General features: G+C 43.7%; 1 protein-coding gene across 1 annotated transcript; it reads left to right on the top strand.

Moving 5' to 3' along the window:
* Positions 1-22,171: 22,171 nt before the first annotated feature.
* LOC135530844 (inner ear-specific collagen-like) lies at positions 22,172-57,696 on the top strand (the record flags this gene model as incomplete). Its single annotated transcript, XM_064959018.1, has 6 exons — positions 22,172-22,267; positions 24,011-24,064; positions 26,286-26,330; positions 33,680-33,733; positions 46,590-46,634; positions 57,667-57,696. Coding segments are annotated over exons 1-6 (324 nt in total), but the record flags the coding sequence as incomplete, so codon positions are not given.
* Positions 57,697-69,532: the final 11,836 nt, after the last annotated feature.

Genomic DNA, 69,532 nt, shown 5'->3' with positions numbered 1-69,532 from the left:
ATATTACCTAATTGAGCTAATCATATAAATGTAATTAACTAGAAAGTCGGGGCACCACGAAATAATATTTATAGAGCTGTTATCTTCCGAATAAACTCTTAAAGACCTAGTAATATTTTACATCAATAGCAGTCAATATTAATCGTCACCTTATTTCAGTCTCATCTGAAAGTTGTAATTTCTTGGTTATCTTCACAAAATATTTATTTACTAAATACCTAATTAATCACACAGAATTACATATACACATTGATTACAAATGATGTCATAAAGGAAAACGTCCCTAGCGGACGGAACAGATATGACAGCTGGTTACACAAAGGACGGGGGTTGGGTTTAAGTGAAAGAGCGGGAAGATTTGAGGTACAAAGGGAGAAGCTATGTCTCTATCGGGCTGTAGGCAGCTACTCTGTCGTAAATACAGAATCTTATGCATTCTAAATTACCGCCCATTTGGAAAAGAAAAATGCAATAAATATTTACTCTGAGCTGCGCTTCAATAGGTTGGTGGTAGATGGAAGGCCGTGTTGCCCAACAGAGTCCTTTGTCCTTTGAAGAGTGTCCGTGGTGGTGATACGGTTACGTTGTAGTGTCGTCATAGTGTGGTAGATGGGATACTCTGTCCGTCCTTTCCTAGCCCACGTTTACAGCTGCTGTTGCTAACCCAACGGCTAGGATGTCTCACTTCTTTAGTGAGTAAGAGTTCAAAGTTTATACCATTCACAACCAAAGCTCACGCTGAGGTTGGCTTAGTTCTGTAGTTGACATGTTAGTCCTTTTTAACGTATGGACCGTCGTCCTATCATCCTCGGAACAGGAGGTTACATTTTCGTCAAGGCTTTATATCGTGGAGGGAGAGAAGGGTGTGTTTCATAGTTTACAACCCATGTCTCTTCACAGGGGCGGGCCACTGATTGAGCAGAGCTCTAACCTTATGAAAACCCAAATCTCTCATCTTTTCACAAATAATTTTATATTTAAACATTTGAATTGCACAACAATTCCATATGAATCTGAAAACTATAATGTGTAGACTTTCCCAGATATAGTTTAGGTCGTCCTGTCATCAGTCATAATGTCTCAGATGACAACTGAACTGACATCATATTCATGAAGTACCAACGCATATTTTCAACTGGTTCTATTACCCGAAATATGGATCCTTTTCCTCCACTTGTTTGATGTTCCCAGACTCTCTATGAGTCAAGAGAGGGAAGGGAGGAAGGTATTTATGGGGGGTCATAAACCTTACCCACAGGTAACGTTCTCCTAACATTCACTAAAAGGTTATCCAAAGGCCAACATCATGACAGGGTACAAAACAAAATATATGTTCCCAAAACACCAAAACTGTCCAGTTATGTGGATGATTCTATAATGTTTCTTTTAGCGTACAAAACACATTCACCTGATGTTACAAGGATGATCCCAGGTGGTAAGGGTAGGCAACAACACATCTGCCATGCTGATCCTCAACAAGGGGGACCCTCAGGGGTGCATGCTTGGTCCCCTCCTGTACTCCCTGTTCACCCAAGACTGCATGGCCATGCACGATTCCAAAACCATCATCATGGGAATGGCGCCGGAGGGGATGGCTGCCATTTTACAGGCTTCTAACCAACTGTGTTATTTTGTGTGTTTTTTCGCATTGTTTGTAACTTATTTCGCACATAATGTTGCTGCTAGCGTCTATTATGACTCAAGAGAGCTTCTGGATATCAGAACAGTGATTTCTTAACTAGAACTGGACAAAGATTTTTTTTAATAGGTCTGACACAAAGGATATACTGCTTCTCCTATACCAGGCCCAAATCCTTGTCATTCGCGTGAAGAAAAGATGGAAATACAGGGGGCGGAAATAGGGGTGCCTTGTGAGAATTTGTCGGTGAGTGAGTAACCCGCCTCTACCATCCGTTCTATTGGCCAAAGTGCAGTGACTGGAAAATAAACTGGATAATCTCCGCTCGAAACTATCCTACCAACGGGACATTAAAACCTGAAATATCTTATGTTTCACTGAGTCGTGGCTGGACCACGACACAGATTTTATACATTTGGATGGGTTTTCCATGCATCGGCATGACAGAACAGATACGATAAGATGAATAACAGCTGGTGTCTAATATTAAAGAGATCTCAAGGTATTGCTCGCCTGAGGGAGAGTACCTCATGATAAGCTGTAGACCACACTATCTACCAAGAGAGTTTTCATCTATATTTTCCGTAGCTGTAGCTATCTATTTACCACAACAAACCGATGCTGGCACTAAGACAGCACTCAATGAACTGTATAAGGCAATAAGCAAACAAGAAAATGCTCATCTAGAAGCGGCGCTCCTAGTGGCTGGGGACTTTAATGCAAGCAATCCTTTTTACCTCATTTCTACCATTATGTCACATATGCAACCAGAGGGAAAAAAACTCTAGATCACCTCTGCTCCACACACAGAGATGTATTCAAAGCTCTGCCTCACCATCCATTTGGCAAATCTGACCATAATTCTATCCTCCTGATTCCTGCTTACAAGCAAAAACTAAAGCAGGAAGTACCAGTGACTCGCTCAATACGTGGTCAGTGGTCAGATGACACGGATGCTACGGTACAGGACTGTTTTGCTAGCACAGACTGGAATATTTTCCGGGATTCATCCAATGGCATTAAGGAGAATACCACCTCAGTCACCGGATTCATCAATAAGTGCATCGACGACGTCGTCCCCACAGTGTCAGTACGTACATTTCCCAACCAGAAGTCATGGATTTACAGGCAACATCCTCATGAGCTAAAGGCTAGAGCTGCTGCTTTCAAGGAGCGGGACACTAATCCAGACGCTTATGAGAAATCCCGCTTTGCCCTCAGACGAACCATTAAACGGGCAAAGCGTGAATACAGGACTAAGATTGAATCCTACTACACCTGCTCTGACGCTCGTTGGATGTGGCAGGGTGTATAAACCATTACAGAATATGAAGGGAAACTGGACAGCTGTGTGATCACGTTGTCCATAGCTGATGTGAGCAAGACCCTTAAACAGATTACCATGACGTGTACTCAGAGCATGCACGGACCAACTGGCAAGTGTCTTCACTGACATGTTCAACCTTTCCCTGACCGAGTCTGTAATACCTACATGTTTGAAGCAGACCACCATATTCCCTGTGTCCAAGGAAGTGAAGGTAACCTGCCTAAATGACTACCGCCCCGTAGCACTCACGTCGATAGCCATGAAGTGCTTAGAAAGGCTGGTCATGGCTCACATCAACACCATCATCCCAGCAACCCTAGCCTCATTCCAATTCACGTACAGCCCCAACAGATCCACAGATGATGCAATCTCTATTGCACTCCACACTGCTCTTTCCCACCTGGAATAAAGGAACACCTATGTGAGAATGCTATTCATTAACTACAGCTCAGCTTTCAACACCATAGTGCCCATAAAGCTCATCACTAAGCGAAGGACCCTGGTCTTCCTGACCCCAGGTGGTAAGGGTAGGCAACAACACATCTCCCATTCACATCGACGGGGCTGTAGTGGAGCGGGTCAAGAATTTGAAGTTCCCTGGTGTCCACATCACCAACACATAATCATGGTCCAAACACACCACGACAGTCGTGAAGAGGGCACGACAACACGTTTCCCCCTCAGGAGATGGAAAAGATTTGGCATGGGTCCCCAGATCCTCAAAAAAATTATACAGCTGCACCCTCAAGAGCATCCTCACCGGTTGCATCACCGCCTGGTATGGCAACTGCTCGGCATCCGACCATTGTCAAAGACTCCAGTCAGCCAAGTCATAGACTGTTCTCTCTGCTACCACACGGCAAGCGGTACCGGAGCGCCAAGTCTAGGCCGAATAGACTCCTTAACAACTTCTACCCCGAAGCCATAACACTCCTGAACAATTAATAAAATGCCCCCCCCTTGTTTTAACGCTGCTGCTGCTACTCGCTGTTTATTATCTATGCATAGTCATTTACCCCAACCTACATGTACAAATGACCTTGACTAACCTGTACCCCCACACATTGACTCAATACCGGTACCCCCTGTATATAGCCTTGGTATTGTATTTTATTGTGTTACTTTTTTTTTCTTTAGTTTAGTTAGTAAATATTTTCTTAGCTCTATTTCTTGAACTGAATTGTTGGTTAAGGGCTTGAAATTAAGCATTTCACGGAAAGGTCTACACCTGTTGTATTCGGAGCATGTGACAAATAACATTTTATTTGATAACTGAATGTTTGCATAACTGGACAGTTTTTGTGTTTTGGGAACATATCTCTTGACCAGTCAGTGTTACCACAACCTAATGAAATATTCTTGGAACCTTTAAAGAACAGAGGAAATGTGTTCTGGGAACGTACTTGTAATATCTCATGTTTTTTGCACCCTTAAAGAACCATTCTAGAAGCGGAGGCCCAACTGGACAGCTTTTGTGTTTGGGGAACATATCTTTTGTGATGTACCCAAAAGTTTCCACCAGACTGTTCCCACAACCTAATGAAACATTCTGGCAACCTGTTAAAGAACAGTTCTTGAATGTTCTTGAAACATCAGGCAAATGTTTTATACAAGCATTCTGAAAGAACATTTGCCGCGAACAAACAAATGTTCTGGGAACTTTCACAGAACCAATTTTGGTGTGCTGGGGTTGCTTAGTTTCGGTCAAAGAAACATGTTTCCTATTTCAAAATATACATTGTTAGCTTTTTAAAAAGTATTTTTTTCTCTATATCTGAATCATCATAATGTCCCTAACAGATGTCTTTCTCTCCAGATCGAACTGCAACAAATCCTGATCTACTGTGACCCATACCTGGCTGAGATGGAGAACTGCTGTGAGCAGGCAGGATCTACGGTAAGATCTTTTACACTCCTTTCATGTACAGTGCACATTTTAGGACATACATGAGACCTTCCACGTGGCTTGATATACAGTAGAGCTGGGTCATTCAATTCTTTCCCTATGAATTCCAGAGTATTTCTAGTTTTCTGTTCTACCTGAGAATTAATTGCACCCACCTGGTTTCCCAGGTCTAAATCAGTCCCTGATAAAAATATATATATATATATTTTTAAATGTATCCGTTATTTTACCAGGTAAGTTGACTGAGTACATGTTCTCATTTACAGCAACTACCTTAGGGAATAGTTACAGGGGAGAGGAGGGGGATGAATGAGCCAATTGTAAGAGGGGAATATATATTTTTAAAGCAGTGAAACTGGCTTCTTGGTCGATATTTGAATTTAAGGACAATATGTAATATAATCTGGTTGTGTTTGTCCTTCTTGAAAGCTGAATGATGTTTCTTTCATAGGGGACATCTTATCCAGGTTACTGTGCAATATCTTTGTGACAGCTGCTGATGTAAAACGGGATTTATAAATACATTTGATTGATAGATTGATAGATAGATATTCTTCTGTTAGCTCATATTGCAGAACAGGTCAATGACCTTACGACCTGTGGATGAATCCCAAATAGCACCCTTTTCCCAGTATAGTGCACTACGTTTGACCAGAGCCCATAGGAAAAAGCGTGCAATTTGGACTGCTAACTGTGTTTAAAAGGAGAAGTGACCTTTGACATTTTGACAGTTAGGCCTATATGTATTCATGTCCATGTTGTCATCTCAGTGAGTGTTGGGTTATGTTGATTCAATGTGCTAGGTCACATGTGGTCTATATGGTTGGAAATAGTGTGTATCAGTGACCTCTCACCTTTGGCCTATGCCAGTTATAATATATATCCATAACCAGGATGTTATCTCAGTGTGCATTGAGTTTCAGTACTGGGGCTCAGTCAATATGGTAGGAAATAATGTATTGGCATTCAAAACCTTAAGTATTGTCCTTTCCTCATTCCCCTGGGACAGTCATCTAGTTCCACTGTAATTCAGGTATCTCATTGGGTCAATGAATCATTGGACATTAACTGATTATAAATACGGTAGTGGTACTGGACTGTTATTACATTTCAGACTATTTGAGAACTGCATTTCAACATGTGTTGTATTATAATTGTCTGGTTTCCTATACCCAAATTAAGCCTAATCCTAAACTAAATAGCACTTTGAATGGAGATTTTACATTGCTTTCTAGACCAAAATTCTTTCAAGCACTGGACTCAAGTTCAAGTGAACTAGAAAACATAATTGAATAACAACATGAAATGATTAGGCTTAAGGTGGTTCCAGGAAACTGGCCCTTAAATAACAGAGTAATGTGTCTAAACAGTTTGTATGCAGTGGACATATATAAAATAGTCCAAATTGGTGAAGTGAAAAAAAAAAACTTGTTTCAAACCATTTAAAAAAAATAAACAACTGAAAAGTGGTGCGTGTATATGTATTCAGCCCCTAAATAAGATCTGGTGCAACCAGTTACCTTCAGAACTAATTAACAAATGAAATTAAGTCCACCTGTGTGCAAGTGCCACATGATCTGTCACATGATCTCAGTATATGTACACCTGTTCTGAAAGGCCCCAGAGTCTGCAACATGACTAAGCAAGAGGCACCACCAAGCAAGCGGCATCATGAATACCAAGGAGCTCCAAACAGGTCAGGGAGTGGAGAAGTACAGATCAGGGTTCGGTTATAAAAATCCATTATTATAAAATTGAAAGAATATGGCACTACAACAAACCTGCCAAGAGAGGGCCGCCCACCGAACTCACAAACCATGCAAGGAGGGCATTAATCAGAGATAACCCTGAAGGAGCTGCAAAGCTCCACAACGGAGATTGGAGTATCTGTCCATAGGACCGCTTTAAGCCATACATTCCACAGAGCTGGGCTTTATGGAAGAGTGGCCAGAAAAAAGACATTGCTTAAAGAAAAAAATAAGGAAGCACGTTTGGTGTTTGCCAAAGGCACGTAGGAGACTCCCCAAATATGGAAGAAGGTACTCTGGTCAAACAAGACTAAAATTGAAATTTTTGGCCATCAAGGAAAGCGCTATGTCTGGCGCAAACCCAACACCTTTCATCACCTCAAGAATACAATCTCCACAGTTAAAGCATGGTAGTAGCAGCATCATGCTGTGGGGATGTTTTCAACGGCAGGATCTGGGAAACTGGTCAGATATGAAGGAATGATGGATGGCGCTAAATACAGGGACATTTTTTAGGGAAACCTGTTTCAGTCTTCCAGAGATTTGAGACTGGTACAGAGGTTGACCTTCCAGCAGGACAATGACCTTAAGCGTACTGCTAAAGCAACACTTGAGTGATTTCAGGGGAAACATTTACATGTCTTGGAATGGCCTTGTCAAAGACCAGACCTCAATCCATTTGTGAATTTGTGGTATGACTTTGTACACCAGCGGAACCCATCCAACTTGAAGGAGCTGCAGCAGTTTTGCCTTAAAGAATAGGCAAAAATCTCAGTGGCTAGATAGAGACATTCCCCAAGAGACTTGCAGCTGTAATTGCTGCAAAAGGTGGCTCTACAAAGTATTGACTTTGGGGGGGGGGTGAATAGTTATGCATGCTCAAGTTCTGTTTTATTGTCTTATTTCGTGTTTTTCACAATAAAAATATTTTGCATCTTCAAAGGGGTAGGCATGTCGTGTGAATCAAATGATACAAACCCCCCAAAAATCTATTTTAATTCCAGGTTGTAAGGCAACAAAATAGTAAAAATCCCAACTGTAAATCTTTGTATTGATCCTACAGTGTGAGCCTAGCAGGGAGGGCCCTGGTGCTGGAGGGGTGACTCCCAATCCCTTGGATACAGATGGAGCAGGCCAGCTCCCCCGGATGCTCTCCCAGCCCGTCCAGCCAGCTCGGGTCCAGCGGGTCCAGCATTCCAGCAGTGACAGATGTCAATGTTCAGCAGAAAAGGTACAGTCCATAGAAATATCCTGCGTCCCAAACAGCACTATTCTCTCTTTTGTGCACTACTTTTGACCAAGGCCAATAGGGAATAGGGTGCCATTGTATTCGATAAACATTTTTAGTAAAAGTATGAATTTCAGCACCCTTCGGAAGGACTTCTTGTTGTACAGGACAAAAATAGGTACAGGTAAGCGTTTTCAGAATTTCAAGTATCGACTGGTGGCAACTCAATGTTGTTGCCAGCAAATCGTGCGACCCCTTATCAATACTCAACTCAACCTCGATATAGGAGATCGGAGTTGAGCAATCCTCAACTACAATCTGTCCAAACAGCAAATATAATCCTAATGGGTTGGAGGGTTCTGTTCTAATGGAACCATGCATTCAGATATCCCACTGCTGACACCAAACGTATTAAACAAGAAAATAAATACCAAATTAAAGCACATTTATGCCAATGGGTTTTCTTGGATGCCAACCAAAGGCAGGAAATAAAAGCTTATTAGCAGTAATTTGGCACAAATATGTAGTTGCTTTGTTTGAGGCATGGCCGCCATCTCCAGAGGTGGTTCCACTAATGTCCATGGAAGTGTGCTGAAAGCAGACTTCAGACAGAGGGATACCTTGGGGAATTTCTCATGTCTTTGGGGAGTTTTTAATGTGTGGATGGACAGTCATTAGCAAGCTAGTTCAGGTAAATTACATCAATTAAATGTTCTTGTTCTTTGTAGGGTGATCAAGGTCTACCAGGCTTGGCAGGACTTCCAGGAGAGAAAGGCGATCAAGGAGACAAGGTAAAGGAGATGTTGAATATCTATCTGGCTCAATAAATACCATCATGACTGTGCAAGTGTACACACGTATTGTACCTGTAGAATTCAGTTACAATTCTAACAGACATAAAGCTGTTGTGCTTCCTTAGTTACATATTTCAGGGAGAGAGACAAAGACGGAGACGGAGAAAAGACAGACGGAGAAAAGACAGACAGAGACAGAGAAAAGACAGACAGAGAAAAGACGGAGACGGAGAAAAGACAGACAGAGAAAAGATAGACAGAGACAGAGAAAAGACAGAGACAGAGACAGAGAAAAGACAGAGACAGAGACAGAGAAAAGACAGAGACAGAGAAAAGACAGACAGAGACAGAGAAAAGACAGACAGAGAAAAGACAGACAGAGACAGAGAAAAGACAGACAGAGACAGAGAAAAGACAGACAGAGACAGAGAAAAGACAAACAGAGAAAAGACAGACAGAGATGGAGACAGACAAAGACGGAGATGGAGAAAAGACAGACAGACGGAGAAAAGACAGAGACAGAGAAAAGACAGACACAGATGGAGACAGAGAAAAGACAGACACAGATGGAGACAGAGAAAAGACAGACATAGAAAAGACAGACAGAGAAAAGACAGACACAGACGGAGGCAGACAGAGACGGAGACAGACATAGAAAAGACAGACAGAGAAAAGACAGACACAGACGGAGACAGAAATAAGGAAATATGTCCTGGATTGTGTGTTATCCTCCATGATTTAACAATGGAAATATGTCCCAGACTGTATTGTGTGTTATCCTCCATGATTTAACAATGGAAATAAGTCCCAGACTGTATTGTGTATTCCTCCATGATTTAACAATGGAAATAAGTCCCAGACTGTATTGTGTGTTATCCTCCATGATTTAACAATGGAAATAAGTCCCAGACTGTATTGTGTTATCCTCCATGATTTAACAATGGAAATATGTCCCAGACTGTATTGTGTGTTATCCTCCATGATTTAACAATGGAAATAAGTCCCAGACTGTATTGTGTGTTATCCTCCATGATTTAACAATGGAAATAAGTCCCAGACTGTATTGTGTTATCCTCCATGATTTAACAATGGAAATAAGTCCCAGACTGTATTGTGTTATCCTCCATGATTTAACAATGGAAATAAGTCCCAGACTGTATTGTGTTATCCTCCATGATTTAACAATGGAAATAAGTCCCAGACTGTATTGTGTTATCCTCCATGATTTAACAATGGAAATAAGTCCCAGACTGTATTGTGTGTTATCCTCCATGATTTAACAATGGAAATATGTCCCAGACTGTATTGTTTGAAATTCAGATTCCCCCTGTCCTTTTACAATATATAACCGTCAGTATCAGTTCAACATTTAATTTGCAACGTGTTTCAAGCCTTGAAATCAGACATAAACAAGTACAGGTGGCTCTCCATTATGCCTCTCCATTACGCCTCTCCATTACGCCTCTCCATTACGCCTCTCCATTACGCCTCTCCATTACGCCTCTCCATTACGGCTCTCCATTACGCCTCTCCATTACGCCTCTCCGTTGTTTTGTGTGAAATTGTGCTCTGAAGCCTTTGAAGTGGCTATCGGAGGGTCTAATACATCCTCCATAATTTTCACTCCCTCAGCATAGGGACACTTGTGTATATTGCAGATGAGCGTGTGAATGCACAAATAGAGGGCTGAGGCCGAAGGGAATGAAAGAGAGAGAAGAAGAGCCAGTGTGTTTGACAGAAAGAAAGAGAGAAGAAGAGCCAGTGTGTTTGACAGAGAGCGAGAGAGAGAGAAGTGCCAGTGTGTTTGACAGAAAGAGAGAGAAGGGCCAGTGTGTTTGACAGAAAGAAAGAGAGAAGAGCCAGTGTGTTTGACAGAAAGAAAGAGAGAAGAAGAGCCAGTGTGTTTGACAGAGAGCGAGAGAGAGAGAAGTGCCAGTGTGTTTGACAGAGAGCGAGAGAGAGAGAAGTGCCAGTGTGTTTGACAGCGAGAGAGAAAGAGCCAGTGTGTTTGACAGCGAGAGAGAAGAGAGCCAGTGTGTTTGACAGAAAGAGAGAAAGAGAAGAAAAGCCAGTGTGTTTGACAGAAAGAGAGAGAGAGGGCCAGTGTGTTTGACAGAAAGAAAGAGAGAAGAAGAGCCAGTGTGTTTGACAGAGAGCGAGAGAGAGAGAAGTGCCAGTGTGTTTGACAGAGAGCGAGAGAGAAGTGCCAGTGTGTTTGACAGCGAGAGAGAGGAGCCAGTGTGTTTGACAGCGAGAGAGAAAGAGCCAGTGTGTTTGACAGAAAGAGAGAAAGAGAAGAAAAGCCAGTGTGTTTGACAGAAAGAGAGAGACCCAGTGTGTTTGACAGAAAGAGAGAAGAAGAGGCCAGTGTCTTTGACAGAAAGAGAGAGAGAAGAGCCAGTGTCTTTGACAGAAAGAGAGAGTGCCAGTGTGTTTGACAGAAAGAGAGACAGAGAAGAGCCAGTGTGTTTGACAGAAAGAGAGAAGAGCCAGTGTGTTTGACAGAGAGAGAGAGAAGTACCAGTGTGTTTGACAGAAAGAGAGAGAAGAGCCAGTGTGTTTGACAGAAAGAGAGAGAAGAGCCAGTGTGTTTGACAGAGAGAGAGAGAAGTGCCAGTGTGTTTGACAGAAAGGGAGAGAAGAGTCAGTGTGTTTGACACAGAGAGAGAGAAGCGCCAGTGTGTTTGACAGAAAGGGAGAGAAGAGTCAGTGTGTTTGACACAGAGAGAGAGAAGCGCCAGTGTGTTTGACAGAAAGAGAGAGAAGTGCCAGTGTGTTTGACAGAAAGAGAGAGAAGCGCCAGTGTGTTTGACAGAAAGAGAGAGAAGTGCCAGTGTGTTTGACAGAAAGAGAGAGAAGTGCCAGTGTGTTTGACAGAAAGGGAGAGAAGTGCCAGTGTGTTTGATAGAAAGGGAGAGAGAAGAGCCAGTGTGTTTGACAGAAAGAGAGAGAAGTGCCAGTGTGTTTGACAGAAAGGGAGAGAGAAGAGCCGGTGTGTTTAACAGAAAGAGAGAGAGAGAAGAAGAGCCAGTGTGTTTGACAGAAAGAGAGAGAGTAAAGAAGATCCAGTGTGTTTGACAGAGAGAGAAGAAGAGCCAGTGTGTTTGACAGAGAGAGAGAGAGAGAGAAGAAGAGCCAGTGTGTTTGACAGAAAGAGAGAGAGTAAAGAAGATCCAGTGTGTTTGACAGAGAGAGAAGAAGAGCCAGTGTGTTTGACAGAGAGAGAGAGAGAGAGAAGAGCCAGTGTGTTTGACAGAGAGAGAGAGTAAAGAAGATCCAGTGTGTTTGACAGAGAGAGAGAGAGAGAGAAGAAGAGCCAGTGTGTTTGACAGAGAGAGAGTAAAGAAGATCCAGTGTGTTTGGGAATGAAGAATGATAGGAAGTAATTTCTCTGAACAGGTGGTGATTCGCCTATTAGGACCAGATGGTCTTTGTGGTCATTGACCCAATTACCATAGAGTGGTGTAGTTTGGGTAACGACATTTTGCAGAGCTAGTAGGACCTTGAGTTGTGTCCTAAATGGAACCCTATTCCCAATATAGTGCACTACTTTGGAGCAGAGCCCTATGAGATATCTTATAGGCCTGGTCATAAACATGCACTATATAGAGACTAGGGTGCCATTTGTTATGCAGACCTTCTGTTTTCCCCTTAAAACCACTCAGGAATTCAGAGGAAGTACAACAGCTACTACACAAGCTTTAAATCATTCTACCTGTAGGACCGACCGAGAGGAGGGGGAATTGGGTTATTTGTGAAACTCTCCATTATAATTAGTGTGTTCCTGCTGTAGAAGTGGCGTTAGGTTTGTTATAGTGGTCTACGAGGACCAAAGAAAACACCTCAGTCCATATATCCTTATTGAACTAGTCTTGGCACTTTAGATACCATTAAATCATTAAAAGTAGCACAAAATAAATCTCTTTAAAGTCATAATGAGTTTTTTTTCAGGTTGAAAGTAACTTGTGGGGAAACCTCCAAGCGTATCATACTCAGGTGAATAGACTCCTGTGAGCACACCATTTACTTGTTCTATTAAACTGGGAACCCAATACAACGTCATGTCATTTCTGAAAGGGTCATTTAATTACTGTACCTCTGTTGAAGTTATACGTTTTGACAGACAGGCTGGGTTCAGCGACACTGGGACAACCAATCAACTGCCCCGAATAGGATTCCTGGCATTATTATCACTTTTCAGAAGAAGTGCATTGTGGGACTAAATGAAATGAGTGACAGCTGGTTGAGAAGGCAAGCAAGCAGGCAGGGCGGAATGGAGTACATCTGTAGTGTGGTGCTGAACATGTTCTGGGGATTGTAAAGGAAGAAGAAAAAGCAATCATTTCATGACGACGTCAATGTTTAGATTTGATTCCACCTGGGAGCTGTGAATGTGTTAGTACTAGGGATGTACATCCTATAACATAGTACTAGGACTGTACATCCTATAACATAGTACTAGGGCTGTACATCCTATAACATAGTACTAGGGCTGTACATCCTATAACATAGTACTAGGGCTGTACATCCTATAACATAGTACTAGGGCTGTACATCCTATAACATAGTACTAGGGCTGTACATCCTATAACATAGTACTAGGGCTGTACATCCTATAACATAGTACTAGGGCTGTACATCCTATAACATAGTACTAGGACTGTACATCCTATAACATAGTACTAGGACTGTACGTCCTATAACATAGTACTAGGACTGTACGTCCTATAACATAGTACTAGGACTGTACATCCTATAACATAGTACTAGGGCTGTACATCCTATAACATAGCACTAGGGCTGTACGTCCTATAACATAGTACTAGGGCTGTACATCCTATAACATAGTACTAGGGCTGTATGTCGTATAACATAGTACTAGGACTGTACGTCCTATAACATAGTACTAGGACTGTACATCCTATAACATAGTACTAGGGCTGTACATCCTATAACATAGCACTAGGGCTGTACGTCCTATAACATAGCACTAGGGCTGTACGTCCTATAACATAGCACTAGGACTGTACATCCTATAACATAGTACTAGCGCTGTACATCCTATAACATAGCACTAGGGCTGTACATCCTATAACATAGTACTAGGGCTGTACGTCCTATAACATAGCACTAGGGCTGTACGTCCTATAACATAGTACTAGGGCTGTACGTCCTATAACATAGCACTAGGGCTGTACGTCCTATAACATAGTACTAGGGCTGTACGTCCTATAACATAGCACTAGGGCTGTACATCCTATAACATAGTACTAGGGCTGAACATCCTATAACATAGTACTAGGGCTGTACGTCCTATAACATAGTACTAGGACTGTACATCCTATAACATAGCACTAGGGCTGTACATCCTATAACATAGCACTAGGGCTGTACATCCTATAACATAGTACTAGGGCTGAACATCCTATAACATAGTACTAGGGCTGTACGTCCTATAACATAGTACTAGGGCTGAACATCCTATAACATAGTACTAGGGCTGTACGTCCTATAACATAGTACTAGGGCTGAACATCCTATAACATAGTACTAGGGCTGTACGTCCTATAACATAGTACTAGGGCTGTACATCCTATAACATAGTACTAGGGCTGTACATCCTATAACATAGTACTAGGGCTGTACATCCTATAACATAGTACTAGGGCTGTACATCCTATAACATAGCACTAGGGCTGAACATCCTATAACATAGTACTAGGGCTGTACGTCCTATAACATAGTACTAGGGCTGTACGTCCTATAACATAGTACTAGGGCTGTACATCCTATAACATAGTACTAGGGCTGAACATCCTATAACATAGTACTAGGGCTGTACGTCCTATAACATAGTACTAGGGCTGAACATCCTATAACATAGCACTAGGGCTGTACGTCCTATAACATAGTACTAGCGCTGTACATCCTATAACATAGCACTAGGGCTGTATGTCGTATAACATAGTACTAGGACTGTACGTCCTATAACATAGTACTAGGGCTGTACGTCCTATAACATAGCACTAGGGCTGTACATCCTATAACATAGTACTAGGGCTGTATGTCGTATAACATAGTACTAGGACTGTACATCCTATAACATAGTACTAGGACTGTACATCCTATAACATAGTACTAGGACTGTACATCCTATAACATAGTACTAGGACTGTACATCCTATAACATAGTACTAGGGCTGAACATCCTATAACATAGTACTAGGGCTGTATGTCCTATAACATAGTACTAGGACTGTACATCCTATAACATAGTACTAGGACTGTACGTCCTATAACATAGCACTAGGGCTGTATGTCGTATAACATAGTACTAGGACTGTACATCCTATAACATAGTACTAGGGCTGTATGTCGTATAACATAGTACTAGGACTGTACATCCTATAACATAGTACTAGGGCTGTATGTCGTATAACATAGTACTAGGACTGTACGTCCTATAACATAGTACTAGGGCTGTACATCCTATAACATAGTACTAGGGCTGTACATCCTATAACATAGTACTAGGACTGTACGTCCTATAACATAGTACTAGGACTGTACATCCTATAACATAGTACTAGGGCTGTACATCCTATAACATAGTACTAGGACTGTACATCCTATAACATAGTACTAGGGCTGTACATCCTATAACATAGTACTAGGACTGTACATCCTATAACATAGTACTAGGGCTGTACGTCCTATAACATAGCACTAGGGCTGTATGTCGTATAACATAGTACTAGGGCTGTACATCCTATAACATAGTACTAGGGCTGTACGTCCTATAACATAGCACTAGGGCTGTACATCCTATAACATAGCACTAGGACTGTACATCCTATAATATAGTACTAGGGCTGTACATCCTATAACATAGCACTAGGGCTGTACATCCTATAACATAGTACTAGGGCTGTACATCCTATAACATAGTACTAGGGCTGTACATCCTATAACATAGCACTAGGGCTGTACATCCTATAACATAGTACTAGGACTGTATGTCCTATAACATAGTACTAGGGCTGTACATCCTATAACATAGCACTAGGGCTGTACGTCCTATAACATAGCACTAGGGCTGTACATCCTATAACATAGTACTAGGGCTGTACATCCTATAACATAGTACTAGGACTGTATGTCGTATAACATAGTACTAGGACTGTACATCCTATAACATAGTACTAGGACTGTATGTCGTATAACATAGCACTAGGGCTTTAAATCCTATAATATAATACAAGGCCATTAGGAAAAAGTGATTTCCTTTCAAGGAAGCTGCCTTCTTATAATACCAGGATAGATGTGTTTAATCTTCTGAAGAACCTTGGATAACCACAGCTGTTTCATCACTGTGAACGGGATTAGGATCCTCCATCCAACTTTCACCACAGTGCTAGATTTATACTTTCTCTTCTCTTGAAGTAACACAACCACAAGTTAATCCCCAATTTCCCCCCCCAACGTTTTCCTTGTAAGGTCATAACAATTAACCCACAGTTCTCATTATGATTCTGTTTAAATGCTCTAAAGTCTAACCAGTATTGGAGCTTCTGTATAAATCTCTGTAAAAGCTCAATTGCCAATAACTACGTAAGGGGTGCATTAAAGGTTATAATGATGATTTCTCTTCCTCTTTCCATAAAATGTCATCATTCTGCTATTGCTAGCACACATCCATCTATTGTATGTACATGTACAGTTGGAGTCTTCAAGTGGCTGTGCTTCTCTACTTCATTTGAGTTGTACAGTCCTTCAGTTCTATATAACCCATTTCTCCCCCTGTTTAACGCTCCAGTCAAGGTAATACTGTAAAACCTGAATGAGTCGGCTGACTGTTAAAAGTCATTCTTAGAAGTGGACTTCCAATGGGAATGAAGCATCAGTGAATTTTATGCATTTATTGAAGTGAAGAGCTTCTGTTACTCAGTGTCACGGTCTAGTAAAAATCATATTATGGATGGATGGATGAAGGAAAATAAAATGATTTCCTTGATGAAAGAGGGTATGAAGTGTGTTTGAAGGTGATATTCGAAGGTTTTCTTCCCGAGGAGTAATGACAACACATAAACTCAGGAGGATGCCCACAAAATCCCTTAAAGCATTAAAAACATACCACATTAATAGGGCTTATGGTTTTACTACCAAAGATAAATGTCTCTATTTCTCCATTCATATTATGCTGCTCTCCTTTCGCAATAGAAAATAGAGTGCATTCGGGAAGCATTCAGACCCCTTCACTTTTTCCACATTTTCAATCCTTAAAACGATTTCATTTTTTAAAATCCTCATCAATCTACACACAATACCCCATAATGACAAAGCGAAAACAAGTTTTTAGAAATGTTTGCACATTTACTACAACTAAACAACAGAAATATCTTATTTACATAAGTATTCAGACCCTTTGTTATGAGACTCAAAATTGAGCTCAGATTCATCCTGTTTCCATTGATCATCCTCTAGATGTTTTACAACTTGATTGGTGTCCGACTGTGGTAAATTCAATAGATTGGACATGATTTAGAAAGGCACAAAATTGAGCTCAGATGCATCTTGTTTCCATTGATCATCCTTGAGATGTTTCTACAACTTGATTGGAGTCCACCTGTGGTAAATTCAATTGATTGGACATGATTTGGAAAGACACACACCTGTCTATATAGGCTCCCATAGTTGACAGTGCATGTCAGAACAAAAACCAAGCCATGAGGTCAAAGGAATTGTCCGTAGAGCTCTGAGACAGGATTGTGTCGAGGCACAGATCTGGGGGAAGTACTGAGTAAAGGGTCTGAATACTTATGTAAATGATAGTTCAGATTTTTTTTTACATTTGCAAACATTTCTAAAAAAAATGTTTTTTTTGTCATTATGGGGTATTGTGTGTGTGTGTAGATTGATTAAAGAAAACAATTGAATCCATTGTAGAATAAGGCTGTAACGTGACACAGCAGGGGAAGAAGTGAAGGGGTCTGAATACTTTCCGAACACAATGTATGGGTCAAAGCAACAGCCAGCGTTCTCTTTCAGATGCTAACGGACTTCAAAGATTCTTAAATGTTTAGCCACCACTGCACACTGCACACCAACACATTGTTAGACAGTCAGCATGGTCAGAGGTAGTGTTGTTTTTAGCAGAATCACATTAGTGGAAACGGAGGGTGTTCTCAGGGCAGGCCTGGTTGTAGCTAGATATGTTCCAGTCACGTTTTTTTGTTTTGTTTTTAATGCGTTTTAGCTAACCCTATCCCAAACACTGTTCCTAACCTGAACCTCATTCTCCTAACCTGTTATGAAAAGTCCCTTCTGCTAGTGAAAACTGGCAGACCTGCCACAGAACAGCGTGGGTTCTGAGTAATCTAATACTTGTGAAGGGCTCGTTAGCAACCTTCACCACCGAATCTAGCTTTGCTTTCAATGTCTAATTTTGTAGATGGTGAAAACTATTGTCACCACTGTCAATACATGATCACACACCAAACATTCAGCTAGTTAGAAATAAGCCCAATTATGCACGTTGGAGCACTAACATATATTAATCAGCCTGTTGAAGAGTGTCATAATTATCTCTAATGGATTCAACAGAGGAGAACGCTCATGTTGTCACTTAGAGGGGGACGTGTGTGTGTGTGTGTGTGTGTGTGCATGGGTGTGAAAGACATTTGATTAATGATCTGCCCTTCCTTGACATGGAAGCAGACAGACAGTCAGAGGGGAAGAATGAAGGAGAATGCCATAGGACAATGTTTCAGTTCACACAGGGAGTGGATGTAGAGTTACAGGCACCAGGGTAACCTTTAACCCTGTGATTCTGCTGCAGATTGGGGTTTAATGCTCTGCTGAGCGTTGGACCTAAGCCTCATATCAGCCCTGGGGAAGAGTCCACTTGTTCTAAAGAGAATGCAAACATCCCTATAGGCACCTTATATTCCAAACTATACCTTGAAGCCAGTTACACTGCTGACCCTAATCAGGGACTGATTGAGATCTGGGTGCTATTAATGATCAGGCAGAACATAATAGCTATAGGCTATTATCTATCCCCAACATCAGTTATACACACCTGCAGTACACAATACTGTACATGGTGTTACTGGGGTGACTCTGCTTTGTCTAAATGGATGTTGAACATTCCTATACCAGTAGACTATAGGGTTCTATCTCCTGATTCAGTGATTATTCTATAGATTCCATATGCTACTGTCCATCTCCTACATCACTGATGATCCTATAGATTCCATAGGCTACTGTCTATCTCCTACATCACTGATGAGCCTATAGATTCCATATGCTACTGTCTATCTCCTACATCACTGATGATCCTATAGATTCCATAGGCTACTGTCTATCTCCTTCATCACTGATGATCCTATAGATTCCATATGCTACTGTCTATCTCCTACATCACTGATGATCCTATAGATTCCATAGGCTACTGTCTATCTCCTTCATCACTGATGATCCTATAGATTCCATAGGCTACTGTCTATCTCCTACATCACTGATGAGCCTATAGATTCCATAGGCTACTGTCTATCTCCTACATCACTGATGAGCCTATAGATTCCATAGGCTACTGTCTATCTCCTTCATCACTGATGATCCTATAGATTCCATAGGCTACTGTCTATCTCCTACATCACTGATTATTCTATAGATTCCATAGGCTACTATATCTCCAACATCACTAGTAGGCCACATGGACATGTCCTTAAAGTAACTGCCCAGTGTTTCCAGATTTCTATGAACTATTACCTATAATTAATTACAAAATGAGTGAACTACATTTCCTTATTTAGTATGTTAAAAAACATATTTTCTGTGTTGCAATGGTGTGGGCGTACCCCAACAACAACATGGTGTGGATCTATATACCATAAATAAAATAAAAAGACAAGTAAACAGCTGATTGGCCAGCTCAGACTATTTGATGTCTCTGCCAAAAACAGGACGTGATCTTCTCTGAGGAAATGACAAGCAACTTAAAATGGTCAGTTTGAGATAATAGTTAGAGGGATTTTTGAACTATTTTCTTCTTCACTTTTCTGCTTTGTCCACTAATACGAGTCAACAACATAAGATCTTTTAGAGGTAGACTCAGCAATACAACATACATACAGAAAGTAAACAGCATAGTGGGTCAGTTTCTGCAACCACCAAGAAAGCACATGGCTCAACTTCTTCTCTGTTTTGGCGCCCTGGTTACCAGGCTGCAAAGAGTGAAGTGAACCCGTGAACATGTGCAGATACCGTGTGAGAGCCAAGTCTTGGATAACACTCATATCAATATCTGCGGTGCTGCTCGTGGCAACGTCAGTCTACCTTTTCAAATGAGACTTTCACTGGACAGTTACTTTAAAGCTACAGTCCTCAATTGAAACAATAACAAGCGCTCCACCCCGTTTCTATTTTGGTAAGCAACTGAGGGATGGGCCTGGATAATAAAACATTTAAAACATGTATTTAACCATTATTTAACTTTACAAGTGGGTTAAGAACACATTCTTACTTACAATGGCTGCCTACCTGGGAACAGTGGGTTTACTGCCTTGTTCAGGGGCAGAACAACAGATTTTTATGTTGTCAGCTCAGGGATTTGATCCACCAACCTTTCGGTTACTCGCCCCTCTAACCACCGCCCCAGAAAAGTAGCCATTCAAATTTGTAGACAGAACTATGGATGCAAGGACTGACCATCCATGATATCAAAATGATAGTTTTAAATATGTTTTGACACAATACAGTGTTTGTTTATTTTGTTTACACATTTAACACGCTTATATGTTGGGTTCTGAAGTGGTATGACAGCTGATCTAACCTCATTTATAAGTTAAAAAAAAATCTATGGGTGTATACAGTATGATTAATTTACGAGTTCTGTTCTTCTAGAATCTATGGATATATACAATATCATTAATTTATAAGTACAAAAATGAATGTAGCAATTAAAGATTTCAGCTTGGACACATTCTAGAAATGTCAAAAACATACATTATTTGGATATTTTCTCCAAAAGTTATTATAACCATTATGGCCCAGGGCATGTCCTTATACTAATGTAGGCTACAGTCAGTGGCCGTCAGTGTCTTATTCACACATTAGCCAGAGGATTTAGGAGGTCCAGCAGTTCACTGAGCTAAGCTAGTGTCCCATCCTGCTTCCCTTACAGCTGTCCCGAGCCTGTTGTATTTAACACAGCGCTCCAACAGCTGCAGAGAGAGGTGGATTGTATTACCCGATAATTGGCAAGCTACAAGTCCCAGAGCCACAGTAACCCTGTTTCACTGTGTTGGGGCCTTGTTCTGCTAGCTGCTTCAACATGGTCTCATTAGAAGATGTAAAAAAAGTGGCATTTAACCATTGTAGTTCTATGTCAACCAAATAAACGTTGATTTATTTGACATCATTTTAACACATTCTCATTTACAGCAAAGACCTGGGGAATAGTTACAAGGGAAAGGAGGGAGGATGAATGAGCCAATTGGAAGCTGGGGTTGATTAGGTGGCCAGATTGGGAATTTAGCCAGGACACCAGAGTTAACACCCCTACTCTTACGTGCCATGGGATATTTAGTGACCACAGAGAGTCAGGACACCCGTTTAACGTCCCATCAGGAAGACAGAAACCTACACAGGGCAATGTCCCTAATCACTACCCTGGGACATTTTATTTTTTAGACCAGAGTGCCTCCTACGGGCCCTCCAACACCACTTCCAGCAGCATCTGGTCTCCCATCCAGGGACTGACCCTGCTTCAGAGGCAGACAGCAGTGGGATACAGGGTGGCATGCTGTATCAATATGACAATTAGTCCAATTAAGGAACTATTGCTACAAACTAAGCTTAATCAAGGCCTATTCATGTTGTCCCAATCATACCACCATTCCTTGGCTGCAACATTCAGGAAAATATTATAGCCATGTCTGTGACGTGTTCAGGGAACTTTTAGAAACAGTTCAATTTTAACCATACTTACTTGCCATAGACGTGGGAGAGACAAGCTGCTACTAAAAGAACAGGCACTGACTGTACAGCCAATTAGAGACCAGCCACTGACTGTACAGCCAATTAGAGACCAGCCATGGACTGTACAGCCAATTAGAGACCAGCCACTGACTGTACAGCCAATTAGAGACCAGCCACTGACTGTACAGCCAATTAGAGACCAGCCACTGACTTTACAGCCAATTAGAGACCAGCGTCTGACTGTACAGCCAATTAGAGACCAGCCACTGACTGTACAGCCAATTAGAGACCAGCCACGGACTGTACAGCCAATTAGAGACCAGCCACGGACTGTACAGCCAATTAGAGACCAGCCACTGACTGTACAGCCAATTAGAGAGCAGCCACTGACTGTACAGCCAATTAGAGACCAGCCACGGACTGTACAGCCAATTAGAGACCAGCCACTGACTGTACAGCCAATTAGAGACCAGCCACTGACTGTACAGCCAATTAGAGAGCAGCCACTGACTGTACATCCAATAAGACAAGCAGTCACTAACTAAATGACCAATAAGGAGCAGCAGCTACTGACTGTATCATGTCTTCCTTTACAGGGAGAGACCAGGAAAGACGGGTTCCCTGGAAACTCAAGCCAGAAGGTAAAGATAAAGATAAAGCATAGCAGCGTAAACAGACAACACAGAGTTACACATGGAGTAAACAATTAACAAGTCAATAACACAGTAGAAAAAGGGTCTATATACATTGTGTGCAAAAGGCATGAGGAGGTAGGCCAATAATTACAATTTTGCAGATTAACACTGGAGTGATAAATGATCAGATGGTCATGTACAGGTAGAGATACTGGTGTGCAAAAGAGCAGAAAAGTAAATAAATAAAAACAGTATGGGGATGAGGGAGGTAAAAATGGGTGGGCTATTTACCGATAGACTATGTACAGCTGCAGCGATCGGTTAGCTGCTCAGATAGCAGATGTTTGAAGTTGGTGAGGGAGATAAAAGTCTCCAACTTCAGCGATTTTTGGTGCACAATTCGTTCCAGTCACAGGCAGCAGAGAACTGGAACGAAAGGCGGCCAAATGAGGTGTTGGCTTTAGGGATGATCAGTGAGATACACCTGCTGGAGCGCGTGCTACGGGTGGGTGTTGCCATCGTGACCAGTGAACTGAGATAAGGCGGAGCTTTACCTAGCATGGACTTGTAGATGACCTGGAGCCAGTGGGTCTGGCGACGAATATGTAGCGAGGGCCAGCCGACTAGAGCATACAGGTCGCAGTGGTGGGTGGTATAAGGTGCTTTAGTGACAAAACGGATGGCACTGTGATAAACTGCATCCAGTTTGCTGAGTAGAGTGTTGGAAGCAATTTTGTAGATAACATCGCCAAAGTCGAGGATCGGTAGGATAGTCAGTTTTACTAGGGTAAGTTTGGCGGTGTGAGTGAAGGAGGCTTTGTTGCGGAATAGAAAGCCGACTCTAGATTTGATTTTCGATTGGAGATGTTTGATATGAGTCTGGAAGGAGAGTTTACAGTCTAGCCAGACACCTAGGTACTTATAGATGTCCACATATTCAAGGTCGGAACCATCCAGGGTGCTATCGTGGAAATATTTTATATTTATACAATATACTGTATATGGGATATATATATATATATGAGCTATTTCACAACTTACATATGTGTTTGAACATGATAAACTCTTTAAACATAACAGAGAGTCAGAGAGTGCCCTGTCAGCTGGGTCTGTACATGGTCTATCACCTTCAGTTCACCAGGACCACTCTAAAGCATCATCACCCTCTAAACCCTCCTCTAGAGCCCTTAGAAGTTGAAGAATACACACACACACACACACACACACACACACACACACACACACACACACACACACACACACACACACACGCACACACACACACACACACACACACAGGGACATATTTGTCTATGAAACTCGATCCAGTCTAAGGACATAACACTTAAAAGGCGCGGCCCACCCAAACATTTTCCTATACTTGATAAGGTTTTAGAATTGACTAAAGTTGGTCTGCGTTACTCAACACTGCACATGACATGCAAAGTCTATATCAAGTGTCATAACATTCATTTTGAGATTGATGGTGATGTGACTTGGCCTACTCTGACTGTGTGGTTCGTGTGGTTTCCATCCGAACTGTATTAGCTACGGCAGAGTACTGTTTTGCTGTTTTAGAGATGCCTTAAGGCCTTCCCTTTTACTGTGTGTGTGTGTGTGTGTGTGTGTGTGTGTGTGTGTGTGTGTGTGTGTGTGTGTGTGTGTGTGTGTGTGTGTGTGCGTGCTTTCGTGTGTGTGCGTGTGCATGCCTAATCCTAATTGTGCGTGTGTGTTCTATTTCTCCCTCAGGGTGACCAGGGTGTTTCTGGTTCACCAGGTCTGGATGGTATTCCTGGACAGAAGGTGAGTCAGACTGTTGGCTTGTTTGGACTGTCCATGATCTGTAAGATATAAGGTTTCTGTTCTAAACCACTAAACTGTTATTCTCCCACTACATACAGTGCCTTGCGAAAGTATTCGGCCCCCTTGAACTTTGCGACCTTTTGCCACATTTCAGGCTTCAAACATAAAGATATAAAACTGTATTTTTTTGTGAAGAATCAACGACAAGTGGGACAAAATCATGAAGTGGAACGACATTTATTGGATATTTCAAACTTTTTTAACAAATCAAAAACTGAAAAATTGGGCGTGCAAAATTATTCAGCCCTCTTAAGTTTAATACTTTGTAGCGCCACCTTTTGCTGCGATTACAGCTGTCAGTCGCTTGGGGTATGTCTCTATCAGTTTTGCACATCGAGAGACTGAATTTTTTTCCCATTTGGTGGTGGTGTTAGTGGTGATGGTGGGGATGGTGGTGGTTATGGTGTTGGTGTTAGTGGTTATGGTGGTGGTGTTAGTGGTGATGGTGGTGGTGATTACGGTGGTTACGGTGGTGGTGGTGGTTATGGTGTTGGTGTTAGTGGTTATGGTGGTGGTGTTAGTGGTGATGGTGGTGGTGATTACGGTGGTTATGGTGGTGGTGGTGATGATGATTACGGTGCTGGTTATGGTGGTGGTTATGGTGGTGATGGTGGTGGTGGTGATGGTGATGATTACGGTGGTGGTGGTTATGGTGGTGGTGGTGATGATGATTACGGTGCTGGTTATGGTGGTGGTTATGGTGGGGGTGGTGGTGGTGGTTATGATGGGGGTGATGGTGATAGTGGTGGTGACTCGCTCCTTCTCTCCCCATTGTGTTTCTGTAGTGCAGGGCTCTTCAACCCTCTTCTGTAGGTTTTCTCTCCAACCCCAGTTGTAACTAACTGGATTCAGCATATCAACCAGCTAATTATTAGAATCTAGTCCACTACATAAGGGTTGGAGCAAAAACCTCAAGAAGGGTAGCTCTACAGGAACAGGGTTGGAGCAAAAACCTCAAGAAGGGTAGCTCTCCAGGAACAGGGTTGGAGCAAAAACCTCAAGAAGGGTAGCTCTACAGGAACAGGGTTGGAGCAAAAACCTCAAGAAGGGTAGCTCTCCAGGAACAGGGTTGGAGTGAACCTACAGGATGGTAGCTCTACAGGAACAGGGTTGGAGTGACAACCTACAGGATGGTAGCTCTCCAGGAACAGGGTTGGAGTGACAACCTACAGGATGGTAGCTCTCCAGGAATAGGGTTGGACTGAAAACCTACAGGATGGTAGCTCTCCAGGAACAGGGTTGGACTGAAAACCTACAGGATGGTAGCTCTCCAGGAACAGGGTTGGACTGAAAACCTACAGGAGGGTAGCTCTCCGGGAACAGGGTTGGAGTGAAAACCTACAGGAGGGTAGCTCTCCAGGAACAGGGTTGGACTGGAAACCTACAGGATGGTAGCTCTCCAGGAACAGGATTTACACCCAGGACACAAAGGGATTTACACATAGAGCCATAGTCCCTTAGGAGGGAGATAGGACTTATTGTATATCCTCTCCTCATGTATTTACAGTATTTTATGCCCTCTGATTCACTGTCTCATGTACCCGCTCAGAACTGCTTCAATACAGGGTCAGAGGAGAAGTGAATATCATGCACTTACCCAGAGAAATATTTCTGTGTATGTAAATATGTATTAGTCATAGAGTTGTGGCTATTCCTTATGCATTAGATTTTTTTTTAAATATTTTTTTTTACCTTTATTTTACTAGGCAAGTCAGTTAAGAACAAATTCTTATTTTCAATGACGGCCTAGGAACAGTGGGTTAACTGCCTGTTCAGGGGCAGAACGATAGATTTTGTACCTTGTCAGCTCGGGGATTTGAACTTGCAACCTTTCGGTTACTAGTCCAATGCTCTAACCACTAGGCTACACTGCCGCCCCATATGGGACAGTATGGAATATGTAGTGTACATGTATATACAGTAAGGTGTGTGGGATATCGTCCAGCTCTTATTCTTTATAACCTGAAGTGATGTGTAATTCCGTTGTGAAGTTGACTCAAGGCACTAAACATTGTTGCCGTGTGAACGAAGGCCCATTCAGAGCTGCACTGAACCCTACGGCACAGACCTCAGTGAAACTACGAAGATACTTCTCCTCGTGGACCAGAAGACCTTCAATGTTTGTTATTTAGCATTTCAAGTTTCAACCTTGTAATTTCAGGGGGAGGCAGGATCAAACGGGTCTAAGGGGATCGATGGAGCAATGGTAAGTACACACACACACAGAAACATACACACACACACATATTACATAATGGTAAATGTCTCTGGTTTCACTCTCTGTCATGTATAAACACCAGTTCATCCAAACGTGCCATGTCCCACTGTAGTGGATACACTGATATTCACATTCCCAGCATGCAGAGACCCACTGTAGTGGATATACAGATATTCACATTCCCAGCATGCAGAGTCCCACTGTAGTGGATATACAGATATTCACATTCCCAGCATGCAGAGTCCCACTGTAGTGGATATACAGATATTCACATTCCCAGCATGCAACGTCCCACTGTGGTGGATATACTGATATTCACATTCCCAGCATGCAGAGTCCCACTGTAGTGGATATACAGATATTCACATTCCCAGCATGCAACGTCCCACTGTAGTGGATACACTGATATTCACATTCCCAGCATGCAACGTCCCACTGTAGTGGATATACTGATATTCACATTCCCAGCATGCAGAGTCCCACTGTAGTGGATATACAGATATTCACATTCCCAGCATGCAACGTCCCACTGTAGTGGATACACTGATATTCACATTCCCAGCATGCAACGTCCCACTGTAGTGGATATACTGATATTCACATTCCCAGCATGCAGAGTCCCACTGTAGTGGATATACAGATATTCACATTCCCAGCATGCAACGTCCCACTGTAGTGGATATACAGATATTCACATTCCCAGCATGCAACGTCCCACTGTAGTGGATATACTGATATTCACATTCCCAGCATGCAACGTCCCACTGCAGTGGATACATGGTTATTAATATGTAGCATATGTCTTCTGTTGTAATATATATATTTTATTTTAAAGGATTTTCTAGCACAGGTTTTCTAATACATCTCTGAAGGATCTACATTCTTTAGTAGCCCAAGGCCTTTTCCCCTGTAATCTCAAGACAAACACAATAGCTATTGATATTTTACATGCAACCATGACGGTACATGAACAGTGTCTTCTATGATTATCTGGTGATAATGTCGAATGTGGATGGATCTGAACTCTAATAACTTGGTCTCATGTGAAGGACGTGTGTGGAATGTATATAGCAGCTCTCACCTAGTCTCTGCACCTACAGTGAAACAGCATGCGTTCATGCAAGGTTTCAGGGACATTCAACTATAGGCTGCAGGCAGCATGAGTATCACATGGTGGTGTGGAAACTTCCTCCTCAGCCTGAACTGTCCCCACCTGCGTCAGCAAATAACTAGCTTTTTCGTTTGGCACCGACTGGTAAGTTGGTTCAGGAGGGCGGTCACATGTGCTAGCAAGGCAGAGGTTCTGGGTTCGAGCATCAGTGTGAGCCAAATCAGGAGGAAGTGGTACTCTCTCAGCAAGCAGCGTGACGCCCTTTAGAGATGCGTTGATGCAAGGGTTCAGGGAAATACTCAGGAATGCTGCATTATGTTGGGCTGGTCACAGAGGAGTGAGCTACAGCACAAACAGGTCTGGGACCAGAATAGAATTGTGTAGCATTTGCATAATTTGTTCTTTCATAATGGTGGTGTGACTTAATGGGCCAAAGGCTAGATGTGTTTAGAATAAATATCGTGAAAAGACTTCAGTAGACTATGAAATTACAGGAAAACAAAGCTATGCTTTCAGGGAAATGGTCTGTATTTTGTGGCTTTTGCATAATCAGTTCTTCGTAATGGCGGTGTGGCTCCGCTAAGTATTGGGCTGAGCAGATGGACAGTTTAAAATGGCATAATGAAAGCACCTCTTTTCATCACCATATCCTCTCTGATTAGGCCAATGGACTGAGGGAGAAATCTGTCCCTCTGGCACAGTGTACAATACACTGACTGGCCTGCTCAGTACAACATACAGGGACTGGGCTGCCTGCTCAATACAACATACAGGGACTGGGCTGCCTGCTCAATACAACATACAGGGACTGGGCTGCCTGCTCAGTACAACATACAGGGACTGGCTGCCTGCTCAGTACGACATACATGACTGGGCTGTCTGCTCAGTACAACATACAGGGACTGGGCTGCCTGCTCAGTACAACATACAGGGACTGGGCTGCCTGCTCAATACAACATACAGGGACTGAGCTGCCTGCTCAATACAACATACAGGGACTGGCTGCCTGCTCAATACAACATACAGGGACTGGGCTGCCTGCTCAGTACAACATACAGGGACTGGGCTGCCTGCTCAATACAACATACAGGGACTGGGCTGCCTGCTCAATACAACATACAGGGACTGGGCTGCCTGCTCAATACAACATACAGGGACTGAGCTGCCTGCTCAGTACGACATACAAGGACTGGGCTGCCTGCTCAGTACAACATACAGGGACTGGGCTGACTGCTCAATACAACATACAGGGACTGGGCTGCCTGCTCAATACAACATACAGGGACTGAGCTGCCTGCTCAGTACAACATACAGGGACTGAGCTGCCTGCTCAGTACAACATACAGGGACTGAGCTGCCTGCTCAGTACAACATACAGGGACTGGGCTGCCTGCTCAATACAACATACAGGGACTGAGCTGCCTGCTCAGTACAACATACAGGGACTGAGCTGCCTGCTCAGTACAACATACAGGGACTGAGCTGCCTGCTCAGTACAACATACAGGGACTGGGCTGCCTGCTCAATACAACATACAGGGACTGGGCTGCCTGCTCAGTACGACATACAGGGACTGGGCTGCCTGCTCAATACAACATACAGGGACTGGGCTGCCTGCTCAATACAACATACAGGGACTGGGCTGCCTGCTCAGTACAACATACAGGGACTGGGCTGCCTGCTCAGTACGACATACAGGGACTGGGCTGCCTGCTCAATACGACATACAGGGACTGGGCTGCCTGCTCAGTACGACATACAGGGACTGGGCTGCCTGCTCAGTACGACATACAGGGACTGGGCTGCCTGCTCAGTACGACATACAGGGACTGGGCTGCCTGCTCAGTACGACATACAGGGACTGGGCTGCCTGCTCAGTACGACATACAGGGACTGGGCTGCCTGCTCAGTACGACATACAGGGACTGGGCTGCCTGCTCAGTACGACATACAGGGACTGGGCTGCCTGCTCAGTACGACATACAGGGACTGGGCTGCCTGCTCAGTACGACATACAGGGACTGGCTGCCTGCTCAGTACGACATACATGACTGGGCTGTCTGCTCAGTACAACATACAGGGACTGGGCTGCCTGCTCAGTACAACATACAGGGACTGGGCTGCCTGCTCAATACAACATACAGGGACTGGGCTGCCTGCTCAATACAACATACAGGGACTGGCTGCCTGCTCAATACAACATACAGGGACTGGGCTGCCTGCTCAATACAACATACAGGGACTGAGCTGCCTGCTCAGTACGACATACAAGGACTGGGCTGCCTGCTCAGTACAACATACAGGGACTGGGCTGACTGCTCAATACAACATACAGGGACTGGGCTGCCTGCTCAATACAACATACAGGGACTGAGCTGCCTGCTCAGTACAGCATACAGGGACTGAGCTGCCTGCTCAGTACAACATACAGGGACTGAGCTGCCTGCTCAGTACAACATACAGGGACTGGGCTGCCTGCTCAATACAACATACAGGGACTGAGCTGCCTGCTCAGTACAACATACAGGGACTGAGCTGCCTGCTCAGTACAACATACAGGGACTGAGCTGCCTGCTCAGTACAACATACAGGGACTGAGCTGCCTGCTCAGTACAACATACAGGGACTGGGCTGCCTGCTCAATACAACATACAGGGACTGGGCTGCCTGCTCAGTACGACATACAGGGACTGGGCTGCCTGCTCAATACAACATACAGGGACTGGGCTGCCTGCTCAGTACAACATACAGGGACTGGGCTGCCTGCTCAGTACGACATACAGGGACTGGGCTGCCTGCTCAGTACGACATACAGGGACTGGGCTGCCTGCTCAGAGTACGACATACAGGGGCTGGGCTGCCTGCTCAGTACGACATACAGGGACTGGGCTGCCTGCTCAGTACGACATACAGGGACTGGGCTGCCTGCTCAGTACGACATACAGGGACTGGGCTGCCTGCTCAGTACGACATACAGGGACTGGGCTGCCTGCTCAGTACGACATACAGGGACTGGGCTACCTGCTCAGTACGACATACAGGGACTGGGCTGCCTGCTCAGTACGACATACAGGGACTGGGCTGCCTGCTCAGTACGACATACAGGGACTGGGCTGCCTGCTCAGTACGACATACAGGGACTGCTACTGAATAGCAATACACAGGGAAACAGAGCAGACACTATACTAAACAGTCACTGTTAAGGCTGTTGAGATTACACTGAGATAACCAGTTCTGTGGATAATATCCAATGGGTCGAATGAACGAGTTGTTGAACAAACAACTTTAAAAGGCTTTATAGAGCACTCATAGGGTCTTCATAAGCTCTACATACTGTAGCTAGTTTGTAAACATCTGGATGTTTACAGAGTGCCTCACTGTGTAGCAGAGCTGGCATAGGATGCTAGGTGATGCCACAGCTTATATTCTCCTCTAGAGGAGAATGCCACAGCTTATATAGGCTTCTTAGTGCATTCATTATGAAGCATGACATACTGTAGAGGGGATACCTCGGGGGAACTTAGTTCCTGACCTTCAGGACATCTAGTTGGTCACACAGACTGGGTTGGTTCATCTGTGGGCTGACCTCAACACAACAGCTCATTGGTCACACAGACTGGGTTGGTTCCTGTGTGGGATGACCTCAACACAACAGCTCATTGGTCACACAGACTGGGTTGGTTCCTCTGTGGGCTGACCTCAACACAACAGCTTATAGGTCACACAGACTGGGTTGGTTCCTCTGTAGGCTGACCTCAACACAACAGCTTATAGGTCACACAGACTGGGTTGGTTCCTCTGTAGGCTGACAACAGAACAGCTCATTGGTCACACAGACTGGATTGGTTCCTCTGTGGGCTGACCTCAACACAACAGCTCATTGGTCACACAGACTGGGTTGGTTCCTCTGTGGGATGACCTCAACACAACACCTCATTGGTCACACAGACTGGGTTGGTTCCTCTGTGGGATGACCTCAACACAACAGCTCATTGGTCACACAGACTGGGTTGGTTCCGCTGTTAAAAATGAACAGGGTGTGACAGAGTAGGATTACTGAACTCTAAACTCATAGGGTTGGTTTCCCAAACACAAACACAGCCTGGTCCTCATAGGGTTGGTTTCCCAGACACAGACACAACCTAGTCCTCATAGGGTTGGTTTCCCAGACACAACCTAGTCCTCATAGGGTTGGTTTCACAGACACAACCTAGTCCTCATGGTGTTGGTTTCCCAGATACAGACACAACCTAGTCCTCATAGGGTTGGTTTCACAGACACAACCGAGTCCTCATAGGGTTGGTTTCACAGACAGACACAACCTAGTCCTCATAGGGTTGGTTTCACAGACACAGACACAGCCTGGTCCTCATAGGGTTGGTTTCCCAGACACAACCTAGTCCTCATAGGGTTGGTTTCCCAGATACAGACACAGCCTAGTCCTCATAGGGTTGGTTTCCCAGATACAGACACAGCCTAGTCCTCATAGGGTTGGTTTCCCAGACATAGACACAACCTAGTCCTCATAGGGTTGGTTTCACAGACACAACCTAGTCCTCATGGTGTTGGTTTCCCAGATACAGACACAACCTAGTCCTCATAGGGTTGGTTTCACAGACACAACCGAGTCCTCATGGTGTTGGTTTCCCAGATACAGACACAACCTAGTTCTCATTGGGTTGGTTTCCCAGATACAGACACAACCTAGTCCTCATAGGGTTGGTTTCCCAGACATAGACACAGTCTAGTCCTCGTGAAGATTCTCCATTGAGCATGATCTTTAGTCCAGGATCCGGCTTAATCTGTGTCCAGGAAACCGGCCTTTTAAACGGATCAGTCTGACATTACTGGACTCTTCTGGAATTACTGGACTGTCTCAAAGACGGAATAGATTCAATGTTTATTATGCAGAGTGGAAAACTAACGCTAACATCTTACTTAAAGCCTGCAGCTATAATGCTTTATGTCTTATGATGTGGCTCACAGTATGCTATTTCTCTCTAGGACATTTTCAACATTGTAACACATCATACCTGCATGCAATGGCAAGTGTTGCCCTGTTTATTCAACAGCTTGATAATCGTTGTTGTTTGAAAAGGCATATTATCAACATGTTTGTTTCAAGTACTACAGTTTATTGTCCATATAAAGTTGTCGAGATTTTTATGAAACAGGTGGAAATGGAGCATTGTTACGATGCCTGTTTATTCAGCAACGTTTGGATGTCACTTTCTATACTGAATGTATTTCAAACGATGGTGACTGGCAAGAGAGAAGCTTCATCATAACACTGCTGCCTGCTTCTTCCTGGTTAATGATATGATTTGGTTATGCAGCTGTGTGATAGTGTCTTCTCTATCAACCTGGACGATGAACACTCACACACACACACACACACTCACACACACACACATACACACACACACACACACACACACACACACACACCAACGATGAACACATAAATCTATTACAATCACGATGTGAAACAAGGGTGTGCACTGTCAGATAATTAGGTCCATCAGAAACACTTCATTATCACACACACACACACACACACACAAATACACACACACACACACACACACACACACACACACACACACACACACACCCCTGGCCCCATAATTTATTTATAATGTCGACATAGTCCTAATTTGTTTACTACCAGGACTCCACATTCAGACAGATATTTCATGGAAACAAATAAACAGGATAATTTCAGAATTTGTTTTAGCCTGTTGCCTCCGAGTGGGTTATTTAATATACTTGGGAGTGAAACAGAGAGCAGACGACTGGAAGATGTCAACGAGTTCTTGTCTGTTCGGTGAACTTTAGCACTGTTTAGTTGAATGTCTCTGTAGAGGACACATCACTTGGATAAATAAACCGCTGAAGATGAGACCTTTGCTACAACATGAAGACAGACCGGTCATATCAGGTCTCATCTTTCAGGATCGGAATCAGGATTTAGATTTAGGTTTGGAGACATAAACTGTGTTTATAGATGAAGTTGACATTTTGATGCTTGTGACCAGTCTGCCTTGTAAGAGGCCCTGGCAGTAAGAGCATCAATGATTGGATAAACCACCTTGGAACAGTATCCTGAGGAGACTTCAGACCTTTCAAAACAACACGTTGTTACTGCACATCTGTACTTATAATGCATGGAAATGATGGCGTGCTTGTGTAGGACCTGAGTTTCAACTTGCTCTTTCCTCTGCAGGGTGAGAAGGGACCAGCTGGGGAGCCTGGTGCAGAGGGGAAACCTGGGATAAATGTAAGATACTGTTTTGAATCCCAGTCTGTTTATTCATCTGCATCATTCATTATTAACATTATAAACATAGTCAGTTGCCCTAAATAAATGTAAGGTCCTATCTTTGCTATTTTACTATCGTATGCTGTTTATTCGTTTGCATCGTTAATAATAAAAACAGTGGCCTAAATAAATGTGCAGGTTAATTTAGGTTGGAAGGGGCTCAGCCAGGTTAATTTAGGTTGGAAGGGGCTCAGCCAGGTTAATTTAGGTTGGAAGGGGCTCAGCCAGGTTAATTCAGTTTGGCCTATTTACTTGTTTTTAGAACATTCTCTTGCCTGTCCCCTCTGTTCCCTCCCCATCCGTGCTAATATTAGGTTAAAGTTGTTATTTAAAGCATGTGATATTTAAGGGTAAAGGGGACACCTGAGAAGACAGAATGTCTTGTATGCTTGACTGCCATGTGAGCGAGTATCGTTTTTCTGATACGGGAACTAACTACGGGGCTCAGTGGAAGACTACAGCCATGTAACCGTGCCCTAAGCAATCCACGTTCCACATGTACATGTCCTCAGTTTGTACAGTCATAGACGTATCAGGTGACAGAGAAAGAAACGTCTGGTGGCTCTGTAAAGACGATGACTGCAGCTCTATATCATCCCATCTGTTGTTTTCATGTGTTGAAGTATTAAATATAACCTTTGCAATGAGGTGCGCTTCCTCTGAGTGTTGCTCCACTGTAAAATCTGAGATTTACACTTACAGTCAGTGATATCAAGTGTCAATTAGGACGTTTCCCTCTAGACTTTCTCACTGTGGTCAGCCTTTCGGTGTGGTTTCTGGAACTCAGTGGGTAGAGCATGGTGATTGTAATGTCAGGATTGTGGGTTTGATTCCCGGGGCCACCCCATACAAAAACATGTCTGCAGGTAATGACTGTAAATCGCTTTGGATTAAAGCTTCTGCTAAATGTTAAGTCTACATCTGAACACTAATGATCAGGTTGTTTTCCTATCGACGTTCACACAAGGATCAGCCTCACAACCTAAGGCTATGGGTGATGTTCAGCTATGGCGGTGAATCGCTGAGCCAATGGAAACACTGGAAAAAGCATTTTCTGCAGTAACCTCTGTGGTATTCGTTGGGCCTGGCCACTCTAGGTATCTGTTACCGTTACGGGATCTGGTTCCAGCGCAGCTTTGAAGGCAGTTCCCACTCACATGACACAAATCGCATACCTAAACGGCAACCTATTCCCTATGTAGTGCACTACTTTTGACCAGGGCCAGTAGGGTTGACCAGGGCCCATAGGGCTCTAGTCAAAGTAGGGCACTATGTGGGGAACAGGGTGCCATTAGGAACGCAGACACAACAGACAAGACAAACCCCTTACTGTAACTCTAACGGTGCATCTCTTAGTCTCTCCACACATGACAAAACTTCACCCTTCTTGTCTAAAGTAAAGTGCCATTACCGCCAGCCAGGCAGCCACTCTGGTTAGAAAGTGGCAGAGTCTGCGCCATAAATGGGACCCTATTCCCTATGTAGTGCACTACTTTAGACCAGAGCACAATAAAGCAAATAGGGTGCCATTTGGGACTCAGGCAGCAAGTAAGTAAACATAATTAGTCTGCTGTCTTGAGAAATTCCCCTGCTACTCTCTCTCTCTCTCTCTCTCTCTCCTCTGCTGCTCTCTCTCTCTGTCTCTCTCTCTCTCTCCCCCCCCCCCCCTCTCTCTCTCTCTCTCCCTACTCTCTCTCTAGCCCCACTTCTCCCTCCCCACAATCTCCCTCACTCTCCCCCTCCCTTCTTCCCTCCCCCTCTGTCTCTCTCTCCCCCTCCCCTCTGTTTATTTGCTAGCTGAAGCGGTAGATGTAGAGTGTGTACTGGGGAGCTGCCAGATTGTGTTTTTGTGGCCTGGGCGCTGCCAGAGCGAGGGAGGCGCAGTGCTGTGTTTGTGTTGTGGCCTGGGCGCTGTCGGAGTGAGGGAGGCGCAGTGCTGTGTGTGTGTTGTGGCCTGGGCGCTGTCAGAGCGAGGGAGGCGCAGTGCTGTGTGTGTGTTGTGGCCTGGGCGCTGTCAGAGCGAGGAAGGCACAGGGCTGTGTGTGTGTTGTGGCCTGGGCGCTGTCGGAGAGAGGAAGGCGCAGTGCCACGTGTGTGGGTGTATGTAGGTGTGTGCGTGTGTGTGTTGTAGCCCGGGCGCTGTCAGAGCGAGGAAGGCACAGTGCTGTGTGTGTGTTGTAGCCCGGGCGCTGTCGGAGCGAAGGAGTCACAGTGCCATGTGTGTAGGTATGTGTGTGTAGGTATGTGTGTGTAGGTATATGTGTGTAGGTATATGTGTGTAGGTGTTGTGGCCTGGGCGCTGTGGGAGCGAGGAAGGCGCAGTGCCACGTGTGTGGGTGTGTGTAGGTATGTGTGTGTAGGTATTGTGGCCTGGGCGCTGTCTGAGCGAGGGAGGCACAGCGCCGTGTGTAATTAGCAAGGCTAGCGTACACAGCTCCCTGTAGTGTCTCACACTGTGCTGCTGCTGGAGAGACAGAGAGGAGAGAGACTGAGCAGAGTAGACCTGGGTTCAAATACTACTTGAAATCATTTCAAATACTAGGCATTGACTTTGCCTGGTGATATGTAACCAATGTAACCAACTGTAAACCCTAAAGTCAGCGCTAGAGTCAGCGCTAGAGTCAGCGCTAGAGTCAGCGCTAGAGTCAGCGCTAGAGTCAGCACTAGAGTCAGCACTAGAGTCAGTGCTAGTGCGAAGACTCAAAGCCTCCCATCCCTCCCTGCCTGCCTGTCACAAGGCCCAAGAGCACTGAGCAGAGGCTAACAAGAATTGTCTCTCCGTCTCCCTCTCTCTCTCTCCTCCTATCTAGATATGTGGTCTGAGCCCCAGCCTCTAAGCAAGGAGGCAGAGATATCATGGTCTTTACTGGTCTGATCTTAGGGAGACAGGACAGGGAAGGATAAAGGTCCAGCCTCCATCTCTCTCTTCTCCGATCCCTCTCTGCATCTCTTTCTAACTGGGTTACTCTGAGGGAGACGGGACAGAGATATCATGGTCTTTACTGGTCTGATCTTAGGGAGACAGGACAGGGAAGGAAAAAGGTCCAGCCTCCATCTCTCTCTTCTCCGATCCCTCTCTGCATCTCTTTCTAACTGGGTTACTCTGAGGGAGACGGGACAGAGGAGGGAAGAGAGGGAATCAGAGGAAAATGAAGGGAGAGTAAAAGGGAGGAAAAGGTTCACTCTCTCCCTAAAGACATCATTATCTTCAGCAGACAGCAGAGAGGGAGAGAGGGGACCTTTCTCTAAAGATCAACAACATACATCATTTAGAAGTGGCCTCAGTGTCAGCCCACTCACTACCTTCTCTATTTTGTTCCTTCATACCACCACAGTGTTAAGTAGCAGACCTGGGTTCAAATACTATTTGAAATCTTTAAAACAATTTATAAGTTTGCTCTAACCTGTCTGGAGTGCCAGAGGGCGGTGTTTGCAGTTTGGGACTATCCTACTGGTCCAGTAAGACAGGCAAGCTCAATCAAGCCCAGATAAAGTATGATTCAAATAGTTTTTGAACCCGGGTCTTACAGGTGGTGAACTGTGCCAGGATGGATCTATACAGTAGGTTGAATACAGCGAGTTAAAACATGTAGGAGGATATTTGGACAGTGGAATCAGAACAAATGTAAATACCTATTCAGAATGTTTTTTCTCATTCTGAACCCTTAACATTTGTGCAATAATTGAGTGAGTATTGTACTCGGTCCAGATGTCTGCATTTGCTGAAGAGGTACCATTAGCTGATGCCATGACGACAGCTAGTCTTCCAGGGGTCCACTGGCTTTAGTGGGTGTATGAAACTTCTCCCTAGAAATAAATAATTTAAATAACCAGGGCTATCCCATCCAGTGGAAATGGGGCTTTTAAATCCAGGATGTATCACAACCGGCCATGATTGTGAGTCCCACAGGGCGGCGCACAACTGGCCCAGCGTCGTCCGGGTTTGGCCGGTGTAGGCCGTAATTGCAAGTAAGCATTTGTTTTTAACTAACTTGCCTAGTTAAAAAAAGTTAATAATTTTTTTTTTAAATGTCCCTCACAGTGCATGGTTCTAGTCTGTTACCACACAGTTTAATTCACTTCAAACTAAACACATTCTGTTCAATCCATGGTCAGATCAGGTACTGTGATGAGAAAAATCCCTTGACACACCCTATGGTGTTGATAACCTGGTTTATGGTCTAGATTATTTGAATGGTTTATGAGATCAGTACATGATCAAGTGTCGAAATGTTTTCTACCTTAACTATTAACCTATAGAATACCGTAACTATAAACCTATTGTCACGATCGTTATAAGGAGTGGACCAAGATGCAGTGTGGTATGTTTCCATCCTTTTATTGGGAAGAGAAACTCAAAGAACAAAAACAATAAAGCGAAAAAAAGAAACGTGAAGCTCAAAGTAGTGCTCGTAGGCAACTATACCTAGACAAGATCCCACAAAGCACAAAGGGGAAATGGCTGCCTAAATATAATCACCAAACAGAGACAACCTTAAACAGCTGCCTCTGATTGGGAACCATACAAGGCCAACATAGAAATATAATCACCTAGATGCCCACCCTAGTCACACCACTACCTAACCAACATAGAGAATAAAAATCTCTCTATGTTCAGGGCGTGACACCTATAGAATACCACTATAACTATTAACCTATAGAATACCACCATCACTATAAACCTATAGAATACCACTATAAACCTATAGAATACCACCATCACTGTTAACCTCTAGTATACCACCATCACTATTAACCTATAGAATACCACCATCACTATAAGCCTATAGAATACCACTATAACGATAAACCCATGAATACCACCATAACTATACACCGAAAGAATACCACTATAAACCTATAGAATACCACCATCACTATTAACCTGTAGAATATCACCATCACTATAAATCTATAGAATACCACTAAAAACCTATAGAATACCACTATAAACCTATAGAAAACCACTATAAACCTATAGGAGACCACCATCACTATTAACCTATAGAATACCACCATAACTATAGACCTATAGAATACCACTATAAATCTATAGAATACCACTATAAACCTATAGAATACCACCATCACTATTAACCTATAGTAATATAATAAATAATAATAATATATCCCATTTAGCAGACGCTTTTGTCCAAAGCGACTTACAAGTCAGCTGGGGCCACTACTTTTGCATATGGGTGGCCCCAGTGGGAAGCGAACCCACGACGCTTGGCGTTGCAAGCGCCATGCTCTACCGACTGAGCCACACTCTGCACTCTGAATACCACCATAACTATAAACCTATAGAATACCTATAAAATACCACTATAAACATATAGAATACCACCTAAACGATACACCTATAGAATGCCACTATAAACCTATAGAATACCACTATAAACCTATAGAATACCACTATAAACCTATAGAATACCACCATAACTATACACCGATAGAATACCACTATAAACCTATATAATATCACCATCACTATAAACCTATAGAATACCACTATAAACATATAGACAACCACTATAAACCTATAGAATACCACCATCACTATTAACCTATAGAATACCACAATAACTAAACACCTATAGAATAATACTATGAACCTATAGAATACCACTATAAACCTATAGAATACCACCATAACTATAAACCTATAGAATACCACCATAACTATAAACCTATAGAATGCCTATAAAATACCACTATAAACCTATAGAATACCACCATAACTATAAACCTATAGAATACCTATAGAATACCACTATGAACCTATAGAATACCACCATAACTATAAACCTATAGAATACCTATAAAATACCATTATAAACATATAGAATACCACCTAAACGATACACCTATAGAATGCCACTATAAACCTATAGAATACCACTATAAACCTATAGAATACCACCACCACTATTAACCTATAGAATACCACAATAACTATAATACCACTATAAACATATAGACAACCACTATAAACCTATAGGATACCACCATCACTATTAACCTATAGAATTCCACAATAACTAAATACCTATAGAATAATACTATGAACCTATAGAATACCACTATAAACCTATAGAATACCACCATAACTATAAACCTATAGAATACCTATAGAATACCACTATAAACCTATAGAATACCACCATAACTATAAACCTATAGAATACCACCATAACTATAAACCTATAGAATACCACCATAACTATAAACCTATAGAATACCTATAGAATACCACTATGAACCTATAGAATACCACCATAACTATAAACCTATAGAATACCTATAAAATACCATTATAAACATATAGAATACCACCTAAACGATACACCTATAGAATGCCACTATAAACCTATAGAATACCACTATAAACCTATAGAATACCACCACCACTATTAACCTATAGAATACCACAATAACTATAATACCACTATAAACATATAGACAACCACTATAAACCTATAGGATACCACCATCACTATTAACCTATAGAATTCCACAATAACTAAATACCTATAGAATAATACTATGAACCTATAGAATACCACTATAAACCTATAGAATACCACCATAACTATAAACCTATAGAATACCTATAGAATACCACTATAAACCTATAGAATACCACCATAACTATAAACCTATAGAATACCACCATAACTATAAACCTATAGAATACCTATAAAATACCACTATAAACCTATAGAATACCACCATAACTATAAACCTATAGAATACCTATAGAATACCACTATAAACCTATAGAATACCACCATAACTATAAACCTATAGAATACCTATAAAATACCACTATAAACATATAGAATACCACCTAAACGATACACCTATAGAATGCCACTATAAACCTATAGAATACCACTATAAACCTATAGAATACCACCATCACTATTAACCTATAGAATACCACGATAAACCTATAGAATACCACCATCACTATAAACCTATAGAATACCACCATCACTATTAACCTATAGAATACCACGATAAACCTATAGAATACCACCATCACTATAAACCTATAGAATACCACTATAAACATATAGACAACCACTATAAACCTATAGAATACCACCATCACTATTAACCTATAGAATACCACAATAACTAAACACCTATAGAATAATACTATGAACCTATAGAATACCACTATAAACCTATAGAATACCACCATAACTATAAACCTATAGAATACCTATAGAATACCACTATAAACCTATAGAATACCACCATAACTATAAACCTATAGAATACCACCATAACTATAAACCTATAGAATACCTATAAAATACCACTATAAACCTATAGAATACCACCATAACTATAAACCTATAGAATACCTATAAAATACCATTATAAACCTATAGAATACCACCATAACTATAAACCTATAGAATACCTATAAAATACCACTATAAACCTATAGAATACCACCTAAACGATACACCTATAGAATGCCACTATAAACCTATAGAATACCACTATAAACCTATAGAATACCACCATCACTATTAACCTATAGAATACTACTATAAACCTATAGAATACCACCATAACTATACACCAATAGAATACCACTATAAACCTATATAATATCACCATCACTATTAACCTATAGAATACCACGATAAACCTATAGAATACCACCATCACTATAAACCTATAGAATACCACTATAAACATATAGACAACCACTATAAACCTATAGAATACCACCATCACTATTAACCTATAGAATGCCACCATAACTATAAACCTATAGAATACCATAGAATACCACTATAAACCTATAGAATGCCTCCATCACTATTAACCTATAGAATACCATTATAAACCTATAGAATACCACCATCACTATTAACCTATAGAATACCATTATACACCTATAGAATACCAATATAAAGCTATAAAATACCACCATCACTATACACCTATAGAATACCACCATCACTATTAACCTATAGAATACCACAATAACTATACACCTATAGAATGCTACTATGAACCTATAGAATACCACTATAAACCTATAGAATACCACCGTAACTATAAACATATAGAATACCTATAGAATACCACTATAAACCCATAGAATACCACCATAACTATAAACCTATAGAATACCACCATAACTATAAACCTATAGAATACCTATAAAATACCACTATAAACCTAAAGAATACCACCATAACTATAAACCTGTAGAATACCTATAAAATACCACTATAAACCTATAGAATACCACCATAACTATTAACCTATAGAATACCACTATAAACCTATAGAATACCACTATCACTATTAACCTATAGAACACCACTATAAACTTATAGAATACCACTATAAACCTATAGAATACCACTATAACTATAAACCTATAGAATACCACTATAAACCTGTAGAATACCACTATAACTATAAACCTATAGAATACCACTATAACTATAAACCTATAGATTACCACTATAAACCTATAGAATACCACTATAAACCTATAGAATACCACTATAAACCTATAGAATACCACTATAAACCTATAGAATGCCACTATAAACCTATAGAATACCACTATAAAGCTATAGAATGCCACTATAAACCTATAGAATACCACTATAAAGCTATAGAATGCCACTATAAACCTATAGAATGCCACTATAAACCTATAGAATACCACTATAAACCTATAGAATACCACTATAAAGCTATAGAATGCCACTATAAACCTATAGAATGCCACTATAAACCTATAGAATACCACTATAAACCTATAGAATACCACTATAAACCTATAGAATGCCACTATAAACCTATAGAATACCACTATAAACCTATAGAATGCCACTATAAACCTATAGAATACCACTATAAACCTATAGAATACCACTATAAAGCTATAGAATGCCACTATAAACCTATAGAATGCCACTATAAACCTATAGAATACCACTATAAACCTATAGAATACCACTATAAACCTATAGAATGCCATATATCTAAGCGGATGTTCGGATCAGTTTATCATGAATATGTTCCTGCATCATAAATATCGATCCAGACCTGCAGATGGGAAACTGACACTCAGTTCTATACCAGTAGAGGATGTTGATCTGACATTAAAATGGCTCTGGGCGATTTATATTACTATTGGCAAAGTCAACTATTACTAAGTCAACGCCGCTGAATGTACATTAAAACACATAATAAACTAATGGACACTATAACAATATTACTGCACGAAAACTAGCCAGCTGGCTAAATCTCTCACATTTACAGAAATGTTCATTGATGTGCTGAAATGTTCATGAATGTTCATTGTTTTTTCTGCAGTCAGAGCTTTTTTATGTGTGGCGGCTAAACATGATGAAGCTGTCTGGTATGGTCTCAACGGTTTCTAATACTGTACAATCAATAGCTGTCTGGTATGGTCTCAACGGTTTCTTATACAGTACAATCAATAGCTGTCTGGTATGGTCTCAACGGTTTCTAATACAGTACAATCAATAGCTGTCTGGTATGGTCTTATACTGTACAATCAATAGCTGTCTGGTATGGTCTCAACGGTTTCCTATACTGTACAATCAATAGATGTCTGGTATGGTCTCAACGGTTTCTTATACTGTACAATCAATAGCTGTCTGGTATGGTCTCAACGGTTTCTTATACTGTACAATCAATAGCTGTCTGGTATGGTCTCAACGGTTTCTTATACTGTACAATCAATAGCTGTCTGGTATGGCCTCAACAGTTTCTTATACTGTACAATCAATAGCTGTCTGGTATGGTCTCAACAGTTTCTAATACTGTACAATCAATAGCTGTCTGGTATGGTCTCAACGGTTTCTTATACTGTACAATCAATAGCTGTCTGGTATGGTCTCAACGGTTTCTTATACAGTACAATCAATAGCTGTCTGGTATGGTCTCAACGGTTTCTAATACTGTACAATCAATAGCTGTCTGGTATGGTCTCAATGGTTTCTAATACTGTACAATCAATAGCTGTCTGGTATGGTCTCAACGGTTTCTTATACTGTACAATCAATAGCTGTCTGGTATGGTCTCAACGGTTTCTAATACAGTACAATCAATAGCTGTCTGGTATGGTCTCAACGGTTTCTTATACAGTACAATCAATAGCTGTCTGGTATGGTCTCAACGGTTTCTAATACTGTACAATCAATAGCTGTCTGGTATGGTCTCAACGGTTTCTAATACTGTACAATCAATAGCTGTCTGGTATGGTCTCAACGGTTTCTAATACTGTACAATCAATAGCTGTCTGGTATGGTCTCAACGGTTTCTAATACTGTACAATCAATAGCTGTCTGGTATGGTCTCAACGGTTTCTTATACTGTACAATCAATAGCTGTCTGGTATGGTCTCAACGGTTTCTTATACAGTACAATCAATAGCTGTCTGGTATGGTCTCAATGGTTTCTAATACAGTACAATCAATAGCTGTCTGGTATGGTCTCAACGGTTTCTAATACTGTACAATCAATAGCTGTCTGGTATGGTCTCAACGGTTTCTAATACTGTACAATCAATAGCTGTCTGGTATGGTCTCAACGGTTTCTAATACTGTACAATCAATAGCTGTCTGGTATGGTCTCAACGGTTTCTAATACTGTACAATCAATAGCTGTCTGGTATGGTCTCAACGGTTTCTAATACTGTACAATCAATAGCTGTCTGGTATGGTCTCAACGGTTTCTTATACTGTACAATCAATAGCTGTCTGGTATGGTCTCAACGGTTTCTAATACTGTACAATCAATAGCTGTCTGGTATGGTCTCAACGGTTTCTAATACAGTACAATCAATAGATGTCTGGTATGGCCTCAACGGTTTCTAATACTGTACAATCAATAGCTGTCTGGTATGGTCTCAACGGTTTCTTATACAGTACAATCAATAGCTGTCTGGTATGGTCTCAACGGTTTCTAATACTGTACAATCAATAGCTGTCTGGTATGGTCTCAACGGTTTCTTATACTGTACAATCAATAGCTGTCTGGTATGGTCTCAATGGTTTCTTATACAGTACAATCAATAGCTTTCCTGTAGAGATTTATTTATGTGTGTATTTATGTGACTGGGACAAAGCACATCAATGAACATTTCTGTAAATGTGAGAGATTTAGCCAGCTGGCTAGTTTTCATGCAGTAATATTGATATAGTGTCCATTAGTTTATTATGTCTAGGGAACTATGCTTGGTTCAACGGGCTATTCTGACTTCTTCCAAAGTCTACTTTACTGTAATGTGTTAAAGTCCAAATGAAATCAGGTGATGAAATTGGGTTCAAATGTGTTATCTATTATAACACAACACATGTCTGATGACAAAGCCAAGTTTTAACATCAGCATCTATCTATCGTACATGATGTGAAAAACAAGCCGTTGGACAGAATGGGCATTATTACTGTGTACTATGTGACTGACAGTTCATCATGTAGGCCAGACCAAAGGTGGGACATTGAGTCATCTGCATTCTGAAGCATTTACATGACACTACAGAATCCTATGACAGCCATGTTAGTTCCTGTTCACATTACATAACATGGGGAATATTGAAACAATCTAACTGAATGTCTAGGATTAGAACACTATTTTTCAAGTGTTCCACTCCGCTAGCCAGCACCTCGCCTAAATAGGTGTGCTTTTCTTACGCCTCTGGATTACAGGTTTACCATTGAACTTGAAGCCCAGAGAAATATATTTAGAGAGTTTGGCCATTTTTCATATTTAGAGAATCAAGGAGAGCCGCACACTCAGGGAGCTCAGATGCAATAATATTTATGTCCAACGTTTCCACAGACAAACGGTCTTCATCAGGGTAGAATGACGAACACTGCTGGGTGACTCGTTTATAGAGTGTCAAAAGACACACGTGTCTGTAATCATGGCCGGGTGTGGCCTGATATCATTGGTTAATTCTCAGATATAATAGCATATAAAAAAACAAATGGATAGCATACCATCACAGATACAATTTGGCTACATAAGCCTACAAACATTTACAATGGCACAATCACAATAATCACAAGAATGGCTTCAGATCAAAGTCTACGTTGAGACCGAAGGGAGCAAGGGTCTTTAAATTAAAGATCCAAGCAGCCTCTCATTTTAACAATACATTGTTGAGGTCACCCCCTCTCCTAGGGAGGGTGACATGTTCGATACCAATATAATGTAGAGCATTTAATGTAGAGCATCAGCATTTGTCACAAAGTCCTTATACAGAAACACAGCCTAAAACCCCAAAGATCAAGCAATGCAGATGTAGAAGCACAGTGGATAGGAAAAACTCTCTGGAAAGGAAGGAACCTAGGAAGAAACCTAGAGAGGAACCAGGCTCTGAGGGGTGGCCAGTCCTCTTCTGGTTGTACCTGGTAGAGAGGAACCAGGCTCTGAGGAGTCCTGGGTGCTGACTAACGGAGAGTCAACTATAGGCTAGGTTCTGACTAACAGAGAGTAAACTGTAGGCTAGGTGCTGACTAATGGAGAGTCAACTATAGGCTAGGTTCTGACTGGAAAAATGTCTTTGTTCTTTATTGACAACATAAAGGTGCCTAATGTCTTTGTTCTTTATTGACAACAGAAAGGTGTCTCATGTATTTGTTCTTTATTGACAACAGAAAGGTGTCTGATGTATTTGTTCTTTATTGACAACAGAAAGGTGTCTGTCTTTGATCTTTATTGACAACAGAAAGGTGTCTGTCTTTGATCTTTATTGACAACATAAAGGTGTCTGAAGTATTTGTTTGTTCCCAGGGTTTGAAAGGAGACTCAGGTCCTATTGGCCCCAAAGGTGATCAAGTAAGTCATACTCCTCATCTATGGTTTGGTTTTAAACATTAGTAAATAGCATGAGCTGATGCACACCCCAAACTGTTTTATAGAGGGGCTGACTAACAGGCAGTAAACTGTAGGCTAGGTTCTGACTAACAGACAGTAAACTGTAGGCTAGGTTCTGACTAACAGACAGTAAACTGTAGGCTAGGTTCTGACTAACAAACGGTAAACTGTAGGCTAGGTGCTGACTAACAGACAGTAAACTGTAGGCTAGGGGCTGACTAACGGACAGTAAACTGTAGGCTAGGGGCTGACTAACAGGCAGTAAACTGTAGGCTAGGTGCTGACTAACAGGCAGTAAACTGTAGGCTAGGTGCTGACTAACAGGCAGTAAACTGTAGGCTAGGTGCTGACTAACAGAGAGTCAACAGTAGGCCAGGTGCTGACTAACAGACAGTAAACTGTAGGCTAGGTTCTGACTAACAGACAGTAAACTGTAGGCTAGGTTCTGACTAACAGACAGTAAACTGTAGGCTAGGGGCTGACTAACAGACAGTAAACTGTAGGCTAGGGGCTGACTAACGGAGAGTCAACAGTAGGCCAGGTGCTGACTAACAGACAGTAAACTGTAGGCTAGGTTCTGACTAACAGACAGTAAACTGTAGGCTAGGTGCTGACTAACAGACAGTAAGCTGTAGGCTAGGTGCTGACTAACAGAGAGTAAACTGTAGGCTAGGTGCTGACTAACAGAGAGTCAACAGTAGGCCAGGTGCTGACTAACAGAGAGTCAACAGTAGAGAAAGATAGACAGTTGTATACTCCATACATGTTCCCAACTATTTGATAGGAATAGTAGAGCTATCGGAGGGAGGGGCAAATGTGATTATTTTGGGTGACAACTGTGAATACAACCAAAATGGTCATGAATAACTAATCAGTCATAAATAATCTCAACTTTCCAGATCATATCATCATAGGTTCCTAGGGAATAGATCATCATAGGTTCCTAGGGAATAGGATGGACAGCACACCAGACATAGGTCCCTAGGGAATAGGATGGACAGCACACCAGACATACAGTAGGTTCCTAGGGAATAGGATGGACAGCACACCAGACATACAGTAGGTTCCTAGGGAATAGGATGGACAGCACACCAGACATAGGTTCCTAGGGAATAGGATGGACAGCACACCAGACATAGGTTCCTAGGGAATAGGATGGACAGCACACCAGACATACAGTAGGTTCCTAGGAATAGGATGGACAGCACACCAGACATACAGTAGGTTCCTAGGGAATAGGATGGACAGCACACCAGACATACAGTAGGTTCCTAGGGAATAGGATGGACAGCACACCAGACATACAGTAGGTTCCTAGGGAATAGGATGGACAGCACACCAGACATACAGTAGGTTCCTAGGGAATAGGATGGACAGCACACCAGACATACAGTAGGTTCCTAGGGAATAGGATGGACAGCACACCAGACATACAGGGGGAATAGGATGGACAGCACACCAGACATACAGTAGGTTCCTAGGGAATAGGATGGACAGCACACCAGACATACAGTAGGTTCCTAGGGAATAGGATGGACAGCACACCAGACATACAGTAGGTTCCTAGGGAATAGGATGGACAGCACACCAGACATACAGTAGGTTCCTAGGGAATAGGATGGACAGCACACCAGACATACAGTAGGTTCCTAGGGAATAGGATGGACAGCACACCAGACATACAGTAGGTTCCTAGGGAATAGGATGGACAGCACACCAGACATAGGGTTCCTAGGGAATAGGATGGACAGCACACCAGACATACAGTAGGTTCCTAGGGAATAGGATGGACAGCACACCAGACATACAGTAGGTTCCTAGGGAATAGGATGGACAGCACAGACCAGACATACAGTAGGTTCCTAGGGAATAGGATGTAGGTTCCTAGGGAATAGGATGGACAGCACACCAGACATACAGTAGGTTCCTAGGGAATAGGATGGACAGCACACCAGACATACAGTAGGTTCCTAGGGAATAGGATGGACAGCACACCAGACATACAGTAGGTTCAGTAGGTTCTAGGGAATAGGATGGACAGCACACCAGACATACAGTAGGTTCCTAGGGAATAGGATGGACAGCACACCAGACATACAGTAGGTTCCTAGGGAATAGGATGAACAGCACACCAGACATAGGTTCTAGGGAATAGGATGGACAGCACACCAGACATACAGTAGGTTCCTAGGGAATAGGATGGACAGCACACCAGACATACAGTAGGTTCCTAGGGAATAGGATGGGAATAGGATGGACAGCACACCAGACATACAGTAGGTTCCTAGGGAATAGGATGGACAGCACACCAGACATACAGTAGGTTCCTAGGGAATAGGATGGACAGCACACCAGACATAGGTTCCTAGGGAATAGGATGGACAGCACACCAGACATACAGTAGGTTCCTAGGGAATAGGATGGACAGCACACCAGACATACAGTAGGTTCCTAGGGAATAGGATGGACAGCACACCAGACATAGGTTCCTAGGGAATAGGATGGACAGCACACCAGACATACAGTAGGTTCCTAGGGAATAGGATGGACAGCACACCAGACATACAGTAGGTTCCTAGGGAATAAGATGGACAGCACACCAGACATACAGTAGGTTCCTAGGGAATAGGGTTGACAGCACACCAGACATACAGTAGGTTCCTAGGGAATAGGATGGACAGCACACCAGACATACAGTAGGTTCCTAGGGAATAGGATGGACAGCACACCAGACATACAGTAGGTTCCTAGGGAATAGGATGGACAGCACACCAGACATAGGTTCCTAGGGAATAGGATGGACAGCACACCAGACATAGGTTCCTAGGGAATAGGATGGACAGCACACCAGACATACAGTAGGTTCCTAGGGAATAGGATGGACAGCACACCAAACATACAGTAGGTTCCTAGGGAATAGGATGGACAGCACACCAGACATACAGTAGGTTCCTAGGGAATAGGATGGACAGCACACCAGACATACAGTAGGTTCCTAGGGAATAGGATGGACAGCACACCAGACATACAGTAGGTTCCTAGGGAATAGGATGGACAGCACACCAGACATACAGTAGGTTCCTAGGGAATAGGATGGACAGCACACCAGACATACAGTAGGTTCCTAGGGAATAGGATGGACAGCACACCAGACATAGGTTCCTAGGGAATAGGATGGACAGCACACCAGACATAGGTTCCTAGGGAATAGGATGGACAGCACACCAGACATACAGTAGGTTCCTAGGGAATAGGATGGACAGCACACCAGACATACAGTAGGTTCCTAGGGAATAGGATGGACAGCACACCAGACATAGGTTCCTAGGGAATAGGATGGACAGCACACCAGACATACAGTAGGTTCCTAGGGAATAGGATGGACAGCACACCAGACATACAGTAGGTTCCTAGGGAATAGGATGGACAGCACACCAGACATACAGTAGGTTCCTAGGGAATAGGGTGGACAGCACACCAGACATACAGTAGGTTCCTAGGGAATAGGGTGGACAGCACACCAGACATACAGTAGGTTCCTAGGGAATAGGATGGACAGCACACCAGACATAGGTTCCTAGGGAATAGGATGGACAGCACACCAGACATACAGTAGGTTCCTAGGGAATAGGATGGACAGCACACCAGACATACAGTAGGTTCCTAGGGAACAGGATGGACAGCACACCAGACATACAGTAGGTTCCTAGGGAATAGGATGGACAGCACACCAGACATACAGTAGGTTCCTAGGGAATAGGATGGACAGCACACCAGACATAGGTTCCTAGGGAATAGGATGGACAGCACACCAGACATACAGTAGGTTCTAGGGAATAGGATGGACAGCATACCAGACATACAGTAGGTTCCTAGGGAATAGGATGGACAGCACACCAGACATACAGTAGGTTCCTAGGGAATAGGATGGACAGCACACCAGACATACAGTAGGTTCCTAGGGAATAGGATGGACAGCACACCAGACATACAGTAGGTTCCTAGGGAATAGGATGGACAGCACACCAGACATACAGTAGGTTCCTAGGGATGGACAGCACACCAGACATACAGTAGGTTCCTAGGATGGACAGCACACCAGACATACAGTAGGTTCCTAGGGAATAGGATGGACAGCACACCAGACATACAGTAGGTTCCTAGGGAATAGGATGGACAGCACACCAGACATACAGTAGGTTCCTAGGGAATAGGATGGACAGCACACCAGACATACAGTAGGTTCCTAGGGAATAGGATGGACAGCACACCAGACATACAGTAGGTTCCTAGGGAATAGGATGGACAGCACACCAGACATACAGTAGGTTCTAGGGAATAGGATGGACAGCACACCAGACATACAGTAGGTTCCTAGGGAATAGGGTGGACAGCACACCAGACATACAGTAGGTTCCTAGGGAATAGGATGGACAGCACACCAGACATACAGTAGGTTCCTAGGGAATAGGATGGACAGCACACCAGACATACAGTAGGTTCCTAGGGAATAGGATGGACAGCACACCAGACATACAGTAGGTTCCTAGGGAATAGGGTGTCATGTGGTATGAAGACCAGATATCGGTTCCTGATACTATTTGCAACTATTTCTTTAGTTCTGCTTTGCCAGGCAAGCTCAATCAAGCCCAGATAATGTTTTTGAAATAATGTTTTTGAAATGATGAACCCAGCTGTGGTGGACAACACACACACACACACAGCTAAATGGGTTAAGGTAACACAAGGTGCTGTTTATTTTGACTGACCTTTAAAGCTCTGCATGCACAAGCCCTCCCGCAAGTACCGCCGCTTGGCTCGACGTGGAGGTAACTTCTTCAGACATTTATTTAGAGTAGTAATAATCTCTGCCAGTATTTACAGTCTAAGAGAATGATTGAATACCAGCAATTCCTTTCCTTTCGAAATGAATCGTCTGAATGTGTATCACTTGACGTTCCGTGTTGTACTATACTCTGTGTATGATAGGTGCTGAGGAAAGATCCATATAAGATTCACTGTTGACGTTTCGTGTTGTACTATACTCTGTGTATGATAGGTGCTGAGGAAAGATCCATATAAGAATCACTGTTGACGTTTCGTGTTGTACTATACTCTGTGTATGATAGGTGCTGAGGAAAGATCCATATAAGAGTCACTGTTGACGTTCCGTGTTGTACTATACGTTGTGTATGATAGGTGCTGAGGAAAGATCCATATAAGAGTCACTGTTGACGTTCCGTGTTGTACTATACTCTGTGTATGATAGGTGCTGAGGAAAGATCCATATAAGAGTCACTGTTGACGTTTCGTGTTGTACTATACTCTGTGTATGATAGGTGCTGAGGAAAGATCCATATAAGAGTCACTCTTGACGTTTCGTGTTGTACTATACTCTGTGTATGATAGGTGCTGAGGAAAGATCCATATAAGAGTCACTGTTGACGTTCCGTGTTGTACTATACTCTGTGTATGATAGGTGCTGAGGAAAGATCCATATAAGATTCACTGTTGACGTTTCGTGTTGTACTATACTCTGTGTATGATAGGTGCTGAGGAAAGATCCATATAAGAGTCACTGTTGACGTTCCGTGTTGTACTATACTCTGTGTATGATAGGTGCTGAGGAAAGATCCATTTAAGAGTCACTGTTGACGTTTCGTGTTGTACTATACGCTGTGTATGATAGGTGCTGAGGAAAGATCCATATAAGAGTCACTGTTGACGTTTCGTGTTGTACTATACTCTGTGTATGATAGGTGCTGAGGAAAGATCCATATAAGAGTCACTGTTGACGTTCCGTGTTGTACTATACTCTGTGTATGATAGGTGCTGAGGAAAGATCCATATAAGAGTCACTTTTGACGTTTCGTGTTGTACTATACTCTGTGTATGATAGGTGCTGAGGAAAGATCCATATAAGAGTCACTTTTGACGTTCCGTGTTGTACTATACGCTGTGTATGATAGGTGCTGAGGAAAGATCCATATAAGAGTCACTGTTGACGTTTCGTGTTGTACTATACTCTGTGTATGATAGGTGCTGAGGAAAGATCCATATAAGAGTCACTGTTGACGTTCCGTGTTGTACTATACTCTGTGTATGATAGGTGCTGAGGAAAGATCCATATAAGAGTCACTTTTGACGTTTCGTGTTGTACTATACTCTGTGTATGATAGGTGCTGAGGAAAGATCCATATAAGAGTCACTGTTGACGTTTCGTGTTGTACTATACTCTGTGTATGATAGGTGCTGAGGAAAGATCCATATAAGAGTCACTTTTGACGTTTCGTGTTGTACGATACCCTGTGTATGATAGGTGCTGAGGAAAGATCCATATAAGAGTCACTGTTGACGTTTCGTGTTGTACTATACTCTGTGTATGATAGGTGCTAAGGAAAGATCCATATAAGAGTCAATAAATTGATGAATGACTAATGAGTTCAACAATAAAAAAACAACAGAGAGGGGAAGGAGGGGGATGAGGAGAGGGGAAGGAGGATGAATGAGGGGGGATGAGGAGAGGGGAAGGAGGGGGGATGAGGAGAGGGGAAGGAGGAGGAATGAGGGGGGATGAGGAGAGGGGAAGGAGAAGGGATGAGAGGGGATGAGGAGAGGGGAAGGAGGAGGAATGAGGGGGGATGAGGAGAGGGGAAGGAGGAGGTGATGAGGGGAAGGAGGAGGAATGAGGTGGGAGGAGGAATGAGGGGGATGAGGAATGAGGGGGGATGAGGAGAGGTGAAGGAGGGGGGGATGAGGGGGATGAGGAGAGATGAGGGGGATGAGGGGGAGAGAGGGGGGGTGAGGAGGGGAGAGAGGGATTTGGAACTGCTCAGGTGAACAGTCTCAGTGTCACATTACCATCCACCTCTGTGCTGTCTGGGAGGTCAGACAAGGAGAGGCTAGACAGGTGTAGATGAGGATGGTTAACCCCCTCTCTCCACACCTCTCCTGGGGCTTGGAGCATGGTGAAGAGCAGGCAGGTAGACCACTGGTCTGGAGCTCTGGGGGGAAGGATGGGAAGGGCAGGAAGAGATGAGAAGGGAGTGACAGATATCAGCCATGGTTGACCTACATGTGTGAGAGAAGTTGAAGACATGGTTTCCTTCACTCTGTCTCTCAACTTTGAAGTTTTATTAGTCAAATTTAAGTTCACGTATGCCGAATGCAACAGGTGAAATGCTTACTTTACAAGCCCTTAACCAACAATGCAGTTTTAAGTAAATTCTTTAAGAAAATATTTACAAAGAAAAAAAAGTAACACAATAAAATAACAATAACGAGGCTATATACAGGGGGGACCTGGTCAATGTGCAGGGGTACAGGTTAGTCCAGCTCATTTGTACATGTAGGTCGGGGTAAAGTGACTATGCATAGATAATAAACAGTGAGTAGCAGCAGTGTAAAAACAAATGGAGGGGGGGGGGTCAATGTAAATAGTCCTGGCGGCCATTTGAATGATTGTTCAGCAGTCTTATGGCTTGGTGGTAGAAGCTTTTGGACCTAAACTTGGTGCTCCGGTACCGCTTGCCGTGTGGTAACAGTCTTTGACTTGGGTGACTGGAGTCTTTTTTGGGCCTTCCTCTGACACCGCCTAGTATATAGGTGCTGGATGGATGGAAGCTTGGCCCCGGTGTTGTACTGGGCCTTACACACTACCCTTTGTAGCGCCTAATGGTTGGATGCCGAGCAGTTGCCACACCAGGCGGTGATGCAACCGGTCAGGATGCTCTCGATGGTGCAGCTGTAGAACTTTTTGAGGATCTGGGGACCCATGCCAAATCTTTTCAGTCTCCTGAGGGGGAATAGGTTTTGTCGTGCCCTCTTCACGACTGTCGTGGTGTGTTTGGACCATGATAGTTTTGTTGGTGATGTGGACACCAAGTTAACTCTCGACCCGCTCCACTACAGCCCCCTTGATGTTAATGGGGGCCTGTTCGGCTCGCCTTTTCCTGTAGTCCACAATCATCTCCTTTGTCTTGCTCACGTTGAGGGAGAGTTTGTTATCCTGGCACCACACTGCCAGGTCCCTGGCCTCCTGCCTATAGGCTGTCTCATCGTTGTCGGTGAGACAGCCTATAGGCAGGAGGCCTTACCACCGTTGTGTCGTTAATGATGGTGTTGGAGTCCGCGTGGCCAAGCTAGACTTGGGTGAACAGGGAGTACAGGAGGGGGCTAAGCACGCACCCAGCTCTCCTCTCTTCTCCTCAGTTCTCCTCTCCTCAGCTCTCCTCTCCTCAACTCTCCTCTCCTCAGCTCTCTTCTCCTCAACTCTCCTCTCTTCTCCTCAGCTCTCATCTCCTCAGCTCTCCTCCCCTTTCTTCTCCTCAGCTCTCCTCTCCTCAACTCTCCTCTCCTCAACTCTCCTCAGCTCTCCTCTCTTCTCCTCAGCTCTCCTCTCCTCTCCTCTCTTCTCCTCAGCTCTCCTCTCCTCAGCTCTCCTCTCTTCTCCTCAGCTCTCCTCTCTTCTCCTCCAGCTCTCCTCTTCTCCTCAGCTCTCCTCTCCTCAACTCTCCTCTCTTCTCCACTCTTCTCCTTAGCTCTCCTCTCCTCAACTCTCCTCTCTTCTCCTCAGCTCTCTTCTCCTCAGCTCTCCTCAACTCTCCTCTGCTCTCTTCTCTTCTCCTCCCCACTGACTCAGTCTAAGAGTTCCAAACGCCAGTCTCTCCCAGTAGACCCTCAGCGTTTAGTGAATCCCAGTAGAAGCCTCAGCATGCTTCATGCATAGTGCTCCTTTAATTGGGCTGGCTGCACTGTCTGCTTGTCCTCTCTAGTTCTGTTAACATGAGCCCAGGGAGAGGGAGCTTAGTGGGAGCATAGCCTAGAAACTCTAGACAGAGACTGGTAGATGAATATACACACACATGCATGGGTGCACACACACTCAGAGACGCACAATGCTCACACGCGCACACACAAACAATGCATGACACCCACGCACGTACACACACACACTAATACACACAGGGCCTGGCTGGTGGTAATAGGGGAGGTGATGGGTGAAGATTAAGAGTATACTGTGAGTGGTTAGCTAATTATCTGCCCTGCCACGTCTCATTAGCACTGGAGCGAGGCAGAGTGTGTGTGGCACCGTCCCTTTCATGTCACCCAAATACTTACCAAACCCCAACTGAAAACTGTCACCGTTGACGAGCTATTTACACTAGCTAATTATACATTAATAAGAGACGAATCAGGATAACAGAAATTCTATCCTGGGAATCGAGAACACCATGGTTAGGCGTTACCAGGTCTTCTCACAACAGACTTGTAAACAACATTGCGGTGATAGTGGACCTACTATCACTGAACACTACTGAACACTACTAAATGGTAGTATAGATGAACTAGCCGATATACCCCATTCAGTTTAACCCAAGGTTTCCCTTTTACAAGTACTGTGTAGATATGCTATACATTGAGAATGAGTTTGTAAAGCAGTGCTTTGTGAGATAGAACATTGTGTTTTATAGAGGGGCATCACGGTTCCTAGCTGTCATTCATGTTTACAGCCGCTGTCACAGATACCAAAGGCTTGTCAGCCGTCTTGTTAAACGATAGATTTCTGTCCACTGTTTTAAAGAGGCAATCTGTGATTTAAAAAAAACTATGAAGCCGCCACCCTGCCACAGTTTTGGTAAACGGCTAAGGACTGCCCATCCATGAGATCAAAATGATAGTTTGAACCATGTTCTGAAGCTCAGCAGGGCGAGGCAACCCTGTTCCTGGAGTACACAGGTACTGCAGGGTTCTGTTCTAACTCGGCACCACACCTGACCAACTGAGCTAATTGATCAGTTCAGTGATTGCCTAAATTCAACACACCTGGTCTTCCAGGTCGATTAAATCAAAAACAGGAACTGCCTCCCCCTGATGTGCAGTGTTTGTTTACAATTATATTGTTTACAAACAATGGAGTAAAATAGAAGCTTATATTTGGGGGTTTGATGGGGTACGACAGTTGAACTAAGCTCATGAAGCATTTGAAGTTGTCATGGGTATATATCACCCCCCAAAAAAAGTACAAAACTGGATGTACCAACTACAGATTGCACCTTTAAGCACAGAGACAGGGGCCTGTGAGTGACACATTCTGTACACATGTCATGTTATGAATGGCTACTTTCTGCAGCTGCTGCTTCCAAGAAAAAGTCCTCAGTGTTTTTGCGAGGAGGCCAATTGAAAGGGGACACCTCTTATTTGGGATGGATGTGTAAGCTGATAGGTTGATCTGTGGCCCTGAATGTGGACAGTAGTTTGTGAGGACAGACAACTCTGTCTGTCTGTCCGTCCGTCCGTATGTCTGACTGTCTCTCTCTGTCATCCGTCTGACTGTCTCCTGTCCGTCCGTCTGTCTGACTGTCTCCTGTCCGTCTGTCCGTCCGTCTGTCTGACTGTCTCCTGTCCGTCTGTCCGTCCATCTGTCTGTCTGACTGTCTCCTGTCCGTCCGTCTGTCTGTCTGTCTGTCATCTGTCTGACTGTCTCCTGTCCGTCTGTCCGTCCGTCTGTCTGACTGTCTCCTGTCCGTCTGTCCGTCCGTCTGTCTGTCTGACTGTCTCCTGTCCGTCTGTCCGTCCATCTGTCTGTCTGTCTGTCTGTCTGTCTGTCTGTCTGTCTGTCTGTCTGTCTGTCTGTCTGTCTGTCTGCCTGCCTGCCTGCCTGTCTGTCTGTCTGCCTGTCAGTCTGTCTGTCTGTCTGCTCCCCTCCCTTCCACCCACATCACCAGTAGGAGTGTGACTGTGAAAGGCCCTAACCTGGGTTCAAATAGTACTGCTTGGACTCAGTCCCTTCTGACCCACATTCACAGCAGCATTTTTCAAAGAATTGTTACGTGATTACAAAAACCATAACCTGCCACATTCTGATCAATCTACAAATGCTGTTTTGTTCTTCTGATTGAACTATTTTGTATAGTGTATAATGTGTCTTCAATTAGACTGATATTGTAACTGTCATATTGTAGTTGTCATTGTTTTCTCTTGTTTGTTTCAGGTGGAGAAAGAGGGACTCAAGGGAGATCAGGTATATTCATATTTTCCTTGACATTTCATTGTTTTTATGTGGTACACTGAGTCTGAATCTCATATCCTTATGTACCCACCAACACATACCTCTATGCTGTTTTGACAGGCTGTTAAATAAACCAGACATGAAACCAAACAGCCCTCTCCTCCTGATCCAAATCAATTTGATGAAGTGCACTTTTTATTATGTAATTGGTCACGGAACAATGGCCCTGCCTAGGTCAGATTTACAATAGACCCAGGCATACAGCAGTTTATACGAGGCCTTGTCAGAGGAGGAATGACAACTGCAGGAGTTATGTTGGAGAACTATGGGAGTTTCTAATATTGATGGCGTACGGACATGTGTTATCATTGTGAATGACAACTCTACAGTGTTCTTTGTCATTTGAAATGTTCAAAACATTGTTTGTTTGATTTAAAACATATGTTTTGGTAACACTTTACTTAAAGCCTGCCGATATAATGCTTCATAACTTATATAACTTAAAGCATATATGAGCCTTTATATTGTGGCATAATCATATCAAATCAAATTCTATTGGTCACATACACATATTTAGCAGATGTTATTGTGGGTGTAGCGAAATGCTTGTATTCCTAGTTCCAACAGTGCAGTAGTATCTAACAGTGCAGTAGTATCTAACAGTGCAGTAGTGTCTAACAGTGTAGTAGTATCTAAAAGTGCAGTAGTATCTAACAGTGCAGTAGTATCTAACAGTGCAGTAGTATGTAACAGTAGTATCTAACAGTGCAGTAGTATCTAACAGTAGTATCTAACAGTGCAGTAGTATCTAACAGTAGTATCTAACAGTGCAGTAGTATCTAACAGTGCAGTAGTATCTAACAGTAGTATCTAACAGTGCAGTAGTATCTAACAGTGCAGTAGTATTTAACAGTGCATCTAACAGTGCAGTAGCATCTAACAGTGCAGTAGCATCTAACAGTGCAGTAGTATCTAACAGTGCAGTAGATTCTAACAGTGCAGTAGTATCTAACAGTGCAGTAGTATCTAACAGTGCAGTAGTATCTAACAGTGCAGTAGTATGTAACAGCCCAGTAGTATGTAACAGCGCAGTAGTATCTAACAGCGCAGTAGTATCTAACAGCGCAGTAGTATCTAACAGCGCAGTAGTATGTAACAGCGCAGTAGTATCTAACAGCGCAGTAGTATCTAACAGCGCAGTAGTATCTAACAGTGCAGTAGTATCTAACAGTGCAGTAGTGTCTAACAGTGCAGTAGTATCTAACAGTGCAGTTGTATCTAACAGTGCAGTAGATTTTAACAGTGCAGTAGTATCTAACAGTGCAGTAGTATCTAACAGTGCAGTAGTATCTAACAGTGCATCTAACAGTGCAGTAGTATCTAACAGTCCAGTAGTATCTAACAGTGCATCTAACAGTGCAGTAGTATCTAACAGTGCATTTAACAGTGCAGTAGTATCTAACAGTGCAGTAGTATCTAACAGTGCAGTAGTATTTAACAGTGCATCTAACAGTGCAGTAGTGTCTAACAGTGCAGTAGCATCTAACAGTGCAGTAGTATCTAACAGCCCAGTAGTATCTAACAGCCCAGTAGTATCTAACAGCCCAGTAGTATCTAACAGCTCAGTAGTATCTAACAGTGCAGTGCTATCTAACAGTGCAGTAGTATCTAACAGTGCAGTAGTATCTAACAGCCCAGTAGTATCTAACAGTGCAGTAGTATTTAACAGTGCAGTAGTATCTTACAGCGTAGTAGTATCTAACAGTGCAGTAATATCTAACAGTGCAGTAGTATCAAACAGCGCATCTAACAGTGCAGTAGTATCTAACAGTGCAGTAGTATTTACCAGTGCAGTAGTATCTAACAGTGCAGTAGTATCTAACAGTGCAGTAGTGTCTAACAGTGCAGTAGTGTCTAACAGTGCAGTAGTATCTAACAGTGCAGTAGTATCTAACAGTGCAGTAGATTTTAACAGTGCAGTAGTATCTAACAGTGCAGTAGTATCTAACAGTGCAGTAGTATCGAACAGTGCAGTAGTATCTAACAGTGCATCTAACAGTGCAGTAGTATCTAACAGTCCATTAGTATCTAACAGTGCATCTAACAGTGCAGTAGTATCTAACAGTGCATCTAACAGTGCAGTAGTATCTAACAGTGCATCTAACAGTACAGTAGTATCTAACAGTGCATCTAACAGTGTAGTAGTATCTAACAGTGCATCTAACAGTGCAGTAGTATCTAACAGTGCAGTAGTATCTTCAGTGTAGTAGTATTTAACAGTGCATCTAACAGTGCAGTAGTATCTAACAGTGCATCTAACAGTGTAGTAGTATCTAACAGTGCATCTAACAGTGCAGTAGTATCTACCAGTGCAATAGTATCTAACAGTGCAGTAGTATCTAACAGTGCATTAGTATCTAACAGTAGATTCTAACAGTGCAGTAGTATCTAATAGTTCATCTAACAGTGCAGTAGTATCTAACAGTCCAGTAGTATCTTACAGTGCATCTAACAGTGCAGTAGTATCTAACAGTGCATTTAACAGTGCAGTAGTATCTAACAGTGCAGTAGTATCTAACAGTGCAGTGCTATCTAACAGTGCAGTAGTATCTTCAGTGTAGTAGTATTTAACAGTGCATCTAACAGTGCAGTAGTATCTAACAGTGCATCTAACAGTGTAGTAGTATCTAACAGTGCATCTAACAGTGCAGTAGTATCTAACAGTGCAATAGTATCTAACAGTGTAGTAGTATCTAACAGTGCAGTAGTATCTAACAGTGCAGTAGTATCTAACAGTGCAGTAGAATCTAACAGTGCAGTAGTATCTAACAGTGCAGTAGTATCTAACAGTGCAGTAGTATCTAACAGTGCAGTAGTGTCTAACAATTCACAACAATACACAGAAATCTAAAAGTAAAAGAATGGAATTAAGAAATATATAAATCTTAGGACAAGCAATATCAGAGTGGAATTGACTACAATACAATAGAATATAATACAGTATATAGATATGAGATGAGTAAAGCAGGATGTAAACATTATTAAAGTGACTAGTGTTCCATTATTAAAGTGTCTAGTGTTCCATTATTAAAGTGGCCAGTCATTCCATGTCTATGTATATATGTCAGCAGCCTCTGCAGGGTTGAGTAACCGGGTGGAAGCCGACTAGTGATGGCTGTTTAACAGTCTGATGGCCTTGGGATAGAAGCTGTGATTCAGACTCTTGGTCCCAGCTTTGATGCACCCGTACTGATCTCTACTTCTCGATGATAGCGGGGTGAACGGGCCGTTACTCGGGTGGTTGATGTCCTTGATTATTTTTTTTGGCCTTCCTGTGACATCGGGTGCTGCAGGTTTCCTGGAGGGCAGGCAGTATGATCCCTGTGATGCAGACTGCACCACCCTCTGGAGAGTGCTGTGGTTGCGGGCGGTGCGGTTGCCGTACCAGGCGGTGATACAGCCTGACAGGATGCTCTCAATTGTGTGTCTGTAAAGGTTTGTGATGGTTTTAGGGGCCAAGACAAGGTTGAAGAGACACTGTTGCACCTTTTTCAAATCAAATCAAATTTATTTATATAGCCCTTCGTACATCAGCTGATATCTCAAAGTGCTGTACAGAAACCTAGCCTAAAACCCCAAACAGCAAGCAATGCAGGTGTAGAAGCACGGTGGCTCGGAAAAACTCCCTAGAAAGGCCAAAACCTAGCAAGGAACCTAGAGAGGAACCAGGCTATGTGGGGTGGCCAGTCCTCTTCTGGCTGTGCCGGATGGAGATTATAACAGAACATGGCCAAGATGTTCAAATGTTCATAAATGACCAGCATGGTCCAATAATAATAAGGCAGAACAGTTGAAACTGGAGCAGCAGCACGGGGCCAGGTGGACTGGGGACAGCAAGGAGTCATCATGTCAGGTAGTCCTGAGGCATGGTCCCAGGTCCTCCGAGAGAGAGAAAAAAGAGAAAAGAGAATTAGAGAGAGCACACTTAAATTCACACAGGACACCGAATAGGACAGGAGAAGTACTCCAGATATAACAAACTGACCCTAGCCCCCCGACACATAAACTACTGCAGCATAAATACTGGAGGCTGAGACAGGAGGGGTCAGGAGACACTGTGGCCCCATCCGAGGACACCCCCGGACAGGGCCAAACAGGAAGGATATAACCCCACCCACTTTTCCAAAGCACAGCACCCACACCACTAGAGGGATATCTTCAACCACCAACTTACCATCCTGAGACAAGGCTGAGTATAGCCCACAAAGATCTCCGCCACGGCACAACCCAAGGGGGACACACCGTTCCATAAAAATGGAGCTCTATAGGAGAAAGCCCTGCCTCCAGCTGTTTGCTTAGAAATTCTAGGGACAATTAGGAGGCCTGCATCTTGTGACCGTAGCGTATGTGTAGGTATGTACGGCAGGACCAAATCAGAGAGATAGGTAGGAGCAAGCCCATGTAATGCTTTGTAGGTTAGCAGTAAAACCTTGAAATCAGCTCTTGCTTTGACAGGAAGCCAGTGTAGGGAGGCTAGCACTGGAGTAATATGATCAAATTTTATGGTTCTAGTCAGGATTCTAGCAGCCGTATTTAGCACTAACTGAAGTTGATTTAGTGCTTTATCCGGGTAGCCGGAAAGTAGAGCATTGCAGTAGTCTAACCTAGAAGTGACAAAAGCATGGATTCATTTTTCAGCATCATTTTTGGACAGAAAGTAACACCAAGGTCCTTCACAGTTTTATTTATGACGACTGTACAACCATTAAGATTAATTGTCAGATTCTACAGAAGATCTCTTTGTTTCTTGGGACATAGAACAAGCATCTCTGTTTTGTCCGAGTTTAAAAGTAGAAAGTTTGCAGCCATCCACTTCCTTATGTATGAAACACATGCTTCTAGCGAGGGCAATTTTGGGGCTTCACCATGTTTCATTGAAATGTACAGCTGTGTGTCATCCGCATAGCAGTGAAAGTTAACATTATGTTTTCGAATGACATCCCCAAGAGGTAAAATATATAGTGAAAACAATAGTGGTCCTAAAACGGAACCTTGAGGAACACCGAAATTTACAGTTGATTTGTCAGAGGACAAACCATTCACAGAGACAAACTGTGTCATGTCTTGTTATGTCTGTTCCTGTCCTTTCTCTTCACTCTCTCTCTCTGCTGGTCTTTTTAGGTTACCTTCTCTGTCTCTCATTCTTCAGCTGTTCTACATCTCCTCTAACTAGCTCATTCACTCTTTCACACCTGTTCTCTCTTCCCCCTCTGATTAGGTCTCTATTTCTTTCTCTGTTCCTGCTACTTTCAGTGTCTGATTCTTGTTTGTGTTTTTTGATGCCAGAAGCAAGCTGTCGTCTCGTTTGCTTCCACCTTGTCCCTGTCCTGTCGGAGTCTGCCTGGCAGGTGCCACCTGCACTATACTAACGTTCTTTTTGTTCCGCTGACAACGTTGGAGGAGGATTTATGCCATTCCTGTTTTTTCATTAAAGAACTCTGTTTTCTGTTAAAACCGCTTTTGGGTCTTCACTCAAGTTCATAACAGAAGAATCAGACCAAGAATGGACCCAGCGGCTCCGGACCCTTTTCACTCCGCCGTCGAGATCAGGGAGCGATGCTAGGCAGACACGAGGAGGAATTGTCTGCTGCTCGACATGCCGTTGAAACCCTGGCCGTCCAAGTCTCCGACCTCACAAGACAGGTTCACCAACTCCACCTCGATCCACCGCCCACTTCCAGGGTTTCCGAGTCTCCGGGCCCAGGATCAACAACCCGCCGTGTTACTCTGGGGAGCCCACTGAGTGCCGCTCATTCCTCACTCAGTGTGATGTGGTGTTCTCTCTCAGCCCAACACTTACTCCAGGAGCGCAGCCCGCATCGCCTACGTCATTTCTCTCCCTTACCGGACGGGGCGCGTGAGTGGGGCACGGCAGTCTGGGAGGCGGGCTGAGTGTATTAACCAGTATCAAGACTTTAAGGAGGAGATGATACGGGTTTTTGACCGTTCTGTTTTTGGGAGGAGGCTTCCAGGGCCCTGTCTTCCCTATGTCAGGGGAATCGATCCATAACGGATTATTCTATTGAGTTTCGCACTCTCGCTGCCTCAAGTGACTGGAGCGAGCCGGCTTTGCTCGCTCGTTTTCTGGAGGGTCTCCTCGTCGAGTTAGGGCAGATCCTCTCCCGGGAGGTTCCTTCCAGTCTGGACTCCTTAATAGCTCTCGCTATTCGCATGAAGCGACGGTTTGATCTTCGTCGCCGAGCTCGAGAAAGGAGCTCGCGTTCTCCGCTGCTCCCCTCTCCACATCACTGCCACCTGCCGCATCACTGCCACCCTCCTCCGCCCGGCTCGGATGCTGAGCCTATGCAGCTGGGGGTATCCGCATCTCGGCCAAGGAGAAGGACGGAGAATCACCAATCGCCTCTGTCTCTACTGCGGCTCCGCTGGTCATTTTGTCACCTCATGTCCAGTAAAAGCCAGAGCTCATCAGTAAGAGGAGGGCTACTGGTGGCGCAACTACTCAGGCCTCTCCTTCTGGATCACGCACTACTTTTCCGGTCCATCTCCGCTGGCCCGGTTCATCTGCTTCCTGCAGTGCCTTGATAGACTCTGGGGCGGAGGGCTGTTTTATGGACGAGACCTGGGCTCGGGAACATGACATTCCTCTCAGACAGTTAGGGGAGCCCACGGCCTTGTTCGCTTTAGATGGTAGTTCTCTCCCCAAGATTCAGCGTGAGGCGCTGCCTTTAACCCTCACTGTCTCTGGTAATCATAGCGAAACCATTTCTTTTTTAATTTTTCGTTCACCTTTTACACCTGTTGTTTTGGGTCATCCCTGGCTAGTACGCCATAACCCTTCTATTAATTGGTCTAGTAATACTATCCTATCCTGGAATGTTTCTTGTCATGTAACCTGTTTAATGTCTGCTATCCCTCCTGTTTCCTCTGTCTCTTCTTCACAGGAGGAGCCTGGCGATTTGACAGGGGTGCCGGAGGAGTATCACGATCTGCGCACGGTGTTCAGTCGTTCCAAGGCCACTTCTCTCCCTCCCACCGGTCGTATGACTGTAGTATTGATCTCCTTCCAGGAACTACTCCCCCCGGGGTAGATTATACTCTCTGTCGGCTCCCGAACGTAAGGCTCTCGAGGATTATTTGTCGGTTTCGCTCGACGCCGGTACCATAGTCTCCTCCTCCTCCCCCCCGCCGGAGCTGGGGTTTTTTTGTTCAGAAGAAGGACGGGTCCCTGCGCCCATGCGTGGATTATCGAGGGCTGAATGACATAACTGTTAAGAATCGTTATCCGCTTCCTCTTATGTCTTCAGCCTTCGAGATCCTGCAGGGAGCCAGGTTTTTCACCAAATTGGACCTTCGTAACGCCTACCATCTCGTGCGCATCAGGGAGGGGACGAGTGGAAGACGGCGTTTAACACTCCGTTAGGGCACTTTGAATACCGGGTTCTTCCTTTCGGCCTCGTTAACGCTCCAGCTGTCTTTCAGGCACTAGTTAACGACGTCCTGAAGAACATGCTGAACATTTTGTTTTCGTTTACATGGACGATATCCTGATTTTTACCGTCTCTCTCGATTCATGTTCAGCACGTGCGGCACGTCCTCCAGCGCCTTTTGGAGAACTGTCTTTATGTGAAGGCTGAGAAGTGCACTTTTCATGCCGCCTCTGTCCCTTTTCTCGGTTCCGTTATTTCCGCTGAGGGCATTAAGATGGATCCCGCTAAGGTCCAGGCTGTCATTGATTGGCCCGTTCCTAAGTCACGCGTCGAGCTGCAGCGCTTTCTGGGCTTCGCTAATTTCTACCGTCGTTTCATCCGTAATTTCGGTCAGGTGGCAGCTCCTCTCACAGCCCTTACTTCTGTTAAGACGTGCTTTAAGTGGTCCGTTTCCGCAGGGAGCTTTTGATCTTCTTAAGAATCGTTTTACATCCGCACCTATTCTTGTTACACCTGACATCTCTAGACAGTTTGTTGTTGAGGTTGACGCGTCAGAGGTGGGCGTGGGAGCCATTCTTTCTCAGCGCTCTCTCTCTGACGGCAAGGTCCATCCTTGCGCGTTTTTTCTCTCATCGCTTATCGCCGTCAGAACGTAACTATGATGTTGGTAATCGCGAACTGCTCGCCATCCGCTTAGCCCTAGGCGAATGGCGACAGTGGTTGGAGGGCGACCGTTCCTTTGTCGTTTGGACTGACCATAGGAACCTTGAGTACATCCGTTCAGCCAAACGACTTAATGCGCGTCAGGCTCGTTGGGCTCTGTTTTTCGCTCGTTTCGAGTTTGTTATTTCTTATCGTCCGGGCTCAAAAAACACCAAACCTGATGCTTTATCTCGTCTCTTCAGTTCTTCTGAGGTCTCCACCGACCCCGATGGGATTCTCCCTGAGGGCGTGTTGTCGGGTTGACTGTCTGGGAATTGAGAGGCAGGTAAAGCAAGCACTCGCTCACACTCCGTCGCCGCGAGCTTGTCCTAGGAACCTTCTGTTCGTTCCCGTTCCTACTCGTCCGGCCGTTCTTCAGTGGGCCCACTCTGCCAAGTTAGCCGGCCACCCCGGCGTTCGGAATACGCTCGCTTCCATTCGCCAGCGTTTCTGGTGGCCCACTCGGGAACGTGACGCGTCGATTTGTCGCCGCTTGTTCGGTCTGCGCGCAGACTAAATCTGGGAACTCTCCTCCTGCCCGGCCGTCTCAGACCGCTTCCCATTCCCTCTCGACCGTGGTCTCACATCGCTTTAGATTTTGTCACCGGACTGCCTTCATCAGCGGGAGGACAGTTATTCTTACGGTTGTCGATAGATTCTCTAAGGCGGCTCATTTCATTCCTCTCGATAAGCTCCCTTCTGCTAAGGAGACGGCTCAGATCATTATCGAGAATGTTTTCCGAATTCATGGCCTTCCGTCTGACGTCGTTTCCGACAGAGGTCCGCAGTTCACGTCTCAATTTTGGAGGAGTTTGCCGTTTGATTGGGGCTTCCGTCAGTCTCGTCCGGCTTTCATCCCCAGTCTAACGGTCAAGCCCCGAACGGGCCAATCAGACTGTTGGTCGCATTTTACGCCGAGTCTTTCTTTTCGTAACCCTGCGTCTTGGTCAGAACAGCTCCCCTGGGCAGAGTCGCCCACAACTCGCTTCCTCGTCTGCTACCGGTCTATCCCCTTTTCAGTGTAGCCTCGGGTACCAGCCTCCGCTGTTCTCATCTCCAGCTCGCCGAGTCCTGCGTCCCCTCCGCTCAGGCTTTTGTCCAGCGTTGCGCGCACCTGGAAGGGGGTCAGGTCGGCACTTTGCCGTAATAGGGCGCAGACTGTGAGGGCCGCTAATAAGCGTAGGACCAAGAGTCCTAGATATTGTTGCGGTCAGAGAGTATGGCTCTCCACTCAGAACCTTCCCCTTAAGACAGCTTCTCGCAAGTTGGCCCGCGGTTCATTGGTCCGTTCCGTATTTTCCAGGTCATTAATCCTGTCGCAGTGCGACTTCTTCTCCAGCTATCTTCGTCGCGTTCACCCGGTCTTCCATGTCTCCTGTGTTAAGCCCGTTCTTCGGCCCCCGCTCGTCCCTCCCCCCATCCTTGTCAGGCGCACCCATCTACAGGGTTCGTAAGATTTTGGACATGCGCCCTCGGGGCCGTGGTCATCAGTACCTAGTTGATTGGGAGGGTACGGTCCTGAGGAGAGAGTTGGGTTCCCTCTCGGGGCGTGCTGGACCGTTCGCTGATCGATGATTTCCTCCGTTGCCGCCAGGTTTCCTCCTCGAGTGCGCCAGGAGGCGCTCGGTGAGTGGGGGGTACTGTCATGTCTTGTTATGTCTGTTCCTGTCCTTTCTCTTCATTCTCTCTCTCTGCTGGTCTTTTTAGGTTACCTTCTCTGTCTCTCATTCCTCAGCTGTTCTACATCTGCCCTAACTAGCTCTTTCACTCTTCCCCACCTGTTCTCTCTTCCCCCTCTGATTAGGTCTCTATTTCTTTCTCTGTTCCTGCTACTTTCAGTGTCTGATTCTTATTTGTGTTTTTTGATGCCAGAAGCAAGCTGTCGTCTCGTTTGCTTCCACCTTGTCCTGTCCTGTCGTCTGCCTGGCTGGAGCATCCTGCACTATACTAACGTTCTTTTGTTCCGCTGACATCGTTGGAAGAGGATTTATGCCATTCCTGTATTTTCATTAAAGAACTCTGTTTTCTGTTAAAACCGCTTTTGGGTCTTCACTCAAGTTCATAACAGTTTGTGGGTGAGTCCCAGAAAGAGGGCAAATTATCTACAAATTCTATCTTTTGGGAGGGGCAGAAAGCAGTTTACAACCAGCGATTGAGTTGTGAGACTCTGCTGTAGAGCTCATCACTCCCCCTAACTGAGAGGGGGCCAGAGACAATTACTCGATGCCGACACATCTTTCTAGCTGATTTACACGCAGAAGCTATGTTGCGCTTGGTGATCTCTGACTGTTTCATCCTAACATCGTTGGTGCCGACGTGGATAACAATATCTCTATACTCTCTACGCTCGCCAGTTTTAGCTTTAGCCAGCACCATCTTCAGATTAGCCTTAACGTCGGTTGTCCTGCCCCTGGTAAACAGTGTATGATCGCTGGATGATTCGTTTTAAGTCTAATACTGCGGGTAATGGAGTCGCCAATGACTACAGTTTTCAATTTGTCAGAGCTAATGGTGGGAAGCTTCGGTGTCTCAGACCCCGTAACGGGAGGAGTAGAGACAAGAGAAGGCTCGGCTTCTGACTCGACTCGCTGCTTAATGGGGAAAACCGGTTGAAAGTTTCTGTCGGCTGAATGAGCGACACCGGTTGAGCATTCCTACAACATTTCCTTCCAGAAACCGTGACAAAGTTGTCCGGCTGCAGGGACTGTGCCAGGGGGATTTATACTACTATCTGTACTTACTGGTGGCACAGACACTGTTTCATCCTTTCCTACACTGAAATCACCCTTGCCCTAACGATTGCGTCTGAAGCTGGGCTTGTAACACAGCTATCCTCGCCGTAAGGCGTCGTTCTCAGTATATTATGAGTACAGCGACTGCAATTTAGAAGGCATCATGTTAATGTTACTACTTAGCTTCGGCTGTGGGACGTCTGACGAACCATGTCCAGATAAAGCGTCCTGAGTGAAAAAGTTGAGGAAAAAACAAAAATATAAACGGTAATTAAAAAGTAAAAACCGTAAAGTTTCAGGTAGCAAAATAGGTTGGCAACAAAACGCACAGCAACACGTAAACAAGTCTGCAAGTTGTGACCGGAAATGACGTAAATCACATGCCACAGTTACACCAGCTCTGTCTTCACCATGCTGTCTGTGTGGGTAGACCATTTCAGTTTTTGTGATGTGTAAGCCGAGGATCTTGACGCTTTCCACCTTCTCCACTGCGGTCACATCAATGTGGATAGAGGCTTGCTCCCTTTGCTGTTTCCTTTAGTCCACAATCAGCTCCTTTGTTTTGTTGACATTGAGGGAGAGGTTATTTTCCTGACACCACCCTGACAGGCCCTCACCTCCTCCCTGTAGGCTGTCTTGTTATTGTTGGTAATCAGGCCTACTACTGTTGTGTCATCTGCAAACTTGATGATTGAGTTGAAGGTGTCTTACACCTATGTACCTGTCTTACACCTGTCTTATACCTATGTAACCAGTCTTACTGGGGCGGCAGGGTAGCCTAGTGGTTAGAGCGTTGGACTAGTAACCGGAAGGTTGCGAGTTCAAACCCCCGAGCTGACAAGGTACAAATCTGTCGTTCTGCCCCTGAACAGGCAGTTAACCCACTGTTCCCAGGCCGTCATTGAAAATAAGAATTTGTTCTTAACTGACTTGCCATGGTTAAATAAGAGGTAAAATTTAAAAAAT

Source organism: Oncorhynchus masou, unplaced genomic scaffold (genome assembly GCF_036934945.1).
Source record: "Oncorhynchus masou masou isolate Uvic2021 unplaced genomic scaffold, UVic_Omas_1.1 unplaced_scaffold_1438, whole genome shotgun sequence".
Classification (NCBI taxonomy): Eukaryota; Metazoa; Chordata; class Actinopteri; order Salmoniformes; family Salmonidae; genus Oncorhynchus; species Oncorhynchus masou.
Note: the sequence above shows the minus strand (reverse complement) of the source record. Positions and strands in the feature narration are given on the sequence as shown.